The sequence below is a fragment of the Pholis gunnellus genome (genome assembly GCF_910591455.1).
Source record: "Pholis gunnellus genome assembly, chromosome: 13".
NCBI lineage: Eukaryota > Metazoa > Chordata > Actinopteri > Perciformes > Pholidae > Pholis > Pholis gunnellus.
Window position 1 is genome coordinate 9,108,242 of NC_136540.1, and position 69,214 is coordinate 9,177,455.

The following is a 69,214-nucleotide window of genomic DNA, read 5'->3' on the forward strand; positions in this document are numbered from 1 at the left end:
CTTCTTTGATGACTGTTGGGGCACCTCTGCAGTGTGCACCATGTGTTCAGTGTGACCATAAAAGAAACTCTTGACACTGGACGCAAGGGAACGCAAGGGTGTTCTTGTTTATACTACTAGAATAATGGAATAATATTTCACTGTGCATCATGTCCATGGGTTGTTTGAATAATCTGAAACACCCTGAAAGCAACAGATTCCCTGTGAAAATTAGTCAGCCATTTGCTGTAAAGATGTCTGCCCAATAAGGATGGCAGGGGACTGTGACTTTAACGAGACCCTTTGTATGGCTTGTGGCTCCTCTTGTTCCTTCTTTCATTCTGTCCATGTGCCTCACTGCTGAACATGCCAGCATTGTTCTGTCCTGGATAATGCTGAAGGTCTGTCGCCCTCTGATGTGGTGGTTCTCTGAGGGAGGTATTAGTGCAATGGGAGATTGGCTTGCAAGGAACGAGCAAGAAGATTTCAGATTGAACCTGATAGGAAGCAAATGAATGGTGTGTCCCGAAAAACCTTGAGGGATATTATCAGAAATGACCCAAAAAACACAGTTTACTTTGTGCTTTCTGTGTGGCTGCATTCTGTGTGTGTGTGTGTGTGTGTGTGTGTGTGTGTGTGTGTGTGTGTGTGTGTGTGTGTGTGTGTGTGTGTGTGTGTGTGTGTGTGTGCGAGCGTGTGCATGTTAATATAAGGCAGTTTTATTTGGATACAGTTTCTAATTTCTGAGAGTCTCACTTGGAGCTGATTCTGCATAACCTCCCCGAAGACAGTGTGATCAGTCCCAGGCTACAGGGAAGAGTCAGGTTTCTTCAGTGATTTAAATTCACAAGTGGTTTTCATTTTAGTGACAGTATCGTCTCAAAATTCTTGTCCTCTTCAGCTGACCCTGACCCACCCTCTTTGTCTTCGTTACCTAACGCTTGCGTCCCCACTTGCCCTCTCCAAACATTTTTCTGCACTTCTTAGAGGAGCTGTATTTAACATTCTGAGCATTAATATAGCAGCAAACAACTATTTTCTATGTAAATATATGATGGAGCATTGTTTATCTGAGCAGAGAATGAAGTCCTCTCCCTCTGTGTGTGTTGTTTTCTGAGCTTCTCTCTTCTTTGTTTACATACATGTGTGCCGTGTGTGCTTTTAGTGCATGTCTGTGCATGTGAGCGTGCCCCACTGGCTAGCTCGCGGACGCTGCTCTGCACTGCCCTCATACGGCGGTTACAACTGCCATCCCGAAAGACAGCGTTGTTGCGGAAGCGTAGCACCCACCCTCCTGTTTCCCCTCAAGTAGACACTGTTAGCTATATGTCAGCAATTTCACCTAGCTTGAACTTTTAGCATTGTTAGCAGCGTTAGCTGTGAGAGGCCGGCCGTGTTGAGAGTCGTTGAGAGGCAATTGAATTGCTCTCAATTTCAGATCTTGCAACTTTCACTCGTTAAAAAAAAACATTCGAGAGCTTTGTCACCCAATTGATGCCAAATACAGCATTTTGCTATCAAGAAATCATTGTGAGGTACAATTTTCAATGCTTTTGTCGACAGACTTGTGAGACATTTGCAGCTGATACCCCGTAAGTCAATTTTGTGCCTTCAATTCTAAATTCACTAAACCCTCATGGATCAGTTCAAGATTCAAATCAAGAAAATGGCCCTGCTTTTCCCGCACACACTGAACAATGCTTTCTTACAATGGCAGAAGGGAAGATTTGAAATGACCCTCTGCTAAATCTCTATGTTTATCCAGTGTGTTTATCTTCCGCAGTAAAGCAAAGATGAAAACTCTCAACCAGACGAAATAAAGATATTCTTTGTGAAAGAAAGCAGTTTATGGAAAATGTGGTCATAACTTTAAAAAACACTTGCTGTAAACGGACACTGCTGTGGGATAGAAGCTGCGAATCATCTTGACTATGGCACCATTTTGTTCACGATAATTACACAAAAGTACAGAGAAAGAATGATATTGACAATGACATATCGGTGTTTGAAAGCTCTGGACGTGTCACCCGAAAGGCAGCCTTCCCAAGAGATTCTGCCCGACATACTAAGATCTGAGATATGAAAGGCGCAGTTCTGCAGCCCAGACCCCAAACTGTCAGAACACTGACAAATCCTCAGTCATTAATAAAATGTAGCTTGCTAAGCCTCAGCCTGTTGTTGGCACATAATGGTGAAGTGCATGTCTCCAAAAATCAACTCAAGAAAGTTGAAACACTTAAAACCATTGTTCCATATTTGGCTAGCAATATAGCATTTTGGTAAATTGGATAAGTGTTGCATGTTGACAGACTTACCCTCTTGTTTCTTCTTTCACTGAAATCTATCATTTCCTTATTTTGTGCAGGACCAGAGGGGTCTGGAAAGGCTCTTTCTCTGGATTCAAATTCCAGATGCGATCAGATAGCAGGACTGGTTGCATTATCAACAATTACAATGAATATCTCCACAAATATAAATGCTATATGATCAGATAAAGCACAGGGTTTTGTTTTTGCTTTCTAGGTTCCAAGATATTGGAGTAAGCAAGATAATTATTCGAGCAACCAGGGGGCTTGTGAAGTCAATGTTTTATTGTCAGTGGATCAAGGACTTCTTATCTCAACAAAATCTCTACTTTCAAGTATTAGGGAGCATTTTCAGGCTGTAATTATGCTTGAGTTTTGCATCTGAATTGATTATAGACACACATTAACTTGACTTATCTTGTCATTGATACAAAGTTCAGAGTTTTCATTAAACTGTAATGTAATATTTAAGGGGAGACAGTTGTGAGCTGTAACTTTTCTGTTGCCAGGGTTTTTTCAACAAACACTTCAGGATCAAGAAGGCACACTCACCGACTCCAGCTGTGTCTTCTCTCCCTTAACACCATTCTCATCCTTGGAGTGACATCAACAGGATATCCTATACCAACACTGCTGACCTCAGTAGACCTCAGTCCACTGCACATACATATGGGCTACTGTGTGTGTGTGTGTGTGTGTGTGTGTGTGTGTGTGTGTGTGTGTGTGTGTGTGTGTGTGTGTGTGTGTGTGTGTGCTGGCATGTGGTCTGCTTTATAATAAACTGCATCAGAGAAAGTGTTCGCTTTTTAAAGAGCTCTATGCGCAGGCTGTAATTTTCTAAATCTGTGTTTAGGACATGTGCTTGGAGCTGGTGCAGTGCATGTGCTGGTCGGGTGCTTGGCACATGGCTTTTCTTTTTTTTTAAATACAGAGGGCAGCAGCAGACCTCTTCAAAGCTTGACTAAACTGTTCAAAACTTGTTGCCTGCTAAATTTACTTCCTGGAGTATTTTAATGGTCATGTCCACTCATGAGACCTCTTCCATAAACACACTATACACAGGGATCCATACACAAACGGTAGCATCACTGTTAGAAGTTAAGATAAAGATGGTAACACAATAGTTATCAGTCAAGACATGTTTCAGCTATTACTGATCTTAGCCTTTCAAATCTATGAAGCTATAGAGCCAGCAGACTGTTAGCTTAGCATAGCATCAAAGATATGGGGTTACAGCTAGCCTGACAAATACAATATGTAAATTGTTATCTTTGAGTTTGAGCAGGCTAGTTGTATCCCCCCTGTTTTGTTCATGCTAAGCTAAGCTGATTGTTATATTTAAAGGACACTCATTTCACTTTAGACAAGAAAGGGGAGAAGCATTTTTTCCAAAATGTGGAACGATTAATTTTCTGAAACTAATACAGTTGATGCTTGTTTAAAACACTGTAGGTTTGCATTGATTGGTTGATGTTTGTTGAGCCCATGAGAGAGGTCACCCAGGCACAGTCGATATGTGGAAGGAAATATTTCAGCTGCGCTGTCGAAGACATATTGTCCATTAATCTCAGAGAACAATAGTGTTGTGGTTCCTTTGTAAATCTGGCTTGAAGACTATGTAGGTATTTGGCTCCAAAGCGTTCATGACTTTTTTTTTTTTTGTCAAGATTGGAAATGTTGATTTTAGGAAACTGTAACCATTGTGAAGCAGAGGGAATGGAAAAACCAATGGCATAAAATGCTATTCTTTTCTATACCGGGTTAACTGACCTTCCCTTATAAAGTGTTTGGTACGATAAGGAGATCTTATGATTAGGAGCCCTGGTCAGTGTTTCACATGGAATGTGATTTAGAGCAGAAGTCTTTTTTTTTCCTTTCTTAAATGTGCTCTATGTTTCGCTGACATATCAGCATTTCACTGCCCATCTCTGTTTCCTGTTTTACTACAAAGCAACACTACACAGTAAATGGGCCAAACTGATAAAGTGATAATCAATAAGGTCAAATGAGGGTTAACCACCCCTCTCTGCAACACTGCTAAACATCATAGTCGGCACCATGCAAAAAAATGCATCTGGCACTGGTACGATTCCAGAGTACACCGCCAGATAATTTGGGTCACATAAATTCACTGTTTGAAGTGGCAACACATGTCAAATCTGAAACTGACAAGTAGCCAGCTTCTTTTTGTGTAAAATATTTCAATGTAATTAGAGGAAACACCAAAAGATATTTTCAAACAATGACATTTAGTTAAAAAGATGTTAGATGTCATGCATTTATAAGGATTCTTGTAATTCGTGTAATTGATGATTAAAGTCTCTTGGCTTCATCCAGAAAGGTTATTTCTATTTTATCATTAAGTAGAGTGGAACAAAAGGCTTAAAGCATCTGGTTTCACCCCCTAGTGTGCCAGTTAGCATGTAACAGCTGGAATCCAGGAAACATCTTGGCAGAGTTAATACAGCTCCAGATGCAAGGAAGTTAAAGCACCCTCAACTCCACGTTTTTCTTCTCTTGTAGGGGAATAAAAGTATGATGTAGATATTGTCTTCAACTGCAACATCCAATAATGAAGGATAGACCTTCACCTGACACTTTCATACCTCCAAAAGGACTCACAAACCCAGGATAAGGATGTTTTTTATTGACTTTAAAGATGACCACACTCATTTTTACAAGGTACAATGGGTCCTTCTCAGTGATGATAAACTTCCAAATGGACAATGTTAGTTAGTTAGTTTGTATACTTCTATCTATAAAAACAGCATTTGTCATTTTGTTATGTACACGATTTCACTCTGCATTATTCTGCCTTTGAAAGCATGTCGTCATACTGTATCAGATTATCAACATAATTCATGAGTATCCAAACATGATCTCATAGAATTTCATGAAATGAGCACACCCCCGTATGGGATTGAAGACTGAGAATAGCTACGAGAGAAGTGTGTGAAGGGCTGTGAAGGGTTTGCTTGTGATTACATTTCAGTAAGTAAAATAACTTTGAGGCAGATTGTGATTAGGCAAGTTGAACGACTTTATTTAACGTTAGGGTTAAGGTTACAGCTTTGTTTGGAGAAGTAAAACAATACAAAATAGTTAGAAATTTGAGAGTCTTGACTTCCTTTTGGGTTAAATGAGGAAAAAAGCCAACATAAATTGTCCTTCCCACGTCACAGGGCTTCTAAAGTGTGACAAGAAAGAACGTTTCATCTTGTCTTAATTCCTTTATGTTGTCATGATGTCATGATGTCATGATGACATGACATATTTACTCTCTTTTAATGCAAAAGAGAGACACATTTGAGTCATCCCATTTCACACAAATACTACAGATTTACGGGAAATCTGACTGCCAAGATTGCAAATTTTCCCAAAAAAGAACTTGAACAGCGGAGGTGACAGCCAATAAAGCTATCATGTGCACATATCTGGTTGTCATGTATATGGGCCCATGTGTTCTCTGTACATCAGATACATGTGTTCATATGCGTTTGTGATATTGCTGATATCTCTCACATGGCCGACATCAATCACTGGCAGACATGGGACAGATGTTAGCAGTGTTCCAGTAGACACAAATATGTCTGAACAGCTGGAAGACTTCTGAAAGAAGATGAGGGGCACAACAGCCCTGAGGACATTATTTGTGTCCTTAAGACTTTCCCTGCTGGTAGGAAGAGTATCTGCTTCTGCAAATGCCCCAGGAGGATTCAGTCCCAGTCCTTCCCTACCGGAGATGACAGCAGGAACAAGACAAAAGGCTCAAGGACATTGCAGTATAGTCTCACCCCTGCTGTAAGTTTTCCCACCAAGAAATCTCCTGTTGTTGTAGAGGAAGAGAGGAGAGAGGGAAGAAGCCCCTTGGGGGGCATGGACAATAAATTCACCATATAAATCCCCTCTCCCCAACTCCCATTTACTATCATCTACTACTGTACCAAATGGGATGGAGACTATGTCATGTTTGGGTTCATGGCACTGGCTTGATAGACAAAATACAATCAATCTCAAATAACTGCCTTCATTAAAATGTGGTCCAGATGTGTCATCTGACTCCATTGTTGAACGTCGAGGGATTTAATGATTCAGACGAATTAAAGCAAAACAATAATATTTAAAGGGTCGGTGACAGGAAGGTTTCCAGCCAGAGATTGCTGTTTGTGGAACTTTTGACACAAAACTGAGCTTGTATGGTGGATCCAATTGTATTGCTGGGGGGCCTTATTCATCTTTAATGTATACATTTTCTCACTGTCGACATTTGCACAAAAAAAGCTGAAGTGATATCTTTCAAGTATTGTCTATGTAGCCAAAGTTTGATAAAGTTAATTAATCTGTGTCATGGAGCTCAATTGTTGTCAAATATGAAAAACACATCAATGAGCCACAAGCTGCACCAGGTGATATGTTACTTTATTACCATGAACACGGCCATTTAGTTTATTTTGAGTTATTCCCATAGATACCACCCTGCTGCAGGAAATACTCACCAGGCAAACAAATGTATATTAATCCACCGCTGAAAGTAGACCCGAACAAATGCGCAATATATTTTATTCATTTATAATGTGTTTTAGCAACTGAGTGTAATGGGTACCTGCAAGTTAATAGCTTGACATATCATGTGCTGCTTATACTGATTTAGAACTTTTTTGCGGACAATTTCCTCTCTCAGGCCATAATTAGAAACCCGATGCTTTTGAGCGCTGTGGAAACCGTGCTAATGCAAACTGAAATGAAAATGCGTATTAATAATAGACCAGTGAAAACCAGAAATAGCCAACTGCAGCCCGTAAAAATGAGCTCATTGCGAAGTACGGAGGCATGGGTTGGGTCCGAGAAAATCTGATAAATACAGCTCACACATCACTCCACACCGTGCTGGCTTTCTGTTTGCCAGTGTGGCTAAACATAAGGTTAACTAGCTTTGTGGTTCCTGTAATGTTAGAGTGAAACTGGAGAGCTTCTAATTTGACCAGAGATACCTCTCTCTGTCCGTTTGTGCGCTTGTGTTTGTGTGTTTAAGAGCACGCCCTAGCCAAATGCAATTAGTGTGAACCCACTTAAGACACACGTTGCTGTTAATATACCCAAAGAGACAATAAAACCTTCACAAGGAAAAAGAGCCCGAGGAGAGAAGAGACCTGAGACCAAAATAAAGAATAATTTGGATTTGTCATTAAGAAGATGATTGCAAAGAAAGGATAACGATGACAATACCAGTTGCGTTAAAACTACAGATGCTGAATGTGGCTATGAGAGTTAGTCAAGCCTTCCTCTTTCCATTCCCACCTGATTATCTGGTCCTGAATTCTCCTCTCAATCCGAGCAGCAGGCTGATTAGTCTGATGCACTGAAGCAGAACCAGGCAAACTGGGAGAGGCAGTGTATCGATTGTCACAGTGACCTTTCCTTTGCCACCATTCTAGAGATGAGGGGGGGGGGGGGGGGTGCCGTTCTTCAAGACAAGGCTCACCACCCAGCCGACGCGGCTAAAGGCGCTGCTCTGCACAAATGACATTCAAAGCTTTCCCACTAAATGGTAATCATTTTGGTCTCAGCGGGGTAGCACCACCGTGCAACAACCTCCAGCTCGATCCTCTTGAGTAGAGACGGGATGATCAACAACATAGCCCGCCATGTTCAGAAATTACTGATGCCTAAGGTCATAAAAAGGGAGATGGGGAGTTTTTGTGTGTTTGGGTTTGATTGGATCTTATCTAGACCTAAGGGTTGAGGTTGTGATTGTGTGTCTGGGTGTCTGAGTGGCGGTGGAAGTGGCAGGAGACACATACAGTAGATATGCAGGGTGGGGGAGGTGAAGACTTGAATGTAAAACCACTTCTGGAGAGTCTGACACACGGTTGGTAGGACGGTCGAGAGATGGCAAAGGAGAGAAGAGGGATCTGTGGTATCGTATAGTAAAGTAGTGGAGAGAAAATAAGGAGGTTGTGGAAGAGAGGAGCTAGTAAGAGCGACGGGGGAATCAACATAAGACAGGCGAAAGATTGTGGAGGGAGTGGGCAACCACATGAAGCCATGTGATCCAGATGGGACAAAAACAGATGTGTTGATCTCAGTAATATGAATGGATAAAGAAATAAAGAAATCAAAGGACAGCCTTGAAATGGGATTGAGGGGAAAGTTGATAACCCATGTGAAATTCATGTGAAAATGAAGATGACAACTGATGCTTCTGTACCTCTGACTAACATCCACCTAAGCACACACACAACCTACAGCACACACGCAGGCAGCCTGTGGGGAGCGTGGGATGATCAGACCATCACATAACCAACATATATCATCCGTTGTAGTGCACGGCAGGCCTGCCAGCAGGGAAAAAGCAACACAGCAGCGTGACCTTTGTGGTTGGAAGAGAAATGAAGGGATGAATGACCAGCTGATGGTTCAGACGACAGTAGTGGAGCCAACTATCCTGGCTACATTTCCATTGCCAGTCCTGTAATCGTGCAAGTAGTAAATACATTAACAGAGATCCGTGTAGTACAGTTGTGATATGGTAAACTGCAAACCATAGGCCTATTAAGTGTGCAAAGAAGCAGACATGCAGCCATAAAGGTCATAGCCTGGGAAAATGTGTGTGTCGATACTACTAACCGCCAAGCTGAGGGAAGCATTTATTGCAGATGCAGATGCTGAAGCTGCTCATGTGTAAACTTTGAAACAGTCGGTTTGCATTTCTGTGTGAGCTTCTGTGTGTGTAAAAGCAACTCACTTGTAGAAAACAGGTCAGAAACAGCTTTGGTGGTCAGCGAAATCTGCCCACATTCACATTAACTGTCGAGTTTGATCCCTGTGCTTTTGAGCCTGTTTACCTTTTGAAAAACTGAGAATGAAAATAGATATGCAGCATATCCTGGTGTGATCAAATCATCCTCAAATGATCGCGCCACCCCAAGCTTGGGAAGCCCCTCTATCGCACCCGGAGCTTCAGTCACGCAAACCACCTCAAGTGGGTTTTTATATATCGTTGTGAATTATCTCAGAGCAGAAGGTCGAGATAAAGAGAGGGTCTGTTAGCAACTTACTGGATCAACATCAGAGATCGAGCTATTGGTGATGTGATGTGGTGCAGATGATCGCACTGCTGATTCAGCTAGTTTGGAAACCAGAAACCAAAGACCCTCGATCCCCTGCCTTCATGCTTCACTTTAATCCCCAACGACCCCATGCATGCCAGACACAGACAAGCCACCAACACGGCTGTCTCCCCTCCCCCCTCCCCCCGGCTCCTTACCCCTAGGAAAACTGTCTCCTCGCCTGCAAACTATCGTCACTCTTAACCACACCTCCATCTCTAATTTAACCAGAAACCTCATGTCTGGTGCCAAGCAAGCCCTCCCTCAGATGATCCCTCATGTAACCCCCTAGCGCCGAGAGCTTGATTCAAACTCGGTGTCAACAGTGCCTTACAATCAAGCTTCAGTCACGGTTCTCAAGACTCGAGGATGGAAATCAAATAACTGCAAATTATGATCAGACGTCATTTGGGTTTCCGTGACTGAAGCCAATTCAAACTGACTTGCCAATTATACATTTTAAAAAAGGAAACACTTTCACTGGCATTTTTTTTTTTCACTCCAACAGTGTTCAGAAGCAACACGATTTTATTTCTACCGTGCCAGGAGGTGTGCTAGATCTTTTCACACTGAACTTGGTTGAGTTTGTCAACAAGTTGTGTTGTCTTTGCTTTTTATTTTATTCTACCTTTTTCAAAGCTATCGTGTATGTCGACTGTATTCTCACGGGGGTTTCTCATCCTCCTGTGCAAATCACATCCTTCAACTTACTTTAACAGAATTAATGTGCAGATGAAACGTACCAACAACCAACAGACCCAATTATACCTGGAATGCATCATGTCTGCGTCTTATCTAATCTTATATTCAATCCAGGTTCATGTGAGGGTATGACTTCGCCGCCATCTCATTCATCTCTTGTGTTTGCAGACATTATTTGCATGCTTGTCTGTTTCCACACTAACTCCATGGTCAAGTAGCTAAACAGGATTTCTGATGTCCATTCATCATCCATAAGGCACACACCGTCTGCATGCTTGCATGCTTTTCCTTGAATCTCACATCTCTCCCAGAGAAGTAGAAAATAGATTTTACACACGAGCATGTACGCACAATAGAGGACAAAGACAGGAGGTGAAGACTTCGGAAAATTCAGTATAGGAAAATTTATTTTAAAAAAAATGTAAGGATGTAGGATGAATGAGAAAAAGTAGATACTGAAGTGTTGGGAGCATGCATTTCTGGGAAATAATAATAATAATAATTAATTAACAGGAATCACCAACCTAATTTCTGGTGTATTGATTGCACTGGGCGACTTGTTTTCTGCTCAAAATGCACTTTTCTTGTATAGATTATGTGGAAACCGCTCTAAACTAGTTATCTGATCATTAAGTTACATCACGGCTGCACTGACAACATAATCAGGTTTGTTAGAGTTAAATCTAGAGTTGTCAAAAGTCCTTTTGTAGCCTTTGAAAAAAACATGAAATCTAGAGCAGAGTCCTTTAGCATGTGTGAAAAGGAGTGTGTACATATAGGAGAGTTAAAACTATATGTATGAGTTTTTAGTGTTTTACTGTAAAACAACTTGAAGGATAAAGAAATTGGACATTCTCTTTATTTCCATGTCTGCAACAGTTTATGTTGAAGGTGTAGCGTGTCAGTGAGCCTGTAAGTCTGGACCAAGGGTGACACTTAGTGGTCATTATGCAAAGGACAGCGTCACCGAAACACTTCTAACCTGCACAGAGGTTTTGATCAGTATATTATTTCCCTTGGAGTATTAACACATGCTAGAAAGATTTAAACAAGTCAAAGCTCTAATCGCCTACAACTCTACAACTTTTTACAACCTGAGAAAATGTGCACAAATTGATAGTTTATTGTTACATATCCTCCACCAGGGTAAACCGTCGTTACTATTCAAGGTCTCATTTGTTATTTTGAATTTCCTAATAGTGTCCTTTTTCTTAATTTTTACAATCCAAACTCAAAATTTGACTTGTAAACAATTTCTGCATATTTTCAATTGACTGGATGTCTAATTATCCATCAAGATAAAGATTGCCTTGCAAAAACATTGATTCTTACAAAGGAAAAGTCCTCGCCAGTACTTACTACTGTTGAAGACACGGCACATAAATCTCCATCAGTGGTGGCAAAATGAAAAACCGGTCCATGAAAACTTAAACGGAGGAGAGTATGCTCCACGAACAGCAAAAAACAAAAACATGATTGATGGTCATCTCTGGGACTGTAAATTAGAGGACTGAATTCTCCATAAAGAAATTAAATGGAGCATTTCATTTATTGTATTGCATTTACACACATGACATGAACACACACACACAAAGGAACAAGATAAAAACTACAAGTCACAAACACAACATTTTGTCAAATTATATGTTGGATTGTTTCCAACAATCCATTTTGAAATTATAAAAAACAAAAGAAAGAAAACACACCAATCACATCCCTGTGTTTGCAATTATACTTCGATGACACAACATTTGGAATTGAGTCACAAAACAACACTCAGGTGCTCAACCTGGGTGGTCCACCTGAAACCATACCTAAAGTTTCATCCTGTTTAACGTATTCAGTGTGACACAGTTAATGGTAAACAACATATTTCTGTCCCAGTTGATACACCACCCACCATTGTTCATGTTATATTTCCATTTTCATTCCCGCTCAGATAACACACTGACTCATGTTTGATTGTCTTTTTGTAGTGTTTCCCATCATTCCTTTCTTATCATCCCTTAGATCATCAAACATTAAAGTTGGAAGACAACCATAAAAATCTATCATTTCTTTAAAAAAGCACCGAGCACTTACTCCTTATACTACATTATGTTTACATCACTTAATGTAGGTTCCAGTTGATTAAATGCATCTTAATTGCGGATTTGTTTGCAAAATATAAGCAACCTTATATAGATAACAAGCTTTGTGTTGTATTGCATTTGGTGTTTCATGAAATTTGTTCTTGGAAACAAGTGACAGTGGAGCTCTTTGTAAAGGCATTGACAAACATTGCACTAAAGATAAGACACAAAATGTCGGACAGATCATCAGTCCACGTGACTGAAAGTCTGAAAACTATTTTCTTTTAAAGTGCATATCATATCTCACTGTAAAACTGTATGAAAACACATTACATTTCTTGAATGTGTTAGTAATATCACAGTCAGGCCATTTGGAGGTATACTGTAAATAACGGGCAAGGATTTGTACCATTCTTCATGGAAGACCCGCTAAGTTGGATGCACGTCACTTAACATCCCATCCCTGCTTTATATCAAATGTATCTAATCCAAAAAAAAAAATCACAACTCCCTGTTGTATCTTAATAAAATTCAAGTACAAAAGCACAATAAATTAATCTGTAACCTGCATTATTAACAAATCACGGAAGGCCAAAATGACGTGCTGGTGATGTTTTGGCAGGCTGCGGCTCAGCTAAGAGGAGCGCTGTGGTCGTTCTGATCTTCAACAAGATCCTCCTCAAGATCCGCCTCTCCTTGGAAGACAGGCTCTCGCTCTTTGACCTCTTCGGCAACATCCACTCTTATCAGACCCACCACCCTGATATGTGGAAAAACAGGCATAAGAGAAGCATACATTTCTGTCCCCACCAATTCCAACTAAACTAGGCAACTGTCGTCTCGACAAAGCTCCTGTGGCTCCTGTGCGCACACCTGCTTCAGCTTGCCCGAGTAACACAAAGTCAGTGATGTCTCCAATGTTGCAACCAGATATGAATCTGAGATTGCTGACCCAGTAGCTTTGTTATACTATAATTACTCACCATGTAACAGACGAAGCAGTGCATGTGACAGAGATGAATCCACCCAAGGAGTTCTAAGCTTCACGCTTGACCTCCCGGGCTGACTCAGCAGCACTACTCTGCTAACTCAGTGTAACCGAACAAGTGTAAGAACGCAGTGTACCACAGTTAAGTGTCCCTTTTATGGCCTCCATTTCTATATAAGAAGACAGCATTGATGTTGACGGCGTAGCGGTCAAAGTTCAAAAGACATAATGTACATGTCTTGTGTTTTTATTGCTGTATGAAGAGTTAAACAGTGTGTTTGCTGAGGAAAGTTGGATGTGATGAATTCAGGAATGAGGAACAGAGACTTCTGGTTTTCTGAGCGACCAAATCACTGACGCCATTTCCCTTTTTCCAGTTCAGCAAAACTGGTAAACAGTGACTAAGCAGAAAATAAGGTGTTTGTTTGGTGAAACGCAATCCACTGAGTACAGTTCTATGCATGACACGCTGCTGGCACAGGGCTTTACTGTTGTGTTATCTACATCGACAACATGTACAACTTACCCGAGGAAAAATAACGGGATGACACAGAGTCCTGCAGACAACAGGAAGGAGAAGCCAGGGAACCACTCCAGCGTAGCAGCGTAGACGCTGTTGAAAACGGCGGCCGATACGTTGCTAGTTAAAGTCTCCAGGAAGGAAAGACAGGCAAACAGGGCTCCTGCAGATAAAACACACAGGAGAGAAGAAAAACAAGTTTTAAGAAGTGATAGGGCGACTGAAAACAGAATGTGTTCAAAATCAAATAAGTTAGTTCCAAGGTTCCCCTTTGTTCAAAAGGACAGAAACTTGCGAGTGCTTTGTTTTCAAGTGCATCATGAAGTTACTGCGTTAGGCAACTGTTCGGTGGACCCTGACTGTACAAACACACCGACACGGCTCTGTGGCTCCTGAAAGCCCTAAAGCCACTCACCCTGCTCAGACTTTGAGATGATCTTTGACGTCATGGAGCGCAGAACAGGGAAAGGCATGACAGACAGAAGCATCGGCACCCTCACTGTGGTAACAAATATCAGAAGACAAGCAAGACTTCGTATTACACATCACAATGCAGAATGTAACCACATGAAGTTGTACAAATGCACACATTAAAGTAAATTCATATTTCACAGTGGTTTGTGGTTATTTTTGTAAAAGAAAAAAGAAGAAGAAAAACAACATAGATTCAAGTCAACTAATCTGCATAATGGCTACATGAAAATATAAATAAACAATGCAGTGATAATATATCATAAGTATATAGTTTCATCTGCATACAATGCAAAACATGTTCTGTGAAACACACCTGCTATGTTAATTTATTTTCTGTTTTATATTACTCATTCATATTATAGTGAAAATGTCTGGTATGTTTAATATGATATGTCATGTCATTTTATACCGATTTATTTCAAGTAAATCACTTTGAGCTTCATGTCATATATTGTAAAAGGGCTACATCAACGAAGGTATTAACTTGTTTTAAATATGTGATGGTTAGCTATACAGAGGCATATTAGTTAGTTCTTAAACCGGACTACAAGGCCACAACTCCAGGGCATAACTGCACTACTCAACTTCTAATATCTGACATACAGTAAAAGGTGAAATGTATTAATAATCCCAAAAGCCCTCATCAAACTATTCAACATCACTGAACTTCTCTGAAAAGCTTGTAAACAACAGATAAGGCTTTGGTTATCTTCAAGCAGCAGGTTTTTCTCACCCATGAACATCAGGAAAGTGGTTTTAGCAAACGGCAACATGACCATGCCTGCTATGACGGACAGGATCCCCATCAGGACAATGAGCAGCTGTGGCACGCCACAGTACGTGAACGCTGACACTCCCACAAAACTGGCCAGGAACACTGTGGAGGACAGCGCTGAGCCGTAGCCAATCAAAATCTCACTCCAGCAGAGTGGCTTGTTCAGCTCATACAGCGTCATCAGGGAGATCCCACCAACATAGGCGAAGGAGAAGCTGATGAAGATGAGTATCAGGAGGACCAAGGTAGTCTTGCTCCTGCGGCTGGCCCTTGCAAACATGTAGTAGACCCCGTAGATGGTTTGTTTCATGGCTGAGCGCTGAGGAGACCCATCTAAAATAACGGAATCAGCGGGAGCCTTCGTCACAGTCTCTTCCAGGACGAAAATGGCGTAGAGCAGGATCAAACACTGGAACAACGCAGAGGTTAGGAAAGGCCAGTTAAAGCCTGCTGCTCTCAGGAAGTAGCCTGTGGATATCGAAGCCACCCCAGATAACAGGCCAATCATCATGTCCACTCCGGCCATGCGCAGCGTCTTCTGACGGTCATCCTCACACAAGTCCGCTATGTAGGCGAAACAGCCCCCCAGAAATGTGCCCAAGCCGCCAAACAGAGAACTGAGGAGGGAGACGATGATGAGCAAGTAAATGTTGAGCTCAAAGTAGGACACCGCCAGGAAGGCCAAGGTGTATATCAACGTGCCGATCAAAGGCATGATGATCGTGATCTTGCGTCCTCCCCGGTCACTATAGGCCACAAGCATGAAGGTGACAACCAGAGAGGGGATTGTGGAGAAGAGCTCCGAGTAGAGGGAGAAGAGAGACGCCTGCCTCTGTACCTCCTGTAAACACAGAAAGAGAGGGCATGGTTAAGTCCAGAAATCATGTGTGGGCTGACAACAGACTCAGTTCCCAATTATCCGGTAAATGAAAGCAAACTGAAATGCACTGCCATTTGTGCGTCATGTGAGGTTTTCTTATTCAGGGCCAAAAGAAACAAAGCGTTCTACAGGTGCAGAAAGTGGCAATTTTCCAAAATATAACAAAAACAGGTTTAACGTGTTTGTTCTCACTTCTCTGCTTTGTTTCGTTCTTCCTCTATAAATATGGAACTAGATTATTTTTGCAGCGGAATATTTCTTCTAAATTAGTTTTCTTATAATGTGGTATACTTCAAAGTGCTGCAGTCTTACTTGCTGTGAATTAATAAGTGATTATGTGAATATTAACCTGAGCTTTGTTGCGAGAGGGATTTTGAAAGGTTTATAGGAAAATGCATACTGTGTCATGACAGTTAAGGTCTTGTTGAGCTCCAAGTTACTTTGGGAAGCCCGGCTTTTTTCTGGCAGTGTTATTTCTCAACACACAGAAAGCCTCACATGACAATGACTGCGGCTGCGTCACATACCTAACAATGTAGGAGGAAGAAAACACAAGGAAGAGCACAAGCTTTTTTTTTCCTGTCTCAAAGATCTGTGTAACATAGTTCTCAAATAATATAATAGTAAAAGCATTGACGCCATTACAAACCCTCAGAACTTCTAATAATGTTACTCAAGTGGATACTGGAGGAGTTAATATACCAGCGCATTCGTTCTTAGCGAGAATACTCCATTTACCTTGCGTTACTTCAATACATGCTCTCTTACATCCAGTGATTAGTGACTAACCTCATGGTTGCTGCTGCTGTTATCTGCACATCTGGAGGAATTGTCAGAGTTGGGATAGGGGGTGTTTGTCAGCTCCTCCCAGAGCCTCCGGTACACATACTGCTGCACAAGAGGATAGATGAGAAAACTGGAGAAAGCGTAGAGCGCAACCACAGGCTCCACGAGGTAAAGACCTTTCATTTTGAGGGGCTGCAATATTCCCTAAAAGAAAAAGAAGAAGAGAACACATTTAGAGATTAACATGGGCACAGAAATCATGGTAAAAAAAAAAAACAAGACAGGTTAACTGTGCATTTCTGAGCAGATGTATGCACATGACAATAACACACTGGCATATTTGTACAACAATGGAACAAAAATGGAAATAACTTGTAATATTTAATAGCTTAATAAAGATAATTCTGTTGTTGTAAATTGCAACCTTCAACACGTCCCTTCAACATGCGCTGTGCTTGTTAATGACATCCACAGTATTCTTCTTCAACATTATGCAGGAGTCAATCCAAAGACAACGTCTACGTGGAAGTTTAGCTAATATTTGTTTGAGGATCATCGATCATTACAAGAACATTATTGATCCAACAGTATCTGACAGTTCGATGCATTAAGTGGAATACAAGATAATAACCCTGTAACGCTACTTCACACAATTTGTTTACGTAAATACTGCAGGATGAGCAGTGCTAGGTCAATGTTAGTACAACAAACAATGAACACAAAAGCCTTTAACTTCCCCTTGTTTTCTCGTAATATCTCGTAAGAACACGCTGTATAACTCTTACCTCTTAAATAGACGCCTGTGTCATCTTTTGATCGAGTAATAAAACCCTGCAATACATCGGTTTAACAGCCGAGGTATGTCTCCAGTTTGAGAGAGAAGTGTACGGCACTAAGTTACGGCGTTATTATTATGAAACACCGACGTCCCGCCCTTCATCATATACGATTGGACAGCAGTCTTTCAAGGCTGTGTTGATTGAATATGTGGAGCTGTCAATCATGAGCAAAATCGGGCGAGAACACTTTGTCATTTTCTGTAACCAGAGTCTTTATTGTAAATTAACATGTGTTTAAAATACCGCCCCAAGGAACGTTCACTAGCTATAGCTTGTGAAAATATTAGATTATATATGTATTTATACATATTTGCTATTTATAGTTTACTTCCGTTGTCCTTGTACAAAAGCGCACGGTACCATTTCAGGTATTACGGTAACGTGATGTAGGCGTGCCTAGTGTCGGAATGTACCATTTTGCCAACACACCGGGACCAATTTTGTTGTGACAGCGGAGTATCAACCCGGCGGGGGCAGACGGTAAGTCGAAATCCTCACCCCTTCCTCTATGTATTTTAAATTAAATGTACAGTAGTGAGATAGAGCTGTCATTCAAAGGTATGCACACGCCTAACCGTTATATGATTAACAATCAACGTATTAGTAAATGTGAGATTATCATCCCGGACGTGCAGGTTGTACCACCATCAAAACATCGTCAGATAGCGAATCATAGCTACTACCCCCTGTGATTAATTTAGCTAACTTAGCTAACGGTATGAGCTAGCATTAGATAGGCGCAAGACAGTTTTATCAGTTTATCACTGACCTTTTGTCAGTTGGTTTCTCTCGTCACTAAATCTAGCTATGAAGCTAGGTGTGCAGGGGGACGTTAGCGTTAGCTTCGGCTGCTGCACAGCATTATAAAGTCGTGACTGCCCGTGTCAGGATGGATGATGTTTCAGTCCCCCGGCCTAACGTTATCGTACAGAGTATCCGTGCTGCTCATAATCTCCGGGCCACCAGCGAAATTGTGTTTAAAAGATTAGTTTGCCCTATGTTTTGGGCCCTTAGCTATGTTCCGGGAACTGATTTCGCAATGAAAGATTTCCGTATCACGTAATTTGTAATGTTGCCTAATAATACGATACATTTCCATAATGTGCAGGATGTACATTAAAATATAAAAGATGTCAACCCCAAACTTGTATTACTCACAATATTTCTATTTAGTTTTTGAAAGGTCTTAATTGTTGTTCCAGTTCCAACGTTAGCTGCACAAACACTAACAAACAAGGGATGTAGATTTATTTATTATGTATGGTCATGTCACAGGTAACATCATCAATAATCAATACACCATCATGCATTCTACCAGCCATTGAATGACAGATTGATTGCAAGTATCTCTTTTCTGATATGCTCATTCATTCTTTTGTTTTGGTTCCCAGGTAATAACGTAGTTTCTTTCATCTTGGATCAACAATGGCCTTCAGCAAGGGATATCGCATTTACCACAAGCTGGACCCCCCTCCCTACAGTGTCATAGTGGAGACCAGGAGCCGGGAAGAATGCCTCATGTTTGAATCCGGGGCTGTTGCCGTCCTGTGTAAGGCATCCTGTTCGATTGCACTGTAATGACGGATGCTTTAGATGTGATTTTTGTACTATGATTAAGTCACAGGCTCTACCGACTTTCCCCCCTAAATTGCTGTTTGTCTTCCAGCGGCGGCAGAGAAGGATGCCATCAAAAACTCGTATGCCAAGATTCTCGATGCCTATGGCATCTTGGGCGTCCTCCGCTTAAACCTGGGTAAGCTACGGCCGCATCTTCTCTGCTCATTGCTCCGCGTTGCAGACATTCCCTGGCTACAGGCCAGATTCTGACCCCAGTCTGGCTGCGAAGGCCTCTTGCTTCGTTGGTCTGTCGCTTCTTACTTCTAAGCTGCTTTCTCCTACCCTCCATCAGACCTTGAAGGCCCTTGTTATCACAACAAGGGGGGGGGGGGAAAGCTTTGAAGCTCAGTCTTAAAGATGGCTGAGATTTGACTGGCTGGTGATTTTCCTTTTTAAAAGAAGTTTAATTAACTGTCTCTTGTCCAGTCTCTTATGCCAAATGTTTTATTGTATTGTTTCTCAATGCAGTGCTTCATATCTGTTAACGTACTGCTTACTTTTTATCCTTTTTCTTTACAATTCATCATATACATTGTTTTCATTCTCATGTCCCTTTCTTTTTTTTTCTTACTTCTCTGCAGGTGACTCCATGCTCCACAGTCTGGTGGTTGTGACCGGATGCAGCTCTGTGGGGAAGGTGCAGGATTCTGAGGTTTTCAGGGTCACACAGACGGACTTCATATCCCTGAAGAATGACCCAGGAGACGAGGACCGGATCGCTGAAGTGCGAAAGGTGTTGAACTCGGGACACTTCTACTTTGCCTGGTCTGCCACTGGTGTCAGCATGGACTTGAGTCTCAATGCACATCGCAGGATCCTAGAGGACACTACAGATAACCGCTTCTTTTGGTAAAAGCATGAAACGATTACTGTTCTAAGGAGAGTAGTAGGCATGTGTTTGGCTCTAACAATCTCTGAAATAGTGGATATGAACGAAATACATCTTTCCGGTTGAAATAGTTTCTGCCGAATGTGTGATTTGCAACAAAATTCACCGCTCCTACTGAATATATTTTGTCTGTTTACTGTCGTGTCTTGATTACTCAATAGGAACCAATCTCTGCACCTGCACCTGAAACACTACGGAGTAAACTGTGACGACTGGCTGTTGAGGCTGATGTGTGGCGGTGTGGAGGTCAGGACCATCTATGCGGGCCACAAACAGGCCAAGGCCTGCATCTTCTCCCGCCTCAGCTCGGAGCGGGCCGGCACGCGATTCAACGTCCGCGGAACAAACGACGACGGACAGGTGGCCAACTTTGTGGAGACCGAGCAGGTGACGGGTTTTGACGGTTTCATTGAATCAGTTTCCATGTGCTCTGTGCATGGTCACATGGCCTTGGTTCATACAGTCTGTTTAAACACTGGTTATCTATTGACTGGTGAGGAGGAAACCTGGTACCGCCTTAGCGGTGAGAGACACTGATTGCTCGAGCCTTTCGTGCGCCGTCACTGTCGAATGACATTGTTCAACAAAATGAATTATAGATTCATAGGAAACATTAAACCCTGACAGGAAAACCAGCAGCATGGCGCTAGTGATGATGATATATCAGCACAAGCCTGAAGCCTTTTACTTTTGCCATATTTCAACTTCTTTATCTAGTAAACATCAGTCCAATCAGTATTTAGCTTTTACTGTATATTTGAATATGCATGCTTTCATAGTTCCTGTTTCAGCAAAAAAACATGAAGCTGTACGTTGGACAGAATAACTGGAACTACTACAATTCAAATACAGTGTAATGCAGTACAACTAGACCTATATTTGCTGTCTCAAAAACTTACCATAGAGGTCATTCAACGTGTCTGTAGAAGTCTAAATAAACATTAGAAGCTTCATACTTGTGGCGATAACTGCAGGGTTTTTGTGTTGGATTATATTGTATTGTCAAGCGTTCTAGTTAGTAAACAGTTTATAAAGGATATGCTATGTCCTTTATAAACCTAACGGTGCTGTAGGTTTTGTGTTTTGTCACATTGCTGTTGAGCTGAACCAAAACGTTCCTCTTGTTTTTGAACAGGTTATTTTCCTGGACGACAAAGTTTCCTCCTTCATACAGATCCGTGGGTCCATTCCTCTTTTCTGGGAGCAGCCGGGAATCCAGGTAATGGAAACTTAATCCGTCCTATAAAGCCAGCATCGAATCGTGACGGTGAGGTTTTACTTATATTTAGCCACATTATCTGAAAATCCGAAAGCTTCCGTTGCAGATAAGGCTCAATCAGTCCCGGTTGATTGCGCAGTGTAAGTGTAAACACTGAACTCTGAAGAGGCCCATGTGGAACAATACAAAACACTTTCATTAAAATACACTGTATTCGGCTATATGTGCGGAATGAAACGTCTCCTTGTAATTACACTGGGTATCTTCATCCTAGTTTTAACACATTGTATCCATGCTGTGTTCAGAAAAAGTCCATTAAGGGTGTTTGGTTGCACCTGAATGAGAATCGGCACCCTAATAGGATGGATGAGAACCCCCACCTGGTACAACCTTTTTGTTTTGGGGTGTTTTTTTGGCTCTTTCGGGTGCTGGATCTTTCATACTGCAGATAGGGCTTTCTCTGTGCAATGCCAAAGACTTTGGGGAGGGACACCAAGGCGATTCCACTTTGGATTTTTACCCAGGTCCCATACACAGTAGTGTTAAATGCACACCGTAAACAACATGACTGGGATTCTCCGGCCCTTGTCCTGACATTGCACAGACTAGTGGATCAGGTCAGACGTGGGAGAGGTTAACGATAGATGTAGTGGTTGGTAAAGGGCATTCTTCTGTTTTCCTCAGCTCCCAGACTTCTTTGTTCAGGTGAGAGCCTGGTCTGAAAACATCCCCTAACCACTTCCCTTTCACTTAAGCTGCTGTTATTCCTCAGGAAACTGTGGCGAATTTTTCCACATTGTCAATTAACACCTATCTCCGGTTTGGTCAAAACACAGGGATGTGGGCTCGGGGTTGTTTTCAGACAGAACTGTAGTCTTCCTGTTTTTAAAAGCACTGTTTTGGCTCTTATTCCCCTTGTGGCTTTGTAGGCTTACTCTCCCCTTTCCTTACTCTGATATCATTCCCTGGGCAGGATGGGGAGTTTCAGTTTGATCCAGAAGCAGAGTTATAGATCTGGATACAGTTAGTTTACATTAGAACTAGTGGTTAACTAGCCTACTATGAAACATTTTAATCAGTAAAGTGGCTGGGTTTCCCCCTCTTAGTCTATTAGAGTCCTGGTTGATGACAAAATCTTAGTGTACCATTATTTTATGGTTGTTTTGGGGAAAGAGGCATCAGTGGAATATGATCGCATGTGGCGTCACAATAATATTCACAAATATGCTTTGTACTTTAAGACAATCAATCAAATATCTAATGAAATGATTAATAGTCATGACATATGTAACCTTTAAACATTTTGTGTGCATTAAATGCTGTTAGTATTCAAGTGAGCGCTTGATTTCACACATTTCCCTCCAGGTGTTTTCTGTTACTGTAGAGTTGGACGAAGATGGGAAGAGGTTTTGGTCTAAGCTGTAACCCGAGTCCCTTTTCAGATGCCATCTCAGGAAGTTATTAAATATGCATAGCATAGACCTGCACAACAGGAGAAAGAGTGAAGCAAGGAGGGACAAAATGGCAGCAGCAGCATGGAGCAAAAATATTTAGCATCGCATGCCGAAACCAAGCCGGGCACATGCAGAAATGTGGGCAGATAATAACCTCGGAGACAATGCAGCGGTAATAAACCTTGACTGGTTTAGACCCAGAATGCACGTCTGATGCTTGTGACCTGACTTTGTGTGACCAGTAGGAGAAAGAGGAGGCAGAGACTGAATGCTGCAGGAGGGGATGATGACGTTAGATTTTGTTAATGACAGGCCATCAGAGACGGGAAGAGAAGGTATTGTGGAAAGCAAAAGAAGATGAATAAAAAGCTGGGAATGTTTTAGGCAGTGAAGAATCGGGGGAAAGAGGTGAATAAAGGTGACGGGCAACAAGAGCTCTCTGCTGCTCAGTGTCTTTTGTATGAACAAATCTTTTGCTGACCCTGTGTTTCTGTGGTCCTGTGCCTTGTTGTCCATCTTTTTTTTTTTTTCACCATGAAGGTCTCGTTTCCACTGTTATCCAAAATTGCTTACCCAACTTTACCACCAGGTTTTCTGGTCATCTGCAACACGTGTATGTGTGTGTGTGTGCTCAACTTTCCTATCTAAGGATTTGATTTGAAGTGAAGAAGAACACCATGACTTGCGTCTTTTTTCTTTTGTCTTCTCTGGCTGTCTCTGACCTGCAGGTCGGCTCTCATCGTGTCAAACTCTCAAGGGGATTCGAGGCAAATGCACCAGCATTCGAAAGGTAAATGTTCTGTGCACTGTGTGTGTGTGTGTGTACGTACATGCAGGTTAATAATGTGTAGCAGTCTCCCGCTGCTTTATCTGGCCTTCAACAGATCGCTCTGAGGAGCAGAGGAGACACATTAATACTTTGTCTCCTGCAGTCACCGCCCGAGGTGCAACAGAGACAAGCTCTCCGGACTCTGAGAAGAGAACTTGTTAATTGAAGTGTGTCCTCAGAGGCCGGTTTATTGATGGGAACAGAAAGGACACATTGGTAGTCCTTGATCAGCCATCGACCTTCACAACCCCTATTTTATATTTATATAGTTTAGATCCAGAAACTATTCTCTCATTTTATCCCAGTAACTGTATCCTTTGAAAGTCAGCTCTGAATGTTGGGGAGAACAAAGCGTTGGATTGGGTCTTTGGTTACTCGTCTTGTCTTAACTGGCAGTGTATTGTAGACACCAGGTGGCCAGTGACAAATATGTGCCTCCTAAATTGGAATCATCCCCATTTTTCTATCTAAAACAGATCACCCAAACCAACAAACCCAACATTTCTCTAGTTTCTTTACAGACAGTCGGTCAACACAGCCAGGCTCAAGAAGCCGTCAGTCTGATAACAAAAAAATGGAAGTCTGTAAAGATTTTCCCAAAATCATCATTGTAACTTTACCATAGGTGATGCTGGAGCTCTGTGAAGTCCACCATCTTTCATTTCTAGATATCTTGGACTTGTGAGGATTGGCTGAGCCACCCCCCCCCCCCCCCCCTTGCTTTTCAGTATCCTGAACATGTCGAGGCAAGCACGTCAGATGGTACACCAGTTATATTTTGAAACGAATTAGTCATTTCTTCACACCAAGTATTTGGCAATGCTTCTTTCTCAGTATCTCTCTCCGGACTTGTGACTCATCCGTTGTTCTATCTCGTCCGTTTCTGCAGTGACAAGATTTCTGTGTTGAAATTCCTGAGATAGTACAAAGCTATCAAGAACATCTTTTTACAAACACTAACAGTAGCCTAGGTCTGTTGTACTCTCCATTCTATTTCTGCAATGTGTTTAAGCAGTTTGTTTCAGAGGCCCGCCGTTATTTAAGTGTCTCTTCTTGGCAATGTCCCTCCCTTTGTCCCTCCAGTCTTTACAACTTTGCATACATTGTGTGTATTTATCAAGCTCAATGTGTTACGATAAATGTTAGAATGTATGCACTATTAGTTAGTGATGTCATTTGAGACCTTATCCATGCTTATTATTATTATTATTATGTGATTTGTATATTTGTTGTCCAGACACTTTACTGCACTGCGGAGGTTGTATGGTAAACAGGTGATCATCAACCTGCTTGGGAGTAAGGAAGGGGAACACATGCTCAGCAAAGCTTTTCAGGTGAGAGCAGCCGTTCTCCGTCCCTTCACACTGACTGACTGTACTATCAGACATTTATCTGATACTTCTGACAAAGAAGATTTAGTCCAAAACACACTGGCAGCAAATAGTGTGCATCAAAACCGATTATTCTCCCAATTACTGTACCTTGAACAGAAGGTTCCCTTAAGAGCTCAAGCCTTTGGGTTTGTGTTCATGAACGCAAACTAATGTTGCTTCGTAGGTACAGGCAACACACCTTGCACGCACAACATTTTTTTGCATTCAGTTGAAGTTTCTGTAAGTAAGTCTTCTTCCTCTCTCGGTCACTCTCAGAGTCACCTGAAGGCATCAGAGCACGCTTCAGCTGTGAAGATGGTGAACTTTGACTACCATCAAAATGTGAAGGGGGGCAAAGCGGACAAACTCCACAGTGTCCTCAAACCCTACCTCAACAAGTTCACAGAAGAGTGCGGGTTCTTCTACTACTCTGCAGAGACGGGCATCGTGAGGTGAGGAATTAACATGAAGTAAGTAGTAGTCAATGTAATGTTTTGTTATTGATCCTTAACGTTAGAACACGTGTCTTTTTAGGACTCAGGGTGGGACCCTTAGGACCAACTGCCTGGACTGTTTGGATAGAACCAACAGTGTGCAGGCCTTCTTTGCCCTTGAGGTAATAGTCTAAAATAGCATTTGCCTTTCTTCCCTCAAAGTCCATTGTTTTTAATGTTGATGCTCATAGTCTTAAACCCCCCCCCCCCCCCGTTCCTCACCAGATGCTGCCCAAGCAGCTGGAGGAAATGAGTCTGACAGAGAAACCCCAGCTGGTGGCCAGGTTCCAGGAGGTCTTCAGGACCATGTGGTCTGCCAACGGAGACTCCGTCAGTAAGATCTATGCGGGCACTGGTGCCCTGGATGGCAAGGCCAAGGTAAACCAAAGAGACGCACCAAATACACACAAAAATACAAGTTCACAGTTTCACCTTTTGAGGCAATATTAAGAGACAGCAGGTGATCATAGCTGCATTTGATGTAGGATTTTAATGGTTTTGTCAGATTTGATTAATTTTAGCACTTTATGGTACAGCTCAGCCTGTTTTTAACAACGTCCACCCAATTGTTGATCCTGGCTGGGGACATGAAGAAGTGAATGACAAAAGCAAATTGAGCAAACCGTAGTATTGAATCGGTTATATTTTTAGTTATTTGGTTTATATTTGTCTTCTCATGAAGCAAAATGGACTTAAAGATTGAATTATTGTTTGGTCCTAAAAGTTGTAAGGGGTTAATATTTAATTAGCAACTCTGGAATAGACAATCTTGATGAACTCTTATACGTGATAAAGACTATTCCAACTGAAAATTAAAATAAAGCTTCAGCTAGTGCAAGATTTCCAAGTACATTAAAGTGTTGCCCCATTAAATAAATACTTAAAGAAATGGCACAAATTGTGGCCCTGAAATTCCACAGAACTGGAGATCTAAAGTGTTTCCTTTGGAATGTGATCTTAAACCATAGATATCACTTAAAACAATGCCTAGCTGTGCATGCAGTGACAGAGTGGATCTCCTCTGTGTGCTTCCGTTTCTAAACTCTTGTGTGATATCTCTTTCTGCTCTCCTCTGGACCTCTCTACCTCTGTGGTAAGTGAACAAGGCTGTCGATGTCGTTTTTGAGCTGTGGGTCTATTTCTGGGGCGTTGTTGGTTTCAGTGTCTGTCGGTTAAATGATGATGATGGAGGAGGGGATATTTGGGACCTCTTTATTGACAAAAGAAAACTTGATTTTATTTCCCTTGAGGTATACATGTGATGCATACTGTCTTGACCTGGCAACTGTGGAATGCTCCATGGAGCTCTCGACTGATCGATAGAGATTCGTTAAAAAAGAAAACATTTTTTCACTACAGTATCATTTTCTATTGTTGCCGACATTATCTCATTACATCTGCTGTCTTGATTGGATGAACTTGGAGGAATCAATAAAAATGATCACCATGTGGCATGTTGCACATCAATCAGTGAAATGACTTGGATCTGTCTCGCGTGTTCCTCCTTTTCTTCTCTTCCGTGGTTGGAGTGGAAAGTACAAACTCTTTTTTTTTTTTTGTGAGAGTATAGCTAATAACTTTTTTTTTTTTTTTTCTGTGGCTGTTTGTAGGTGGGAAAGCTAAAAGATGGCGCTCGTTCTGTGACCAGGACCATCCAGAACAACTTCTTTGACAGCTCTAAGCAGGAGGCGATAGACATCCTGAGGCTGGGCTCCACGCTCAACAGCGACTTGGCCGACAAGGCTCGGGCCTTGCTCACCACTTCCAGTCTTTATGGTAATTCTTTACAACATGTGATATATTACTTTATTGAGTCAAAAGTTTACACGTGAATAGATAAGATAAGATAAGATAATCCTTTATTAGTCCCGCAGTGGGGAAATTTACAGGATTACAGCAGCAAAGTGGACAGTGCAAACAAGCGCCATAGTAAAAAACAATGTATCATAAATAAGTAATAAACAGTAAAGTATATTAACTAAGTAAAGAAAGTAAAAATATAACTAACTAAAAACTAAAAATATGATATATACAGACAGAATAATTGTTGTATTTATATTGCACAGATTTTTTTTGTGTTTGGTGGAGTAGTGTTACAAATGCAAGTTTTTGCCCCATATTACATGTTGCAGCATCTATATTTTGTCATTTTAAGAAAATCGTCTCTTCTGCTCCAAAGTGGAGGAGTTGTTTACATATTTTGGACGAGTTTGGACCTGTATCCGTTGTAGCCCTGTTAGCCAGAACGATATAGAAGGGTTGGTCTGCGAGCGTAATCTCCCATGTGTCAGCTCTCTGTCCCAGTTAGATTAATGCTGACCGACTGCTCTGCCAGAATTATCTGTTAAAGCAATGGTTAACCCGCCCTTCTCTCCCCTCTCTCCCCCCCCACCCCACCCCACTGCTCACAATCTTAGTCACTGAGCCCGTCTTACAATCAGGTATAGTAACTGGCAGACTGCCCGCAGTGGACGGATCTCTTCATCCCGTCACACAGTTGTCCTACCATTTGTGTTTGCTGCTCATTGTTGTTCATTCATTTGTGATCTAACTTTGGTAGTGGTTCAACCCTCTTGTCTGTCGCACATCATCAGGCCTTTGCAATAGTGATTAAAAGAATGCAGGCTTTTGAAATGAAATTTAACATTACCTTGAGTGGAAATTTTAAAGACAGAAATGACCAATTACCAAAGTTGATGATATGAATGTCATCTGTACTTCAACTGGTTTGTGTCCTTTATCCCATGACTCGTGTTTTAGGACATTGTTTCAGTCTTCCTCTGTTGTATTTGGATGTTCTCCCGTTGTTTTTTTGTTTTGTTTCCCCTGTATGCCTTCCTTTCCTGCAGACACGCGCATACTCAACCATTTTACACTCTAATCCTACTTTCCTCCCCTTTACAGCCTCCCCGAGAGTATTGCTGGGAATGTGTCAGAACTACCACAAATATACACGGCCCAAGCAGATCCGGGTGTGCACCGGCACCTGGAACGTCAACGGGGGTAAACAGTTTCGCAGCATTGCTTTCCGCAACCAGACGCTCAACGACTGGCTGTTGGATGCTCCAAAGAAGGCGGGACATCCTGAGTTCCAGGGTATGTTGGTGTTTATTCCTCTAGACTCACTGGTGGGAAATGTCATGTCTGGAGGTTATTTGCTGAAAGGAATAGTGTGACATTTTGGGAAGTATGGTTATTCACTATATTTATCTATATCTATATCTCAGGGTTGTTTTACTTCATGAGGTCCAGGGAACAGTTGACATTGTTCAAACTGAGCATTTGCTCGGTGGATATATAATAATCATTTTTATCAGACATGTGTTGATCATTGTGTGTTCTTTCTCTTTACAGACAGCAAAGCAAACCCCATCGATATCTTCGCCATCGGTTTTGAGGAAATGGTTGAACTAAATGCTGGCAATATTGTCAGTGCGAGGTATGTGTGCAAGGTTCCAGCCTCGGATAACTCACCGGTCTGTTTTGTTTTTACCAATCGGCCATAGAAGGAGAGGTGTCTGTGCTCTATACATCTTTGTCTTCAGCTAGCTAGTTTCACTTTAAAAAAGAAATATTATGAAATATTTAACTGTGTTAATTACATTCAAAATGGTATGAACAGTTCAGATAGAGTAGTAGAAATCAAATCCTGAAAAGGATGCTTAGGCCTGAGTCGACAAGGCTGATATTATATTCATTCTTTTGGTTTTATGTCTTGAGGAGGGACAAAGAAGATTTAGTAACTTCTTTTTTTGTGATCAACTGTGGGGTTTTTTCTGCTCTTTTTCTGCATTGTGAGACATATTTCTGTTTTTTGTCTCAGCACTACAAACCAGAAACTATGGGCAGCTGAGCTACAAAAAAACATCTCTCGGGACCACAAGTATGTGCTGCTGGCCTCAGAGCAGCTGGTGGGAGTGTGTCTGTTTGTCTTCATCCGCCCACAGCACGCACCCTTCATCAGGTAGGAACTGAACGAATTGCCATGAGAGACACGTCTAGTCATACCGTACAGTTATTGTAGCTTAACTTTTTCCCATCGATATGTTTCTCTCAGGGATGTTGCTGTAGATACTGTTAAAACCGGGATGGGCGGGGCTACAGGCAACAAAGGAGGCGTGGCCATCCGCCTGCTCTTCCATACCACCAGCATCTGCTTCGTCTGCTCCCACTTTGCTGCTGGCCAGTCACAGGTCAAGGAGAGGAATGACGACTACAGTGAGATCACACGCAGACTCACCTTCCCCATGGTAAAAAAAAAACATGACATCAGCAAGTGATTCCTCAAACACGTTTCTGCATTACTTAAGGGTACTTAAGGCATTCGTCTTGTCTTTTCCAGGGTCGCCTGCTGTACTCGCATGACTACGTTTTCTGGTGCGGAGACTTTAACTATCGGATCAGCCTGCCCAACGAGGAAGTGAAAGAGCTAATCAAACAGCAAAACTGGGAAGCTTTGACAGCTGGGGACCAGTTGCTGGACCAGAAGAATGCTGGTTTGGTAGGACCTGCAGCACACGTGCATGTTCACCGCACTAATAACTTTCACTTCCTCTCAACAGAAAACGCCCGTACCGCAACATCGAGCCTTTTTTTTTTTTGCGCGCGTACTAATGCAGGAACTTCTTCAACAGGTGTTCCGAGGTTTTATCGAGGGGAAGTTGGATTTTGCGCCCACCTATAAGTATGACCTCTTCTCAGAAGATTATGACACCAGTGAGAAGTGCCGCACACCAGCCTGGACTGACCGCATCCTCTGGAAGAGGAGGAAGTGGAACTTTGATAAAACGGGTAAGGTGCAGAGCCTCACACAACCAACACAGACAAAGTTAAAACACTGGCAAAAATATGTTTCACTCTTAATTAAGCCCCTTCCCCTAAGTCTATCTGTTTTAGCGGGTTTTCCCATGTAAAATAAAGTGCCGCATATACGCTCTAATGTTGGTGTGTTTATATGCATCTGTGCATGTTTTGCAGCTGAGGAGATGAATGTAGTAGGAGCAGCTTCTACATCCGGGGAGAATGACGACGATCCAGATAACCCCTGGAGCGCAGGCACTCTGAAGTACTATGGCAGGGCTGAGCTTAAGACCTCCGACCACAGGTAAATAACAAGATAGGTCTGTTAAGAGTTTCACCACAACAGTGTAATTTGCTGCATTTCTTTCTTATGTCAAATCTGCGTTGTATTGTCAAGTGAAACACACTGATCTCAAAGTGAAATATAACAATGTGGTAAACTAATATATTTAATTTCTATCACCTTCCTCAACGTCTCCCGTCTTTCTTTAGGCCCGTGGTGTCGATAATCGACGTGGACATCCTGGAGGTGGACCCGGACGCGCGGCACCAGGTCTACAAAGAAGTCATCGCCCTGCAGGGGCCTCCGGACGGCACCATCCTGGTGTCCCTCTGCTCCTCCGGCCCTGAGGACTACTTTGACGATGCTCTCATAGACGAGCTGCTGGACAAGTTTGCTCAATTCGGAGAGGTCATCCTCATCAGGTGAGCTTGAAAGCCCGACACAGACCGGACACGCGTCGCCTTCTGGCGGTGAGACTGCATTGACTCCTTGTTTGTGCAGGTTTGTTGAGGAGAAGATGTGGGTGACTTTCCTGGAAGGTTACTCTGCTCTTGCTGCGCTTTCTCTCAGCGCTTCCACTGTAAGTCATCACTGATTGTATTCATTACTTCTAAGCTATACAAATGCTCCATAAGTCAACTGTGTACCTGGTAACTAGTCTATTGTCTATGGCTCTTGGTTACATTGTAGGTCCTCGGCAAACTGATTGACATCCGTCTGAAGAGTTCGGGCTGGATCAAGAGTCTGGAGGAGGAGATGAGCGTGGAGAGAATCTGTGGGAGCATCCCCACCTCGGCCAGCTCCACCCTGCTCGCCGAGGACACGGACATGGGCGACGATGATTATGATATGGAAGGTGAGGGATGACAGCCAATCAATCCCAATCCTTGTCTTCAGAAATCTCGGTTTATTTATACAATGTTTTTTTTTTATTTTACGTTTTTTGAATTTATGAATTCCTGCCTTTAACGACCAGGTGATGTTGACGAGGAGGTGGAGGAGATCCTTCCCCAGCACCTCCAGCCTGGAGCAGGCACCGGCTTTGGATCCTCCCCTTTCCCCTCCCCCCGCAGTAGTCCCTGTCCCTCCCCCACCCAGGGGGAACCTGTCGCCCCCGGCAGATCCGCTCGAGGTCAACCCTCCCGCCCATCACAAGGTATATATATATATAAAACATGTGCATCTTGACACACACCTGGAATCAGGTTGATGAAAGTACCGTCCATGAATCAGCCCAGGCTCCAGTCTCCAGTCTATAAACTATAATTCTGTTCTGTTTGTAATGCCCTGAAGAAGAGTTAAGCCCATCATCACTGAGGAGAGACATTCCAGGTAAAATGTAGTGTGTGGTGATGTAATCTATGTTTAGTGTTAGAGGGCGTGTAGTGTGTCTTCCAGTAAACGACTCGTTTCCTTCTGAAACGCGCTTCACGGTGTGGTATTCAAATGTGTGCAGTGTTAGCTTCCTCTTTTCTTTGGTCAACCCTGAATCACAGCTGTGGAACAAATTGTAGGATGAGATGTTTGTCTATTAGACTTTCAGAAAACGAGGGCTCATGGCTTGATATATGTGTGACTTGTGATTTGAAAAGAAAAAAGTATATTTAAGGCATTAAGCCATGCTCTTTTCCAGAGAAATTCAAATGTAGGGATTTCTGTCGTGAGTGAATGTGCACAGTGTCTGAAAAGCAACTGCAAATGGTCAAACGTTCCTCAGTTAAAGCACAATCTTTAGATTTCTCTTTTGTTTTCCTTCTAGGGCCTCCTGTGGACTTCCAGCCTGGTGCCCCCACATCTGCAGAGCCTAAACGCCCGCCCCCCCCCTCGTCCCCACGCCCCCCCAGCCCGCCCAGCACCTCCTCAACGCCCACCACCACCCTCAGGTAAAGCATCACACTGAACCTCGTCTACAGCCAATTAAACCTCAACTTTCTGACATTTAAATCACGGGTAGTATAGCTTCAGTCAGAGCAACCAAATACAATCCCACATTGGAAGTTTGAATATTTAATTTTTCAGCATGGTACAGTACAAGATACTTAATCCGGGTGTTAACATTTTCACCGTTGTCCCACTTCTTCTTCGCCTCATTCCTGAAGGAGGCATGAGCCCTCTGCCAGTTAGAAAGGGCTCTACAGGTAAAGTGATGAGTATTGAACTGTGTGTCCATATGCTTACAGGGCTGAAGCATTTAAAGTAGTGGCTGCTATGTTCCATCTGATGCTACACACAGAGAGGCACAATGTGCATTAGTGTCCCATCAGGAGGCTGTCGTCAGTCCCGATGCGCATTTCAGTTCGGCATAGTTAGTTTGCGGATGATTGTGTGATGCAGAAACCAAGTGTATTTATTCACTGAAGCATCAACACGACACAAACCCTCAAACACTGGGCCGTCCTTGTGTTTAGCTTCAGCTTTTCAACTCGTTAAAATGCGACATGTTGCCACAAACATCCACCCAAATCCATTCCAGATCAAAATGTGAAGTGGAAGTAGGCCATGGGGTTGCTGAGTCATGTTTTAATTAAGACAATAACTCCTAGATTAAGGTTTTTTTTCGAGTGCTGATTGACCGTTTTGGGTCAAGTTCAAAATGCAGTGCTTCTTGTGCATCATCACAATCATTCCCCTTAATATGTGATTTTGGTGAATGTAAATTCTTTACAATAATATTCCCCAGTGTGGTATATTTGTGAGTGCTGTGGTTATTAATTAGCTTAGACATTGTCGTAGGTTTATTCTTCGTGGGAGTAGCTGGGTAAGTCATGATGTATTTTTTTCATATTGAAATACTCTTTTCCCCTCTCTGACTTGAAGACTGTGGCGAATGGCCCAACCCACTGTTTGGTAGGAGAGGCAGTGAAGGTAACTGTCCAGGCGGTGTGTCTTTAAATATTAGCTTGTCCTAGTAGTCTTACGCCCAGTCATCAATGCTCCTTTTGGACATTGATGACTCACCTTTTACCAGTTCTTCATCATTAGCCATCTTAAGTCTTTTGTATGTGTGCAAGAGAGATGTGTTTGCTAAGTAGCCTGTTGTAAAATAGGCAACAAATGAAAAAAGGCATTTTCCTGTGTTTTTTTTTAATCTAAACATTCGGAAATAAGTAATAGGAAGGATATGCATCATACTAATTTAATTGCATCATTATGTCCGAAACAAATAATGATTTGGTGACCGCGGTCTTTCCGTAACTGAGGAGATATCGTGAGTTAAAGGAAAATCCCTTTTGGTCCGGACATGAAAATGTCTTAAAGTCAGCTCAGCTTCAGTAATCCTCTGATTAGTGGGGAATTCCTTCTGAGGCAGGTAAGATATTCAGACTCGCAGCATCTCAGACTTCCCTGCTCTGCTGCATTACTATTCCTAGTGCTTATTGTGAAGGGTCGTCATTGGGAACACTTGCTTCCTTTGACCGGTGTTCCACTTTGTGTATAACACTAATGTGGTTTGGTTTCCTTTTGTGCTGCACAAAAAAAAAAAAAGGACCAAAAAGCCCCGCTCTCCCTCGGCCAGAAGCAGCTACAGGTGAGTGCCACAAAGCATGACGTAGCATTTGTCCCGTGAACGCTCGTCTTTGTGGGTAGTTTTCTTGCTCGGTGTGATACGAGGATCATCCCCTTTCTGTCTACTGTAATCCCGTGTTATGTATTTATACCGTGACACAAAATAAGCCTGTCCCAGGGTGGACGGTAGGGTTCGGTTGCTTAGCCAATTTGTGTCTTGGCCTGTCTTCACGTGACCCATTTGTATGATGGTGTGTGTGTATGTGTGTGTGTGTGTGGGGATAGCTGAGTCCCTGTGTCACATTAAGGATGTGCGTGATGAGCTGGATTTGACTTACGTTTGGTGACTGTACAGTGAAGTATTAAACAGAAGCAGACCTCTAAGTCTCGTGGGAACACGAGAATAGTGAAAGAAAAGGTGTGTGTGTGAGCTGTCTGATAAGCAGGTCCTCCAGACCTCCTGCAGCTCAGGAATGACTGAGTCATCATTATTAATTAAGTCAGCCACGGGGAGTTTGTTGCGTCATAGGTCGGGGTGGGTTTGCAGTGCACCCGTGTGTAACTTGGTTTTGTACTAAGACTACTAAAAGTCACCGTCATTGTTTCTATTAAACCTCACACCTCCCTAAACGCTCCGACTGTTCCTTACATCTCCCCCTAGGGAGCACAGCCCACATGATGAATCCAGAATAGTACGATATTTGCTGATGTAGCCGGTTTGTCTTTTCAGCTCGAGGCCAGGTAGCAGTGGGAGCTCCTGGACCTGGCGGTGCTCCCAGACCCGTGAGTTTACAAACTCCAAACATTCATAAAGTTTGTCCTTTACTCATTTTTACCAAATGTGTTCATTTCTCTCTATTCTCTTTTCCATTTTCTTTGTCACCCAGAATATCCCTCCTCGAGCAGGGGTAATCAGTATGCCCCCTCAGTCTCGCCCACCACCTCTCTCTCACCCTGGAGCTCCCAGACCCATCCCGGAGGTGCATCCTGGGGCCCCTCGGCCCATCCCAGACACCCACCCTGGAGCCCCGCGCCCTGTGGCCAGTGGCCAGGTCAAGCCGACCGACCTGCCTCTGGGTAAGGAAATGTGTTTTTTTACAGATGGCATTATGCCAGATTATCAACACGAGAATGTTATTCATGTGATGTGAATTCAAGCCTGAACCTGTCCCCGTTTCCTCGCCCAGGTCCCCCTCCCTCGGCTCCTCCTCCTGCAGAGCCCCCTGCAGCCAGAGCCCAGGTTCCATCACCCATGCAGCAGCCCATGCAGCCCATGCAGCCCATGCAGCCCCAACCAGCTGCCCCGACAGCTCAGTCCCAACTCCCAGCACCCATGCAGCCCACACTCTCAGCTCCGCTCCAGCCACAGCAAGCTCCTAAAGCAGGGCCCCCCCCTGCTGCTGCTGCTGCTGCTGCCCCCACTGTTGGCTCTCCACAAGGTCTATCCTCTCCTAAGCCCCCGCCACGCTCCCGCTCCTCTCACGCTCTGCCACCCGACGCCGCCAAGTCTGAGACGGCCCCAGCTGCGCAGGTTCGTGCCAACTTCCTTTTTAATTAATCTTAAATCCGAATATCTGCAACTGAACAAACACTATTATAATTATCTATTGAGCACACTGAGATTTCTCTCCTTGAATGTCGTTAAATAATGCACTACAGGTTCTCAGATTCTTCTCATTAGACAAGATATTGTATGCTAAATTATGACAAGTGTTGGAGGTGAAAACTGCGAAAATAGCTTCTTTCTGCTCCTTTGAGCTTAGTGTCTGTGTCGTTCTTCCTGCTTTTGTCTCTCTGATACATTTGTCTCTCTCTCACAAGCTGGAGAAGCCCTCAGGGTGACAGGTACTTTATATTAAACCACCTCTTTGTCTCATCCTCCATAGCACAACAGTCCTCTGACGTTATTACCTCTCATACGTTGCACCCAGTAACCTCCTCTCTCTCTTTCATTTCGTGACCAATTTTTCCTTCCTTTTGACGTCTTCTCAAAGAAGATATTTTAACCAAAGCATTCCTTGTCTTCCGTTTTGTCGGTCAACATATCAAACCATAAACAACGTGAAAAAGAAAATGTGATGTTTAGTTGTTGGCCATTTCCCCCCCCCCTCACTAGTCCTTTCATATCTGCTCTCTGTGGTTCAGGTGACTGAGCACATATGCAATGACATCATCGTTTAATTTGATATTTTGTTGAATTTGTATTATTTCATTAGTTTGTGTTAGAGTTGGTGATTGTATGTGAAGCATAGATCAGTAGTCGGTGCATTTAACTGTTTGTTTTCAATGGATATCTTGAAACTTTGATCTGAGCTAAAGAAAGAAGTTAGCAACAAATCAGCTCCATGGTTCATATTTCCACACAGCATTTGTTGTAACAGCTGACTGGATGTCTTTGTTCCTCCTCAGACCAATGGACTGAATGGAATCCAAAGAGAAGCACAATGGAAGCCCGACCCCTTCGACACACTTGCTTCTGATCTCCTCTCCTCCTCCTCCTCCTCCTCCTCGTCCTCCTCCTGGCACACCACCCAGTCTCTGACCCGAGGCTCCTCCCTGCGTGCCCCCCCCTCCGTTCCCGCGTCTTCGTCCTCCAGCACCCTCCATTCATCCTTCTCCCTCCAGCCCTCCGCTCTGTCGGACCCGCGGGTGCTCGACTCGTCGTTGTCCTCCTCGCTTTCCACCCCGTCGCCGTTCGCCTCCTCCCTGCTGCCGCCCCCTCCGGTCCCGTCTCGTAGCCGCTCGCAGGAGACGCTGCGCGGGGCCTCCCCTGGCCCCCTCCTGACTGACCCTCTTCCAGCCCGACCGAGCAGCACCAATCCCTTCACAGGCCCGCCGCTGCCGCAGCATCAGCACCGCTCGCTCACGCCGGACTTCAGCGTCCATCGTCCCGCCCCGACGCCAAACATTCAGAGGACCATGTCTGCTTTTACTCCACCACTCATCCCCACCCCCGCTCCGACAGCAGCCCCTACTGCAGCCCCTACTGCTGCACCCGCCTTCCAGCTCCAGAGGACCACGTCCCTGTTCGGTCCGTCGTCCACTTTTCCTTCTCCACCTCCTCCTCGGCTCCCCCTCGCCCCGTCTCCTGTCCCCTCCTTGCCCCTGGCGCCAGCCTCCTCCATTCCGCCCGTCCTCGCACCTCGCCGCCAGCCGCCTCCCCCGGGAGGGAAACCGACCCAGCGTTGGGTCACTTTTGATGATGATTTGGAATTTCAACCTCCGACCAAAACGCCACAGGCCCCCATCTTCCCGTCCAGTTCCCTAGTGTCCCAAACTCAGCCCTCAAGCTCTCTGTTTGACTCCGAGCCCGACTGGTTGTCCTCGGCTCCGTCGGTACTCCCAGCTCTCCGTCCTCCCTTTCTCGACTCCGAGCCCGACTGGTTATCCTCGGCTCCGTCGGTACTCCCAACTCTCCGTCCTCTCTTTCCCGACTCCGAGCCCGACTGGTTATCCTCGGCTCCGTCGGTGTTCCCAACTCTCCGTCCTCCCTGTCCCAAGTAGAACCGTAAACAGTAACCCGACGCCCCCCCCCCCCCCCCCCGAGGGACCCAGCGACAACTGCTTCTTCCCCAGGGAGTGAACGGAAAGACAGGCTCACTCTTAATATGTAACGGGCATATCCAGATATGTATAGATCTATGATAAATGTGTATATGTGTGTGTATGTACAAAAGAGACGATATTTAAAAAAAAGTGTAGACCAATCCCCCGTCTGGATCCCAGGAAACGGTTTACGTCTCGAGCAGCACGGGCCCCAAAAGTGTGTTCTAACTCGCCCACAGAGATGTTTGCTTGCTCCCTGATGTTACCATTTATTTTAATATGAATTGTTCTGTTTATTTTTAATCGTGGCAGCAAACATGTGCCTGTGTCTACGGTATTGTGTTATGTGTAAAGTACATCAATACGCACAAATCATGTGTTTACCGTGTGCAATATCAAAGAGGTTTGCGTGTGGCCGTGCAGCTTCAGTGTTAGCTACGTTGCGGCTCACATCCATCCTTCTGACTAATCTGTACATCGGAGCGGGATTCTCAGAGTAGCGGGTAATCTTCTACCTTCTCAGTGTACTTGTAGTAGAAGTTTATGCACTGCAGGTTTTTTTTCCCCCCCCCCCATTTGCTCCCAACCATCGAGTTTGTTTTGTTCTGTTCTTTTGTGTCGGAGGGGTGCAGAGCTTGCTTTTATCATGAATGTACTTTTATGTTGCACTGGGTTTCGTCATCGCCTCCTCGCTGACACCACGAGGTGAACCAGAACGCCACGAGTCCGCGTCATAGTCGGTCAAACTGTTCACTGCCGCAACACCGATGTCATTTTGTTCTCGCTCTATTCCGTCGTCACTCTTTGTCAACGGGCTGTTGCGCTTAGCTGAGTATATGTTGTAGCGATATATATATCAAAGTCTATACATAGTGATTATGTATATATGTGTGTTTTCAACATGGATAGGACTCACTAGATGTGTGTTTGTGATGGCCGCATCAGGGATTTGCACAATGTCACTGATGCACCGACAGGCTGCTCTTGGTTGTGTTCTTGCTGAGAGCCTGCGGATTGAAGAGACGACCCAAAGCATTTCACCACACTAGAGGATCAGATCAGTGGCGCCTGTATACTGCTGTTAAGGGCGACGACGGTGTGCCATGCATAATAATAATAATAATAATAATAAGAGGGCACTTTTATTTTTTTTTATTCAACTTTTGTTTATTGCAAAAGCCATGTTTTTAAATTCTACAAACAATTACTCTAAATAATCTATTGTTGATAACTGTGGTGAGAAGTGATGTGTTGTGTTTGAGGTGCATATCGTCTGTTGTTGTGTTTGGATGTGAGTGTGTGAGTGTGTGTGTACAGAGTTAAGAGTGGAATATCAGCGCTTTTCCCAGAGGAAGTCTTCTCATTTAAGTGCACACCGTGTATTTGCTTACAGGTTTTGAACCAACAGCCACTGTATTCATTCAAAAAATGGTTGTAACTGTATTTCCAATCTCCAGCTTGCCCACGGGGCTGTGGAGTGACCTCACTGTATGCAAACATCTAAAACAATACAAGACAAATTACTTTTACCACAAAGCACCCACCACTTGTGTGTGAGACAATTCCCACCATATAGCAACACTAATCGACTGTACAGACTCGACTACACTGTAACCAACGCTTCACCAGACTTCCATTTCCAGTTGACTGTGTGTGCGGTGTTCTTCCCGGGCGCAGTGTGGCCCACATTCCAGACAGTAGTGTTGATTTGAGTGTCGGGTGCCAAACTCTTCTCGGCAGTTTGCAGGTCCAACTGTGATATCTAGCCCGTGGCAGTTGTCACGGAGCCTCGCTGATTTTTTTGTGACCATACATGAGGCGTGTTTGTTATGTTGTCAGAGGTGATGTGTCAGTATTTTTTTTTAATTTTCCTGTAGTACGTTATTTCACTCTTTGGCTGCTGTTGAGATGTCGGCGTCAATGTTGACAATGGAGGATGAAACATCAGACCCAGAAATAGCACGAGCTATCTAATGCTTCTGCTCTTTTGTTTCAACAATACGAATTCTATTTGTTCACTGCACTGAAAGCATTGGCTATCTATGTAAGCAAGTGTATCAGGTTGCCTTTGCGTAAATGTCATCGCTGAAGCACTCATTGTGTTTTCCCACGTGTGTGTGCAGTAGGTCGTGTATCTGCATTAACGGTAACTAGCCAGCGCTTTGTGTCCCGTCATGTTCAAGATGAGATTTTATAGGAAACATATTGCTCCTTTTTCGTGAGGTTGGTGTCCCCTTTTTATGGTTATAATCCATAGTAAATAAAGAGTCTGTTGTTGTTGAACATATTCTTGTATGTATTAAAGAGAAAACATGAAAAATGCAATTCATGTTGATATCCAACGTTCCATATTTGAAGTGCGAAGCTGATTGCACATTTATGTGTGAAGCAGTTTGTGTTGTATGTATGCAAAAATAAATGTAAGTTGACCCTGGATGTTTTTTGTCTTCTCTGACTGCAGGCTGTGACCTTTATTGCGCATAAACAATTAAATAACATATAGCTCTACTCAAAACTCAGTTGTGTGAGGCAGGAGTTGCTCAGGGACGTCCGATGGCCTCTGATTAGAGGATGTAAACATTAACATTGGTCAAGTTTCAGGGCTGAGTTTTAAAATGGGGGTAAGAAACAACATGACCAAGGTTCAATTGATTAATCTGTTCTGCTGGTAATGACTTTGAGCAAGGCACTCCTTCCCTGTGGAGTGCCTTCTAGGTTACACCTTACATACACCCTCATGGCCACAGTGTTACCATTATTTACCTCTAGAGGGCAGTAGCAGTGCTTGGATTGTTCTAACCTGCCGTAAATAGTTCACACGAAGAAGCATCTGGACCGACCAATCCTCGTGCAATCTGTAGCTATAGTAATGTAAACAAGTTGAGAGCTCAGTCGCCACATCGTATGTGACGCATTGGGCCTGTCGTTTCACTGCACAAGTAAGTTTTACCATTTCCAGCCTCCCTGGAGAAATGACCCTTTAATAGATGATTTAATTGAATGTAAACAGCTAACAGTTAGCTAAGTTAGCTTATACTTATAGTGTATAAGAGGGTCCTTGGACAACTATGGTCAAGTCACGGGACAGAGGATGTCGTATGTTGTAACTACAGATTGTAAAGCTGTATATTTGTGATTGTGGGCTGTACAAAATACACTGAATTGAACTGAATGCTAGCTAGCTGACAAAGCGCATGCGCACGACTGTTGTTATGGTTACATTGTTGTCCTAAGTATCCCGGGACACTCCGTTTACAACAAGTCTTGGTGTCTCATTGAAATTGTTTCCCTAAACGGTCTCCTTCAGCCGGCGAACTGTTGGAGAGAACCCTAAGTTAGCTGCTTTGCGAGATGGTGCTGCTGCACGTGAAGCGTGGAGATGAGAGCGTGTTTCTGTTCAACACCACCGTGGACTCTCCTCTAGAGACGGCGATCCAGCAAATAGCAGCCATCTACAACGGGAGACTCAAAGTGGACAGAATATGTGCAGGTGAAAGAAATGACACAAACAAACCATTGACTGTCATTATTAGTTTCCTGTGCTTAAATGAGGTTCAAATTTAGGTTTGAACCTCATTTAAGCACTAAGACGTACATTGACAGTGATTTCCTGTGTGGATTCGTGGTTCCCTCAGAGATCTCAGAGCTGGCCGACCATGGCATCACACTGCCCCCCAACATGCAGGGGCTGACGGAGGAGCAGGTTGTGGAGCTGAAGCTGAAGGATGAATGGGAGGACCAGTGTGTGCCCAGCGGAGGGATGGTGTTTAGGAAGGATGAGATGGGGAGGAGGAACGGACACGGTGAGACGATGACTCGTGACTAAGTAGTTTAACAAGAAAATGATTCTTAACGTCATTAACGTTGTCAGGAAGACGGGATACTTTGCATGTGGTTGTAGCTTTGAGCTGCAAACTGTCACATGGGTGGACGGAGATTTACCTCTGATAATAAATCCCTCTTGTGACCTGGAAAATCTGCAATAAAACATTTTTAATTATTTTAATTGCCATGCAAGCAGGAAAAAATAAAATATATGTTATAATCTAACAACCCATCTCTTTACTTCCTCCCAGCTCCAAATGATAAGATGAAGGAGGTGTTGATGAGAACCGTTGAGGAGGCAAAGGCGCTGATCTCCAAAGTGAGTATCAGTGTGAGACACACAACTTTTTGATAGACTTGTTCAGCAAGGCTACTTTTTATTTAAACCGTCTCTCTCATCGTCTTTCAGAAACAAGTTCAAGCTAATGTTTGTTTCACCATGGAGATGGTAAAGGAAGCCCTGGATCCGCTGCGGGGTGCGGTCATGATCGTGTACCCCATGGGGCTGCCTCCTCATGACCCCATCAGGATGGAGTTTGAGGACCAGGAAGACCTTTCAGGAACACAGGTAAACAGCTGAACCTGTGGCCTAGCCGCTAACAACAAGGGCATAAGCTGCTTTAGCTACGGTACTTTTGTTTGATACATTTGGAGGTGACTGTTCTTCACTGCCTCCCTAATAATCTCTTTCCCTCCCTCCATTCCTCTGCATCTGTCTGTACCTCAGGCTTCTCTGCAGGTGATCGCAGAGGACGAGTGCCAGCTGTGGTGGGCTGGCAAAGAGATGCAGAGGGGGAAAAAACTGCAGGACTACATTGGTAAAAATGAAAAGACCAAGCTTGTGGTCAAAATCCAAAAGGTGAGAGATCCATTTCAGCCAACCTGAAGGGAGTGCAGGCAGTGTATGTGTTTTTTTTGTGTTTTTTTCTTTTGAATAACGGTAAGCCATTTTTCCCTTCAGAAAGGGCAGGGGCAACCGGCGAGAGAGCCTCTGGTCACCGATGAGCAGCAGAAACAGATGATGATGCACCAGTACAGGAGGCAGGAGGAGCTCAAGGTGAGGTTAAAGGCTAAAGAGACAAAAACACTCACAGACTTTATAATAGGTGCACGCATTAAAAACATGTTCTCACACACGTCGTGTGCCTTTCTTACCTTCTCCTGGTAACATTTTCAGAAACTGGAGGAGGCGGGCGATGATAGCTACCTGGACTCAGAGTGGACAGACAGACAGGCCCTCAGGAAACAGTTTCAAGGCCTCAGCAACATCAAATGGGGGCCGAGATGAGCACCTCTACCTCTCTGCCACCTGGTCCTTTACAGCTCTATATGCAACTGACTAAGCAGCCTTATCATCACAATCCTGAAATCGGTTTCATGTGGCTGTTGTTCAAAGTCTTTTTAAGTTATACACAGCAGATGTGTTCAAATGCCTTGGAGAGCATGCGTTTCTAGACGAACACATATATTTTCTTTAACTGAACTGAAATGTGAAGAAGACATCCGGAGACATTGTGTGACGGATGGAGGCCGATGTCATTATATACGTGATTTATTTGAACTTAAATCTGATGCCTGTATTTCTTTACCAGATGTTTTCAACCTGTTGTAAAAGTTACATTTTTATTAAAGCTGTGAAAACGGAATTAAATTAAATCTAAAGTAAAAGAATAATTTCCAATACAGCCTGTGTAGAAACAATGGTGAAAAGTTTTTGTATTAATGTTGTGTTGACAATCAACAAATGCTCAGGGGTAGTGATTCAACAGCAGCACAGTTTTACATCCCTGGGAGTGCAGGGGCAAGGATGCTACACCTTTCCTCTCTTTGTCTCCGGTCAGTTACACACACACACACACACACACGAAAATCCGTGTTGCTCTCAGGCAGGACGTTGCAGCATAGTCGATGGTCGTTCCAGCTCTCGTCCCAGCAGGCACGAGGAAGTTGCAGAGTTCAAAGTGAGAGAGTTTAATTCCACTCTGTGGAAGTGTTGACGGAGTCGATGCAGTGAATCAGAGATGAGTGGCTCTCTGCCCGGTTTCAAAGAACAGTGAAAAAAAAGAAAAACATCCTGTAGAAGAAGGATGATTCAATCTTTTTCTACTTTGAATTTAAGTGGCTCTTTAAAGAGACAGTGATTAGTTCTGGTGGGTGAAATACAAACACACACCGTAGGCCTATAGCATAAACAGCTGGCAATTTTAGGGAATACTAATTATATTTTAGGAAAGATAACACTTTACACTTAGTATTTGTCCAGAATGTAAAGGATCATTCTGTTGTTAAACATTTTCATCAGGATCAGTGACTTAAACACACATTTTCCTGGATGCTGTGATTAAACCTCTACATAAGAAACCACACCTTGATCCAGAGTCTCTTAATAATTATTAACCAGTCTCTAACTGTGTTAGTATCATTTCTCCTACCTGTGGGAATGCTTTGCTTGACTTAAAAAAAAAACCTTCCAGCTCAAGAGGTAAAGCAAATTGTCTACTAATCGGAACATCGGCAGTTCAATCCCTGGCTTGGTTTAGTGGTGGATGTGAATAAATACAACATTTAAAACAATTACAGAATTTATGTCACCGCCCATTTTACAGCATTAAACCCTGTTGGATCTTTTAAAAATGGATAGTACTGCAGTTTCATCCAAACATTACATTCTTCATAAACTGACCGCTTTACAGTGTAAAAAAAGAATATAGAAGAAGAAAAGGTTTCTTGTCTTGTTCATAATAAAAACATCCTGAAGGTGCTGAACAGCACACATGGGTCACAGTTTACTCAACACGGGCTGCCATTCAGATAGGCGTTCATCCATATCTCCTGAATGATCATCTCCCTGCGCTCAATCCTCTCCGCCCGTTCCGCTGCCTCGCTCACATAGGTCACTTCCTCCCAGCCGTGCATCGCCTTCCTTTCCGCGGCTGAGATTAAAGAGCTTTGTGTTCCCTCTTCTTCGTCGTCATCATCTTCTTCATCCTCCTCCTCATCACTGTCCTCCTCCTGGGGGTTGACAGCCTGGCCACCGGGCGTGGGTGTGAGGCTGTGGTCGCCGAGCTGGCGCCCTCTGCAGGTCACTCGGACCGACACAGCCAGCAGCGTGAGCATCAGACCGACGCACACGCTGGAGGTGAACAGCAGTGCTGCCATTTCTGGATGCTCTGTGTAGGAAATAAAAAAGGAAGGAGATGTATGAACATGGTTTAGATGCACACTCGTGGCGAGAAATGTTCACCTTTAATGTAGGCATAGGTCAGGAGGGAGCTGCTCATCATGGCTCCTGAGTTTTCGGGCCTTCTGGAACCTTTGGGCAGAGACTCCTCCAGATCCGCAGGAGGAGCTGCGGTAAAAATTAGAATCGCGACGTCGGATGAAATGGCACAGAAAACCCGGGAATTGCAACAGATGGCATGGTGCCGTTACCTTTTTCTGTGTCCACAGTAGGAGATGAAGTGGCGCTGAATATGTTAGGGTCTGCCTCCCTCAGTAAAGACTGTGGTACTACTGGAAGGAAGACAGAAGGGACAGTCTTTATATTGATGTGGATGGATCCATACAGATAACTGTGACTGTATCTAGAGTAGATCATTCAGCAGTATAACTTCCCACACCCAAACCTCTGCAGAAAACTGGGCACACAACGGAGTGACACTCTGAAATTATGACTGCATTCTGTCCAGTTGTGCTGATAACCAGTCTACAAGGTTAACACACATTGTTTTGTGCTCGCTGGAGCCGACAGAGCCGGTCAGTAGAATTCTGTCATCCAGGCCGAAGTCAAATCTCCAAACTTTGATACATGAACAATGTTGCTGCATGACCGTGCCAATCGCAGGAAGTTTACCAGGATGCCAGCCTCAACCCAGCAAATCTGAGCTCACAGTCTAGTGTTTCCCGCTACTGTGTTGTTGGGTGTGACATGATGAGAACAGCTGATGGCCGAGATCAGCAGATAAGGATGTTCATTGAAAGAACTGTCACATAATGAATAAGGCGAAAACTAAAAACGGACATGACGTGAGCTATGTTTAGAATAATATCACGGAAGCCTGTTCCTAATTTGAAGCCTCTAATTCATCAACAGGCGAGTAGTCGTATCCTGTGAACGAGGAAGCAGAACGAGTCCTACCACAAGAAGAGACCACACGGAGGTACTTCCTGGTTCCTGGAGAGCAGGGGTCTCTAAAGGTCTGGTTGCTGACAGCAACAGCACACTTCTGTTTGCTGTAGCAGGACTTGGACACCAAGTGTACAGCCTCGTGATTCAGACACTCTGTAGGGAACAGCAAAGAGAGACTCAGAGAGCAGTCATTGAATGGATGTGTGTGTGTGTGTGTGTGATGCTCTCTCAACTTTGGGACAAATCTTACTGACGTCTACTTCAACTGCAATAGCCGAACCACGTATTTAATGTATTGCAAAGTTTCATTGTATTTTAACTATGATATCACTGTTTGTGGCAGCCCTGTATTTTTTTTGTGCCCCAGAAAAGTAAATATTTCACTCAATATCCAGATAAGTTGCTTTAAAGCATTGTTTCTTATTCTAAAATTAGTGTAATTTGGTAGAACTAACACATGAAAATGAAATCTAGACTTTATCCCACACTAATTATACTGTATATATATATATATATACACACACACTGTATATATATATATATATATATATATATAGATCCTTTTTTCACAGCAGACTTTGACTTGGCGTACCAGGAAAAGCACAGGTGTACTCAGTAACATTAACGATGTCTGGCACACACCCAACAGGAATGCAGCCATTAGTGATGTTGTTAGTTACACCTGTGCTGTTTCTGCTATGGCGTGTCAAAATATCTGCAGTGGAAAAAAAAGAAAAAGCCTTATGTATAGTGTTTGCTTGCGTTTCTCTTTAATTAAGCCCACATTTCACGTAATTCCCCGATTGCTTTGTGTTGTAAAGCAAATTTGAGTGAACCGTCTGCCATAGGTCGTTTGAACAGAAGACAACTTGGCGTGTCACAGTCGGTCAAGTACAGTTGTAAATAACGAAATAAAAGATGGCTGAAATCCTAAAATAGCTACTTCCAGGGTCCTGGTATTGTGCACGTTGGCTCACTGTCACACTGTAATGGTTTACGGAGGCACTTGAACATAACAGAGGCATCGTTAATGTTATGAGTAACACCTGTGGTTTTCCTACACTGACAAGTAATATGTCTGCTGAGTCATGCGTTCCTGCATAACCCGACTCAATGACACATTATCCAAACTGCAGAAAATACACTACTATGCTGCTCATTAAAATAGTGTTGGTTTTGCTCGTTTACATTAACTATACTAAGGTTTCAAAATGAATGTGAAATGTATCAAACTATATTAAAATGCAATAGATTGCCCGTTTAAACGTATAACTTAAAGCTGATCAACTTTTGAGAAAGCTAAAACTTTCCTCTTTCACAATGTAAAAGTAGCTTAAACTTACATTCCTCTTGTCAGAGCAAAGATGTGTTCGTTTTCCACCGTGTGAGAATACTGAATATCCCGTTGACTCACCAAACGGGGGTGGTCTCGTCAGGTGTGAGGGGCAGGTGTCGGGCTGGCCCAGACTTCTCCCATAGACAGCTGCATAGATGTTCAGAACCTTGGGGGGCTTACAGCGCAGGACCATCGTCTCCCCCTCACACACCACATGCCTTTTGTGTTCAGCTGAGCGGAGGGAAAAGAAAAAAACTAGGATGAAGAGGTGAAGGGGATGATTGCAGTGGGGAACTCAGGGGTTAGAGGTGGGAATTTGTGTGCATAGCTGTGTAGCTATTTCATGCTCACGCACCAGTCAATGTATGAGAGGAACTGATGCTGCAACAGGGAGTTTGATCGGGAGGGGATAACACAATAATAACAAAAGAAGGTGGGGACACACTTGGTTTACACTTGTAGTCCACATGGAGGTATTTGGTCGTGCCGGGACAGGGGTCCTTCCCAAACAGTAGGTGGTTGACAGGCAGCTGGCAATCTCTGTGGCTCTGACACTCCGACAGCAGCTTCTGCACAACAAACGCCACGAACAGTCATTTAGCAGTACGCAGGATTTGAAGCTACAATTCACAGAGAGCACAATTTAAATTAGATGCAAAAAGAATGACGCTGACAAACGGGACAAAAAGTGGGCTGTGTTCCCCACAAAACTAAAGCACATATGGGGAGAAAACTTCTCCAATACATCAGCTAACACTGGCGAACACCCACCTATACGCAAGTGACCCAGAGAGAGTGAAAAGTGCTGCATATATCCCAGACTATTAAAACGCACCTGTAGAGCAGTAAAAGCTGAACAGCTGTGGTTGTGGGCTCTGAGCGGAGGGTCCCGGTCTGAGCTGCACAGCCGCGCCACGCCGCTCCCGTAGAAGGCGGACTGGATGGAGATGGTGGAGTGACGTGGACAGTGGAGACGCAGAGGCTGCCCGTCACACGCCTGAGCAGAGTGGCTGGTGATGATCCTGGACAGGTAGTCTGTCACACAAGAGGCACCGGTTGGACTGGAATGTGCGTGGGAAACGTACACATGCATGTACACATTTACTAATTATTAGAAAGCCTGCCTTATGAATTGGAGGTGTGGCATTTGAAAGAGGCTATTGAGTTGAATTATAGGAAATGTAGGATTCAACATTTTTGCTTGGCCCATACCAGAGACTCAAAGTCAAGCTGTTTTCACCATTGATTTATTTGATCTGTCTCTTGTGAGCCCCCAGACTTCATGGAAGTGCCATAAAGAAAAATCACTGGAGTAATTAACTTAATCATATAAAAGGACAAACAATCACAGGATGCGTGTGTTTCCAAGGGACCAACTGAATCAAGTATTACTTACAGGGGCAGAAATACGCACAACGGCTAAAAAAGGATTTTAACTTTGAAGCAACCATGGACAGAGTAGTTACTTTAATAGGGGCAGGGTTGGTATTTTTGTTGAAATTCTCATTACATGCTGACAGCAATCAATGAGTCAAACAAAAAAAGTGGCTGTCGCAGGCCTGTAATTAGCCTGCCCAATCATTACACATTCGGGCTGAATTAAACACCCTGTGGCAATAGGGGGGGGGGGTCTCAGGTGTCAATCAAGGGGGTCTCAGACACCCTTCCGAGACCTCCCGTATTTTTGCACACTGGACGGTCTAGATTTAGCAACTTTTGGAGCTACTGCTGCTCGCTACTTTCTTTGTAAAAAAAGAAACCATTTTTTTTAAATCTAGCGTATACTCTTGCTTATTTACCAAGATTACAAACCATGCCTTTAAGATTGTTGTTTTTTTTCAATCTAATGCATGTGGGTTTCGGATTAGTTTGTTTGGCCTGGTTTGACTACTGTTAGAAGTCTCATGTTGCTTTGAAAACTTCCCCATCAAAGTGCCTGACTGCCAGATCTCTTTACTGGGTGGCAGACTCCGCCAACTGGCAGTCAACCTAATATGACCCACCTTCTGTAGGGTGGTGTGTAGATGCGATTAAGTTACCTCTGATTCAAAGTCCCTCATCTTGAGGTGTTCACACAAAATGACTCTTGGAGGACTTGAAATAGATTAGATGCACTTTAGATAAATTATTAAAATTAAAAAAAAACACTCAATGCTGAGAATGGCATTGGTGCTATAGTCTCTAACACAAAATGAAACATGTATTTAACTCCTCAGTCCTCTCACACTGTATATCTAGCCTTTACATTACCCCATCCTGAAACACTGGCAATGTGTGGAAAACAGAATGGAACCACCTTATTTATTACACCATGCATCACCTGTACAGAACCCTTCCCGTGGTCTTTAACCATTCTCATCCTACAGTTACACCCCTCCTTCTCCCACTGCACCACCACCATCATCATCATCTTACTTGAAAAGTCAGCCAGTCCACTCATGCGTCTGGTCCACAGGAGTAAAGTGAGGTAGAAGAGGCTGTGGCTAAAGTCTGGTCCGTGGCAAGGACGCGTCATATCATATTAAACACACTGGAAATGTCACTGTAGGCGACTGAACTTCATCAAAAAAAGAAAAAAGAAAAATTACAAAAGCGTCATCTTCTTATAGCCTGCGCGATAAAACAAAAACGTTTAGTTTGGAAGTAGCAGGCCTGGAGAGAGCCCCCGCTTCATCCATCTGTTTTCCCCGATGAAGCACCACACAGCGCCAGTGTGTGCTGGCGAGCAGCTCTCTGCAGGAATGGACCGCGGAGGTGGTTTAGTGAGAAATAGCAGCTGCGCAACAAGTTGGTCAGAAAAACTGACAGAGGCGGTGGATTAACCCGACGCGTGGCGTTGCTCACAGTCCGACTCTCCCGCTGTTCAACACCAACGATTTGTGAGTAGATGCGCGTGGAAACCGAACGCGACTTACAGTAACAGCTGCGTGTGAATTATGGTGTGGGCGTGGCAGATAAAACTATTTTAAAGGGAAGAGGAGCGACGCACTCAATGGTGTGACGCACTGGCAGGATCTTTTATTCCCCCCCCCCACTATGTGGCACATGTTTACCTTTTGGATTATGACAAAATGCTTTCATTCAGTGAGGTTTCTCCTGTGCCTCTTTCTCTTCCTTCTCTCGCACTGCTATGAACTAACACAACATAATGTGTTTAATAGAGGTTATCAATAAGCAATATTTGTTTCTTTCTCTGTACATTCATTTTCATTTGTCATGCCATTTGTGTGAATGTGCGAATAAACAAAAATCTAACTAAAAACGAAAGATTGGCATATCTGTCTGTTTTTTTTCTTTTTAGCCTCACTATATTATATATATATATATTTATATATACTGAGGCAGAAGAAAAATCTAAGTTCTATATATAACTTTTATATATATATATATATATATATATATATATATATATATATATATATATATATGGACAGAAAGTGTGATAGCTGTCCCACGCAAAACCAATAATATAGAGCCAATGTTATTATAAACAGGAAGAAATAAACTTTCTTTTCAGGACAGCAATCCTTGAATTAGTAGGCAAGTGGTGTCAGTGACCAACACATATATGCACAGTCTGTGTGTGTCCCAAGTTGACTTCCGTGGAATTATATTTTGATTCTGTTTCTTTTCATGAAGTGTTGATGCCCTAACCATGGTGCCTTTGAAAGAAGCAGGGGGCCTACTGGGTGAATTGCTCCCCGGCCCACATCCATGACCTACTCCATGGTAACCGGTCGAGACCTACACAGCAGTCAGGCTGACAGACGTTGGGGTCTCCACGCTCGGCTCCGCGGGGGGAACACTGGCAGTGGGAGGAACTCAGAGGTGATATTTTGCATACAAACTGGTCTACAGGCCCCCCTAGTCGGTGACATTCTCTGTGTTTTAGCTTTAGGCACCATGGGAGTGGCTCCAAACCCCCTTTTCATGTGCGGTTATCCCTCCAAAGCCTGTGGAATTTTGTTGTCAAACTCAAAATGTTTCCTGCACTTTGTTTTGAAGACAAGACTCAGACATGTAGGAAAGTCTTATGTAGACCTGTAGAAATAAGAATGACAAAATGTCATTTTTGTCCCTTGGTAAGGCTGTCTCACATCAGCAATCTACGATTCCAGTTAATGACTTAAATGTCTTTACACCTAAGAATAAGGTAGAACTTACAAATAAGTATAATATTGATTGTTAGTAGAGTTCATGTAAATGCAAAGTGTTTATTACTTTTGAAAAGATTCTTCCAAAGTTGCCATCCAGACAATCTCAACATATTAAAGCTGTCTGTTTGGCCAGACAGATGGATGATTAATATACGTCTGGCAGACAGACTTTGATCAAAGAAAAAAATTACACACGACATGTTTTTAAAACACAACCAGTTAATTAGCTAGTACAAACTAAACTAAAGACAAAACATTTGATTAGTGTTGATGTTTTGTAACAAACAGGAAGAAGGTGAGATAAACTGAACAGGTCCGACCACAGGAAAGAAAGATCACAATTCATATTTTGAATTGCTCATATATCCAAATATTTTGAGTCGTCTTTTTTAACGGCACAATCTTTCAAAGAAATCCTCCATGTTGGAACACACGTTTCCTGTCTAGGGAGGTTGTAAATGTACTTAGTACATTCAAAAGAGGGAGACCCTTTGATTTGTTTGAGGGGAACACAATTGTTGAAACTGCATTAAAATGCAAAAGAGCAGATTGTCAAAGGGAAACATTTTGACTTCAATGTAATACTTTAGTCTTTAGTTGGCTGCTGCAACACATTACAAAGAGCCAACAAGACATAGAAACAATTACTTTATTATTTTTTCAAACAGAAATTTACAGCTCAAACATCTTCACTTGAAATCCATATTCATCTCAAGTTGGGAACCAATTGCAGCCTGTAATAGAGGAAACACATCTGCATTAAAATAAACAGTAAGCAACCACCTCTCATCCGTCATTGAATGAAATATAAAGATACTCACCAATTCTCTTTTTGCTTCTTCTATTTTCACTTGAGCAAGAGATGGGCTCTGTTGTGGTTTAGAAGGTAAAACAAAAACACACTGTCAAGTCCAATAGACAATAGAAATGTGATTTGTCAAGTTGGTTTAATTAAGGGAAATCTACGAACATAACCGCCATCATAAACATATCTATGATAATGTCAAAGCACTGTTGGTTGTTGGACTGTTCGGAGGAAAAACAGGAAAACAAACGTACTGGGCTTAAGTCCATGTAAGGTTCCAGTTTCTTTTTCAAGGGGATTATTTCTTGTTTCAGCGCGGTGACGTCCTACAGAGAGAAAACAAAACAAGATGCCGCATTTCAAACCCTGAGAGCAGAAAGCGTTGCATCTTCATCACCGCGGCGCTCGATTGTGTTGCATGTGTGTAACAGCAGAAATCACCTCAGAGAGCTGCACAACAGCCTGGTGGGTGATGGATTTGTCCATGTTCCTGGATACAAGCTGAGCCTGCAGAAGATTGACAGAAGAGAGTAAAACATTATATATATATATAAAACTCTTGAATATCTGGGCATTTTCCTCCCCATCATTTTCAATAGCAGTATATTGTACCAATGCGTGCACTACTCAACTATCACAGATGCAGGTATAACATCACAACGTACCTCTGCCCTCTCCCGCCTGCTGCTGAGCTCTTTAGCCTTCGCCGTAACAAAATCCATGTTGAGCATTCTCTCCTCCGCTTTAGCGCTCTCCACTGACTGTGACTTGGCGGTTTTGTTGATGTCCCTGAAGACAGTTAAGAACACTGATCACAGAAGACGTACAGGACTGTGTGTGTTTGTATTTACGATAACAACGGTACAACATCATGATGCCAAAGCCATCATCCCCTGCCTCCGTGTTCTTACTCTTGCAGGTTGCTCCGCAGCACCAGAGTAGCACCGAGTCGATTCCTTAAGGCCCTGAGTTCCCTCTCGAGTCTCCGGTTTGACTTCTCTTCTTCCAGCAGAGCGTTGGTGAGGTTGTTCACTGCTGGCATGAAGCTAGACGAGACAAAAGAAAAATCCAAACTTTTCATGTCTTTCATCGAAGGAAACTACCGTCTGGCGAATGGACAGCAAAGGTGCAACGTCAGCGTACCTGCCCAGCGACGTGTCTCTGACTCCGAGCACCATGGCCGTGTCCACTAAAGCAGACAGATAGTCGTCGGCGGGCTTCGACAAGCTCGCGCAGGACAGACCTACGCCTCGTAGGAGAACATCTCGGTAATGAGCGCCTGGACGGAGGAAACACAGCTGAGTTCTGAGGAAAATGCTGAGGTGTGAATCAACGGACTGTCTTACACTTGACAAAAGTACATGCAGTGAAGCATGTAAAGACACAGAATCAGCCTATTAAAATGTCTGTAGTTTTGGCCTTCATCTCTCCTTATAATAATGTACTCGCCACAGTAATTGCTGAGATCTGGGTGACACATTGCTTAAAAGAAGCCCAATGGGACAAGAAACCCACTATCACCGGTGTGTTAAATGTGTAATAAAGTGTAAAACCTACTTTTATCCTATAAAATAAGTGTTGCTGTTGGTTTCTACTGTCAGATAGTCTTCTTAAATTACAGACTAAAACTCTGCAATCTGAATTTCCCTGCATGTATCTGTGCTATGCGTCAGTCACTCACCCTCGGACTGGTACTCGGATGCTTTCTGTTTGAGGTCCTCTGAGAGAAGCGCCGTGTCACTGCAGCGGGCTTCACTGCACTGTGCCAGCTGGTACAGGACGTCCACCGTCCTAGTGTTGACCTCAAAGTGTGGCACCGGCTGATCTCCAAACACCGTGCTGAGCCAGCTGTTCACCTGGAGGAGCGACATGAAAACATGAGGGTAAACAGAAGCCAACAGCGATCACTGCATTAACTTATTATGTTATTGTTATTAAAATACTGATCGTTACCTTCTTGATCTTCTCGCACATTGTGAATAAAAAGGTAACGACGACCACGACGAGTGGCTTCTTTACGCGTTTAAGTCGTCCAACAGCCCTAAAAACAACACCGACTAGTTTTCCCTCTTTGATTTAGCGCCCCCGAATTCAATCTAATAACTTCCGGGTCACTAGCCAATGAGACGCTGGAGCAAATGTTGAAACTACTTTTGGTGGAAACAACTGTTTGAATTTTTGAATTTGATGAAATTAGACGAACATTGGTAACAAATTGACGAATAATGCAAATGTAAGACAATAAAGCTCTCTCTGTTTCCGGTTCACGTTCCCTCTTGGCTCCCAAAGATAAAGATTACATCAAGATAGTTCACGTCGGTTCCCCTGAGATAACCTTTTCACACGCTTATGAGAAACGTATATAATGACTAAATAAATGACTGGGTGTTTTTTTGTTGTTTTAATTTTATTTGGCTGTATAATACACACATACATATACATACTCAACCCAGTAGGGTAAAATCGATTCCAATGACAAATATTGGCTCTTTTCGTATATTATATTAATTGTGGTTAATATAAAACGTGCATTATGTATCATATATGTGAAATATATATCATATAATACATACACATATGTATCCTATGTTGCTGAAGGTTCATATATGGTTCTTAAGATTCAGGTGTGAAAACAAAACGTATGACTTGACGAAAGTGGAAGTACATAGAATCACTCATCTCGCGTTGTTTGGCTACCTCAGTGATCTCCGCTTCAACACCACCAACCACCCGCGTAAGTTCAAAACAGCTTGTTTGGGAAAAACCTGGTAGGACTTCGGTAGAAATGGCGGCGAGGGAAAATGTGTTAAAACACCGACAGAAAATGGTTAACACCACGTTTGAGTCGAGTATAGACTCCACCGCCGTCGAAGAAAAGTTGTTTGGCCAGGAGGACGAGGACGGGGACGACGGACCCGTGGTCTTCATCTGCGGGAAGTGCAAGCTGCCTGTCGGGGATTCAATGTCGTGGGATGGAAGCGAAGACGGACAAAACCAAATAAGACTGAAGCGTGAGTAACGTTACTTTGACAGTTTGATGGCTAACGTTAGCTTGTATGGTAGAAAAGTCAGACAGGATGGTGCATTCAAATGCCGTTGTAGAGGCTGGGAATTTACGCATGTTTTCGTTACCTTGTGAACACAATGCTTTGTGATGTTTTGGTCTCAGGGGTCACTGACAACGTCGTGGTTGGAGAAGACACTCGGCTGCATGAAGCGACTAAACGATCTCTCTGGTAAGAATGTCATGTCCGGTAACGTTATCTAAATATTTAGATCATTTCACTCAGGTAAAAGTACCAGTGCAACAATGTACAAATACTCCATTTAATTTAAAAGTATGCATCAAATTTGACCTAAAAATTCAGAAGTAACATCACAGAAATGTACTTTTAAGTGTTCATTATGCAGCAGGGTTGCTCCTGTCAGAGTTTATACTGTGGTATATTATATTAATGGCTTAATCTTGTAAACAACATGTTACACTATAGAATAGAAAGGCCTCATTTAAGATAGATGTTTTTTGTGTGAAATATGATTCTGCCAAGTAACTAGTGACTTAAGCTGTCACATAACTGTAGTGGAATAAAAAGTACCAGTAAAAAACTACATTTTGTTACCTTTCCCCAACCACAATACTCTCCAAACAAACTGTTTCACATGTCTAAATGTGTTGTGTTTTTAAAATACATTGACAAACAACCTACTGGTGTTTTGTAGTTTATATATATATATATATATATATGTATATATATATATATATGAGTACTTGTTGGATTAAATCAGTTTTCTTCTCTCCGCAGTCTGATCGTGGATCTGTTCTGTCGAGGCTGCCACTCTGTGCTCGGAATGGTTTACGCATCGACGCCGAAGAACCTCGACCACAAGAGGTTTACATTCTGTTTCAATGTAGCAGACATCGACAGGTATGTTCAGGGCTTAGCGTATTAGTAGGAATGTTCAGAGACGCATACATCAGGGTACATTTGTATAACGTGATTTTGAAAAAACAGTCATGTTTAGTCCAATAATACCTTTCAAGAAAATATGGCTTCCATGAAAACCTCAATGTGATAAACTTCACACAGATGGTGTTTATGGTTGTGACGTATATTACATGGACTTTCATTAGTTGTACAGGTTTTATTGGTGCGTATCCCACTAATACTACACTGACTCTTTCTCAGCTACGTGCTTGGCTCTGCAAGCCAGATGTTGGCAGCAGAGGGCCCCAAAGAGCAGCCGGTCACCCTGGAGTACAGAGGCGTTGTTGAACAACAGCTGACAGAGGTAAATTACCGCTGCTGCTTCTCTTTGTCTGGTTTCTCTCCGTTATTGAATCGCTGTGAGATCAAATGTTTCCTCCACTGAACAGAATGTCTGCTCTGAAGCTCATTGCAATGTGTTACCATGACTGTTTCTCCCAAAACGAGTCCAGTTTAGTCCTTTAAAATTGTATTGTTGTGTAAAAATGATTTAAAAAAAACTCCAGATCTGACCTGCACACACATCCAGTTATGAGTCACTGCTCTCTGCAGACGGTGCGCTCACATTTATTCTTAGCCACTCGCTCTCTCTCTCTCATTGTTTATGAATGCACAGGTTGCACTAATGATGACATCAGCTCAGTTCTGGTAAGCCCACACTCCTGTGATGGGCAGACGTTTGTATCAGACATTACCTCATTTCACCACGTCTTTCCCTTGCACTCGGATTTATTGTTCATTACATTTTTTTAGATTAAATAAAAAATACAGAAGTATATATTCAGGAAGTTTCAGTCAAAACATCCAAATCCATTTCTGTTTATAATCGTCTGTATGTTTCATCTTTTGATTCCCTTTCTGTTTGTCACATTTGTATCATTACGGCATATATATATATATATATATATATATATATATATATATGGTAATTTTATTTTTTCACTGGAGTAGTGTAGCACTTCCAAAAGTTCTCCTAATCATCCTTTGTTTAAAGAAATAGCCACCGGCCACAGAGAGGCCAGTAGGTGGCGACAGTGTGCAGCAGTAGCTGCTCTCACTCTGGGCCCAAGGACAATTGATGTGATGGGAAGCATGTTGAGGAATCTTTGTTGGAGGAAAAACATGTTATGATCATGAAGGCTCTTTGTCACTACAGCTGGATGTATGCGAGGTGTTTTGTTTTCACTCTGCAAATGGTGTCTGAATTTCCTACAAGTGATCGATTGTGTGATGAGATTGAATCTAACAATACTGATTATAGACAAGAAGGGAAACAAATAAAGATTATATTAGATGTTCTTTGTAGTCCTCATGGAGACGTAAAGTCTGTGTGTTAGCACAGTACCATGCCATTACACTGTGACTGGTAGTTTCCATGTATAATTATCTTTTCTCTTCGGTTCCCCTTTTGTTAACCTCCAAAACAAATACATTTAAAAATGACTCAACTCTTTAGTTCACCCCTCACAAAGAATCCCACGTCACTGACGTAACAATGCTGCTATTACCACTTAAATCCACTTTATCACCGACTGTAAGTCGAAGATTATTCGAACGTTGCTTCCTCGCTGATTGGTGATTTAGGTGGTTTTATTAAAGCCATTCTTGATCGTTAGCTCATTGTAACAAGATTATAACGGCCTTTGTCTCTAGCTCAAGAATTAAAATCATGGCTTACTTAAACCCATGTCTGTCAGCATTAATCATGATGGCTTTCTCACTGACAAGTCCTACAAAAAGGTCTTTCCATCAACTTTGTGTTTTGACTTTTGGGTCCAAAGCTGTTTTGCCAGCACTCAATTTTCTCATCAAAATTTTAAGTAGCATTTCCTCTACGAGTGGTACGTAACAGCTCGTCTGTCCACAACTCATTGTAGCTATCGAATGAAGGTGCTCATCCGGCCCGCCGCCGTAGTTAATGCTGTCTGTCTGTCTGTCTGTCTGTCTGTCTGTCTGTCTGTCTGCCTCGTAGACACTTATTTGGATGTTTCATCTCGTACACTCACTGACCTGTCCTCCCCCCCCTCTCCCCCCTTCATACTCATCCATCCTTGACCACTTCCCCTTTGGGTTTTGTCATTCTTCCTCACTGTCCCCCCTTCTCCATTTATCTTGACTCCACCCTTCTTTTCTTCCTTACTGCTTCCTGCTGCTGCCTTTATTTCCCACCTGTCTATTTCCTCCTTCATATCCACCTATTCCATCTTCTCCTCTCAAACTCATTTTTTGCCATCCTGCCCTTGCTGTTCACATCTTCATCAGATGAAGATGCTGGTCATGTCCATGGCTCAGAGGCTGGAGGAGATCGACGCCGGCCTTCAGGACGGATGCGATGTGGCGTGATGACGGTGACGGACGTCGGCTTGTCCGGGTGGGTGCTCTGCCCAGGTGTTGAACGTGACTCCTCGCCCCTTACCTTTTACATTAATGCTTCCTCTTCTAAGTTTCATTTCAACCACATTCCCTCAGTAATACATTTTGTCCTAGCCTCACCTTGTGCAGACACACACACACACACACACACACACACACACACACGGCGTGGTCCTGATTACCGATGGTGAAACAAAGACTGCCCGCAAATGTAATCAATCATGTTGTCAGTTAGGGCTCCCGGGGCTCGTGGCACCATCTTCTCCGTGTGCCTCCGTGGCGCAGAGCGAATGTACGCTGTGAGCAGAATGTTTATTTGTGCAGGATTTCATCAGGCAGGCTTGCACACTCAGCACAACGCTGTATTGATCTGGCCACTCCAGGCCACACACACACACACACACACACACACACACACACACACACACACACACACACACACACACACACACACACACACACACACACACACACACACACACACACACACACACACACACACTGTCTTTGTTCTTTTCCTCCAGCATCAGAGCCTTGAAGGATTCACTGCATGTAATGCTTTTCATCGCCTTGTTGTGATCAGAGGTGAACATTTGATCGTCAGTAATGAATAACATGCCATTCTATTACTGGCTGCATATTATTGGCTATATTTTCAAATATTGCCTGAATTTCGTGTTCCATTGACTGATTATTGGTTTGTTTTATTTTGGTGTTTGTTTATAGTTGTGAAGTTTTCTTCAGAATATTTGTGTAATAAAGTATTCAAACGTTTTAAAAAAAAAAAGCATTCCAATATTGTCAGTTTTCTTTAAAAGATTAAAACCCAATAAGGTAACTTTAAAGTGCCAGGATAATCCTTTTAAATGCTTCTTTTTCTTTGACTTGGTGCTGTGAGATGGTGGGGATCAGTGGCTTATCTCCTATTTCTTGGATTTAATAGTTAAACAGCAAGTTGTCTGCTCTTTGGTCTTTGGGGAGGGTTGGTGATCATGTTTACCAACTGACCTACAATGTGCCCAGCAACACTTTCTACCAAGGCGGGAAAAGCAGCTCCACGCTGTCCTGCTTGCCCTCCCTCAACCCACGAGGTTTCATCAGCCTCGCGGAACAACAACCGTTGGAGACGGCCAACCAGCACGCTGTATCCAAGGGCAGGTTGCGATGGCAACTGAGAGCACGTGCTATGCTGAGTTGCCTGTTGCCATCTCGTCATCGTGTTCACCAGCCAGAGGAGCAGCCAGCCAGCTCGCTGGCCGCCGTGCCTGTCAACAGACGTTATCCCACCGCGCATGCGCAGACACATACAGGGGGAGGAGCTCTGCACAGAACCCCCCCCCTCCTCACGCCCTAATCTCTGCGATGTTTTTCTCCCTGTTTACCCCACCCATGCCCATCTTTCGCCCTCCCCCCCCCCCCCTCCCTAAACTGCTGGGAAAATAAGTCAAAACAACAACAAACATGCTCGGCGTGGTGTTTGTTGTTTCTGGTGGTGGTGTCTTTATCCAGAGGTGCCTCCATGGGTCCTGCACAGAGAGCGGTTCACTGCCCAGATGTGTGCTGTTTACGCCGCGTAACAAGAGTCGTTTTGTAGAGAATCGCCGTGTTTGTTTGTTTGTTGCTCCATGGAGAGAAATAAAGCTTCGAGGCTTGTAGCTGTTGTTTTGGAGTCAGCATCACCGTGAAGGGCCTCTGAACTCATTTAGCAGTATTATATATAGACACGGTGTTGCTGGATGCATTGCACTGCTGAGTGCAATTATTGCACCGGTTTCACCCCGTTCACCCCTTAAGTCCCAACCAATCATTACCGACCCAACGTGGAAACACACACAGACACACGCACACACATGCATCAGACACCTACACACATCCTACATGCACTCGGGGACAAAGGATGAATAATGCAGAGGTAGCGTCTGAGTGAAAGTCGCCTCCCCTCTTTCCCTCCTTTTCACCTTCCCCAAGCAATAAGGAAGCAATGTTGCCATGGAGGCAATGAAGCCTCGGCACACTATCGGCCAATTACAGCCGCGCCTGTGTGAAACAGGAGACCAATGGCTGCTCGAGCTGATGCTGCTGTTGCCACAGACACTGAGATCCTATTGGCTGAGCGCTGCTCTTTGATTGGATTTCTGATCTTGTTTTCGAGAGAGAGAGGAAAATATCTCAAGGAGTGCCACCTGTGTGCCAACATAGAAAATATGTTTGTTTTTAGTCCATGAAATTATAAAAGGATTACTTTGTGAGAGGGAAAATGTTTCTGTTTAAGGGGTTTGAGAGACTTAAATTCAGTTTTGTTTTTCTGGCACTATACATCCTAAAGTGTGTGTCTTGTCAATTAGAAGATGGAAAAACAACCATTTAAATAATGACAATTTTAATCATTGCTTGATTCTTTAATTTTATTGCAATTTTCTGCCCTCCCATCATATTATTTGGGTTTCCCCTGACAAAAGAACCACACCCCACAAGTTGCTCATTGCTAGTTTATGACCAGTTCCAGTATTAACTCTTAACATCCCAAACCTCAGGTCCTTTGGGTTTTATCTGTGCTGTGCATGTGGAATTTCAATACTGGTTATTTCAAATATTATTCTTGCTTATACCATCGTATTTACATGACACCTTTATGTAGAATACTATCCAAATCTATTTTGTGTAATAGATTATATCAAGTGTACATGGTTAATCCTTCTTAATTAAATGTGTGATTTAATGTTTTCCTTTGAAATAATCTGTGTGGAGAACCCAACTGAACTTTTGACTCGGTTGATCGCCTCTGCTTTTCCTCACATGCGTAACATATGCTCCACCAAAGTCTTCTCTCTAGATCTAAAGTCATTAAGACGGTCGGGTCTCATCTTTGTTTTTGTGTCGGCAGGTCCATTAGTTACATTTCCCAATTTAATCTCGGGGACTCAGTGGGTTGCAGGATGATCTTGCATGGTGTCAAGAGCATTTGGGGGAAACTTAACCCAGTTTTGTTTCACTACCAGCACCTTCCAGGGCGAAAGCGTACAATCTCTGATAAGCCAACAGCCTTCTCGTTTCATTAATCACCTTCATCTGTGTCTGCGATAGAAACGGGGGAGACGGCCAGTCAGACACTGGTCCGACTGAGTAACCCAAATCCCCTCTTGAGTGCTCAAAGCCTCCTGCTTCATTAGAAACATCTGCTTGTTTATTTCCCCCGCACGTCTTTGTGTACGCCTGGAAGCCTCTCACTCTCTCCTCGTCCTGTGCGAGAACTGCTGAGGTGTGCAGTCCTGGTCTGAGGATGAACCAGGATGCTCAGGTCGTCTGTGTGTGTGTGTGTGTGTGTGTGTTTGGGCTGTGGATACACACCGGCACTGTGTAGCAGGTTCATTGTCTGTTTTCCTCAGACACAAAGGCTCGTCCTGTTGCCAGTGACACCCTGGTGTGCGCGTGTGTGTGTGTGTAAATGTGACGAGGAGTGGGCTGAAAACAGGATTAGTGTCATCAGGATCTAAGCCTGAACAGATTGGCATAAATAAAGTCTTGCGGTATAGTAAGTGGTTCAGTTTGGCCTCATTAAAAGTGATCTGATTATTAAAATGTGACTTTTGCGGGGGTCTATGAACCGTGTCTGTGATCATGTATGAGTGCCGCCGCTCAGGTAATCAATTATTGAATAACATCAAGAGATTGACACTTTAATGTTCTCTCAAAATTTGGCAGGGAGGCCTACATTGCCCCAGGGTGTGGCATATGTCTGCTCTTGTTGTTTCAGTCTCAACCCAAAGTTTGTCAAGAGGTACGGCTCGACGATGAGGACAAAGGACAATCATACCATAAGACCTTAAATACTGATATATCAAAAATATTTTGTGTTGGCACAGGAAATCTTTTTTCATGCGTTTTCATCCGGCGGATCCCCAAATATCTCGGAACTAATTCCTGGAAAAATCCGACGTACAAGCTGCTTTCTATTCACAATATTCAAATTCCCCGAATATGTTTATGATGAAACATGTCAATTTATGGCCCACCCCTGCTGTGACAATGGCGGGGGGTGTTTGTTTATCACAAACTCGTCATTGTAATGTGACCTGTTTACAAACAGATTAACGTAGAAATAATCTGTGTGTCAAGGAAAAATGTTTCTTTATCTCATCAGTCAGGCTTCCTGAGATTAAACTTTGATAAACAACTTGCCTCTGCAATCAGAATACTTCAAAAGACAGTCTAATGCTGCAACTAACTTTTTATTTTTCATAATTTATTTGCAGTATTTGTCTGTTACATTTACCATCACTATTTTACAAAGAATTATTTTTTCGCGTTTTAGCTTTAAAATTACTCAAACTATTGATTTAGAAAATTGTTAATAATACATTTCCTGCTCCATGGCAGTACAATAGTTACTAAGTAGCATTCCCAGTCAGTATCTCTCCCTGCACCGATATGTCTCTTAAAACGATTATGTCAGCAGTTAATATTGCGTGTGTGTGTGTGCGCGCGCGTACACACCTACTACAGGTTCCACCAGAGCATGCCCTGAACACTACAGGTATGACCTGTACACGCGGTGCGCACTCTCCTTTCGCTCAGCGCTGTGGTTAAGCCATGTATTCATGGTCGGTCTCTGCGGACCGCCCGGGGATTTTGACTAACTGTCTGCCTGTTTTATGATAAACAAAAGGCTCCGGCTCTAATGCATTTTTTGAGCCACTCTTGCCCCCTTGGCTTTTATCAGCTTAGCCACGACCGGTTTAAAATCGGACAGCCCTGTTTATGTCGTCCCGTGCTCTGTGGGTGTTTGTCTCAAAGTTTTGATTACCCCCCCCCCCTTCTTTGTCTCGTCAGGCCGGTGTCACCCAAAGAGGTTTATGATGGGGGGCACAGCTGAGTAGATTAATGTCTGCAGTGTGTGAGTGAGCGAAGAGGGAGGGGTCCTAATATGCGTGTCTGTATCGGTCCTTTAAGATCCTTCAGCTGTTCCAAGGGTGTGTTTTTCTTCTTTTTTTTTAACCCACCACAGGTGTTCAGTGGGAAATGTATATAGGCCTATGGTATGTGAGACAAGTGGCACATGGAGGTTGTAAAGCAACATAAATCCCTCCGTAGCCAAGTGCTCACCGAGCAAAGAGCTTCAGGAATACACACTCTGTGCCTCAGGCTCCGTTTTAAATGGTACATAAATTAACAAGACTTTTTGGATTATTGTAGAATGACTTCGTTGATTATAGTAATTTAAGTGTATTAATTCCATTTTTTTTTCAGCTAATAAAAAGTTGGCATGTGTGCACAGAGCACACGAGAATGAAGCCAGACAGTAAGCAGGTGCATTTGAAAGACCAGACAGACACATAATGGATTCAGTATAAATATTTAAAATACTTTATACAGCATAGAAATCTCTTGACATTTAAACAAAACCATCCATTACAAAATCTTACAAAAGACCCCCCCCCCCCATCTCGAGTCTGTAACAATCTCAGTATCAACCGGGAAAAAAAAGGTACAAAGACATCGTTTCAAATGTTGACAGTACAGTTCGACTCGTGAAGTATTGCATGCAACTTTTTCATTTGGACAGGAAGAGATTCGACAGCATCTTAACAGTGAGAAGCCTCACGTTCCCCGCGGAAACCTTCTCCGTCAAATACTTTGATGGAGCGGCCAAGTGTCCGTTTGACCAACATTTTACGATCGCTTCGTACAGAACGGCATAAGTGACAGAAAACACAGGAGTCAGATATTTACAAGCACAATTTTCACATCACTCTCAGAGAGCTCTTGGCAAATACTCGTCATTGCAGTTAACACTTAAGACTATTGCACAGACTACAGCATTAAGACAAAAGGAAGTGACTTATTTTCAGAGATGTTACGTGATCCTCCCACCTTGCCTTTTGTGAGGTTCATAAGTTTCATAAGGCTTTTGATGCTCTATTTTTTTTTTTTTTAATCTTTTTTTTTTCTTCCAACACTGACTTTTGACAGTTTCCCTGTGGGTCGTGATGTAACACTTGTATATAAAAAGTTATAGCTGTGAATTATTATCCGTGGTGGTTTACGAGAACCCTATAAAAAGTGAATATGACTCTTCTTGTGATACCTACTTCTATTGCGGCGTTTCAAATCTAATGGCGCTCAACGCTCAGACACTGCACCGCTGTGGCAAAAAATCCACACAAGCATGTCACAGTCGACTGCTGTTACACAGTTACGTATGAATAATGCAGTGAGGTAAAAGATGCTAAACACCGTTTTTTACAACAGGTTTTGGTTTGTTTTTAAAGAATAGTGCAGTGAGCTTCTTCATCCAGTCAGCATTGATACAGTGCCAGCTGGCTGGAAGTCAGTGGGTATCTTATAGAGAGTCTTTTCACACAGACAAAACATTTAAACATGTAATCAGGGTCAGGGTAAGTGTTGGGATCTGTTAGCTGGTGTGAATCAGTTTGCGGCTCAATTAGTAACCAGTTACAGCAACATTACATAAGATAATACCTCTTAACTCAGTCTATAATACAGTGTATGTGTGTGTTACATGATGTCCCATGTCCAGTCTGTATCTAGGCCACAGTGAGGTTTAGTCATTGCTCAGGGATCTGTTTCAAATCTCATCTTCTCAGCGTCACCACCTCTTATTACATAATGAGAGCAGTGACTGGAGACACAATATTGTATACTCTTTTCTTTTTCTTTTTTAAATTATCAGGTCTGTCTTGAAAAGTGGCTCAGTTGCAATAAAGGGACAGTTCAAAAGGCCGCTCTGGAAGACCTCTTCAACTTAAACAAAATGTTGAGTGGGGCCTTGAGTTCAGTCTATCTTTATTTTATTTTTTTTTCATTTGTCGTGTGTCCCTCAGCAGAGGGTCTTGAGTGCACCTGAAGCACAGAGGAGAGTTTGCATGGGGTAGGGCGGCGGGGACACCACTTCCTCAAGGACCTGTTCCGGCCGGAAGGAGAACGGCTGCAGCTGCACCTTCTTCTTAAAAATCTGTCCGATTCCCATAGACGGGAACTTGCTGCGGTGTGTCGGGCTGTCGGGTTCGCTGCTGCCGCTGCTGGAAGGAGGACTGAATGCCGAGGTGGGGTTGAGGGCGCTGAAGGCGGACTTCGGGGGGCTGAAGGCCGAGCTGCCCGGGGGGCTTCCTATCGTGCTGGGAGGGCTGCCGCTGGTGTCGGAAGAACCGCCCCAATCGGACGAGATGCTCTTCTTGGGCTGTGGGTTGACGATGAGCACAGGGGGGCTGGGGATCGTGGCCTTCTTCAAGTAGGACGAGTCGGGTTGGAAAGCGGAGACGTGGCGCGGCGGGGACAGGGTCCCGTTGGTCAGCTTGTACCAGGGCGAGGCCGGGGTGTCTACAATTTGCTCGGCTTTGGAGAGGGAGCCGAAGGAATGCATGCCGATCGGTGACGGCGCTGGTGGGGCAGGTATGTTGTGTTCTGGGCTCGTGTTAACTTGAGGGAGGGTGGCCAAGCGCCTCCGCTGCTTAGGGGTGTTGGAATAGAGAGGCTGGATCTCTAGGTACTCCATGGAAGAAGAGGCGACGGTGCCGGGTGGCGCCAGAGGGGAATTACGATGGCCACCAGTAATGGCACGCAAAAGACCTGAAGAGATGAGAAGCATTGTTACATTCACGGACTACCGCCAAATGAACATTTGAAATATTTGTTCTCGCTCAACTCCCTGCAGGCACAAACGGGAGTGAAGAGTTAAGAACGGCAGCTTCTCTGAATATTTTTGGCTCAGTGCCCTGTGTATATACAGTAGATTCTATATGTCAAGTCAGTGAGAACATGACATTCACCTGAGAGCATGTAACAAGCAGGTGTAAGGAAGAACGAGCACATTCTGTATTATTCAAACCTTGAGGACACCGGCCTGTCCTGACATGATTCTTGATCTGAAACCGCCTCAGGAGTTTTTTTTCTTTATTTCTTATAGGCAATTGAGAAGAGGCCCCAGTTCCCTGCTGTCACTTGTAAGCTCCTTCTCAGGGAGTGTGATCTGACAGACTCCCCCTATCAATCCCTAGTTCAAACAATCTTTAAATTGCTAACGCTGCTGTGTTGCTAAGATTAAATCCATATTTAATATAAAATGATTCATGTACTTTCTCAGTCATTTCATCTGACTGACAACAGGTAGACTCCATTTTAAAAGTGTTTGTGTGTTCTCCCTACGATTAACTGGCAACTTATCCTGGATGTTTCCTCTCAGATGGATAGATGGATGGATGGGTGGTTGGACGGATGGACAGACAAACAATGGATGGATGGATGGAGGAGTGGATGGAGGAGTGGATGGAGGAGTGGGTAACTATGTATGTGTGAAGAACATGCTTGCTCGGTCAACCTACCCTGTATGGACAAAGGTAAATGAAGTACAGAGAATAAATAAAGTGGTACTTTAAAAAAAAAAATATATATACTATGTTATTAACTTTTTTTTTTAACAAATCTGCCCAACCTGCACCATATGATCCCTCACCTGTTCTGTGTTTCTTCTCCTTGCTGGGCCCCTTGGCCACAGCCAGGTAGACGGGCGTCTGCTTGGGGGGGATGGTGAGCTTGTCGACGTGCTTCCTCCACTGGGTCTGGAAGTATTCGTTTTTCTGCTTCTCTCCTTTCTTATTTTCTTGGAACTGCATCTCCTAAACAGACAGGCCAGACAGCACATTACATAACAGCCCTCAGCGATAGACAAACCTGTTGTGCAACCAGATGTGACACCTCATAATTCTTGTTCTCTCGTAACAAAAACTGAATTCACGTGTCAACGAGAAAACAAGTAGTGTTTTTATGTAAGCGTTCAGATTGCCTCCTGCCCTTACCCTGTACTCTTTAGAGAGTCTCTTCATTTTCTTGTTGAGGAGGAAGTAGACGGCCAGAGTGTGGCAGGCGCGGTTGGTGAGGACGGCGCTCAGCACCTCGCTGTGCTTGTAGGACATCTTCTCCGTCATATGCAGCAACACCGTGTGGTTTATCTCCTCAATGTGAATCCTGGACACCGAAAGGGAGCGCAGAGAAAGAAAGTTAATGCTTTATGATGCTTTTGAATTGAATGCAAACGGGATTTCTATGATAACATTCAGAAAACAAATAAGACAAAAAGTAAAACGTGAGTCTACCTGTTGAGGTATGGTGCCCCTGTGTTCTTGTTGGCCAGCTGTAGCCAGGAATCGGCCATCACCTGATGGATATTGGGACGCTTGTTGGGATCTGGCTCAAGAAGCTTCTTCAGAAGACAGATAGCGGCTGAGAAAGAGAGAGAGAGAGAGAATATAAATAAACATAAGCGACCAGCTACGCTCAACTCGGTGCATCAAGAGGATAGTTTACTGAAACATGTATTTACATTTCATTAATTTTATTCAGAAGTGTGACCTCTCTTATTGCCTCGTTTCCCACCGCTCAACCGTTTCCAATGACTAGTTGGAGGACAGGTACAAGTTTCATAATCCTTTTGTCCCGTCATACCCACAGACAACACACTTGGCCTTCGTCCATCTCATCGGCTTTCATTCCGTCACAGCATAAGACGGATGAGATGACACATCTATGTCATAAACTTAATGAATAGTTACGCACATAACTAAGCCATCCCTCATTGGTATTTGAGAGGAACAAAGCAACTGCGGTTTGAGTGTCGCTACTTACAGTGAAGCGTATGTTCCTGTTTAAAATGTCTTCCTGTTGTTCCTAATGTCTTGCACAACATTAGTTGGAATTCTACTAGTAAGAAGTTGTTGGGGCTTTTTTTCAAAGCCTGAAAAACAGCTCTGCCTTCTCAGGATTTCTGAGGAAAATATTATCAATATATCTTTTTCATGCAGTGTCAGCGACTTGACAGGGAAGCTCGATAAAACCGGTTACATTGCACAATTAGCATTTTGGTTCTCTGCCAACATGTCTTTCGTAATGCATTTTGAGTTCTTACATGTTGAGGATTTTCATTCCCAAATTTTTTTTTTCCAACTAGATTATAAACATATATATATACATATCTATATACACATATATAGATATATACTGACAGTCATTCCAGTAATACAGAGCAGCTTATTATCTATTCTTGCGTCTCTTTGCAGAAACTGGAACGTCAAGATTTTTTCATTTACGTGCAGTCATAACCTGAAATTACACGGCATATATATTTCAACTCCACACTCACGCCAGTTTTATGTCGGTGATGACAGCGCTATGTGAGTATTCTCATCCATCTAGATGAGTTAATAATAATTTATCACACAGGTGTTCAGTGCGCTCGGTGTTTACCTGTGGAGAGCGAGGGAGGTAGAGGGTTCATGTCCTTGTCCACCATCTTCTGGTGCAGGGCTCGGAGACTGAAGGGCTCCACAGTGAACGGCAGATTCCCAGTCAACATCGCGTACATGTTCACGCCACTGGAAGATCAAAATGCACACTTCAGCTCGGGGGCGAAATAATCAAATGCATTTGAATAAGTTGATATTTGGCAACAACTGATGACATTTTGAAAGCGTGCACTCACATGGACCAGACGTCCACCTTCGGCCCGTACTTCTTCCTGGAGAGCAGCTCTGGGGCGGCGTAGGCGGGGCTTCCACACTGGGTGCTGAATGGGTCGGAGTATCCCAAGATGCCTGCGCAGTTACTGAGGCCAAAATCTGAAGGGACAGAGAGGTGGGGTGAGTGGGTTTTTTTTTTCTGGGTTTATTACCGTCCTTTTGGCTCACTCATTAAACGAGTCGCCCCATCACAGCGTTACACACACAAACAGAGTAGCACATTAGCACTATGGTGAGAGCTCGTAAAGGGTTTAACAGGATATTTAAATGCTCTTCGCTCTTCACCACATGTGGGACATTGTGACACTCTGCATGTCTCACTCCAACTGAGAAAATCGTTTTATTACTGTAAAGTAACTGGCAACGAAGGCCTTCTTTTTTTTTTTTGTTTCTTGAATATTATTCTTGTTCTTTGAAGTGGGACATTTTTTATATCAATGAATGAATGTCATTTCAACACGTTTATTCACAGGAAATTGAAAAGAAGCGGCATTGCCCTGAACAAGAAAAATAAACAGTTAGGTACTGTAAATGTAAGAGCTCTTGACTTACCTATGAGCTTTATGTTGTTCTGCTCATCCAACAGGAGGTTTTCTATCTTCAGATCCCTGTAAGGCAAAGAGTGGCAGTGTT

General features: G+C 43.3%; 7 protein-coding genes across 8 annotated transcripts in view; 3 read left to right on the forward strand and 4 right to left on the reverse strand.

Moving 5' to 3' along the window:
- Positions 1-11,641: 11,641 nt before the first annotated feature.
- Positions 11,642-17,492, reverse strand: LOC306705061 (lysosomal proton-coupled steroid conjugate and bile acid symporter SLC46A3). The gene is made up of 6 exons (XM_079171725.1): positions 17,377-17,492; positions 16,595-16,795; positions 14,884-15,766; positions 14,092-14,175; positions 13,683-13,839; positions 11,642-12,928 (listed from the first exon to the last, which is right to left on the reverse strand). The coding sequence occupies exons 2-6, from the start codon at positions 16,772-16,774 to the stop codon at positions 12,799-12,801; spliced, it is 1,434 nt and encodes a 477-aa protein (XP_079027851.1). The 5' UTR covers positions 16,775-16,795; positions 17,377-17,492; the 3' UTR covers positions 11,642-12,798.
- Positions 17,493-17,854: 362 nt separating this feature from the next.
- Positions 17,855-39,875, forward strand: synj1 (synaptojanin 1). Its single transcript, XM_079171788.1, is given in 29 exon segments — positions 17,855-17,910; positions 18,822-18,979; positions 19,097-19,183; positions 19,629-19,896; positions 20,098-20,323; positions 21,072-21,155; positions 23,338-23,399; positions 24,676-24,772; positions 25,088-25,263; positions 25,346-25,427; positions 25,531-25,683; positions 26,916-27,081; positions 28,210-28,401; positions 28,660-28,744; positions 29,129-29,269; positions 29,363-29,555; positions 29,648-29,806; positions 29,940-30,096; positions 30,283-30,409; positions 30,598-30,810; positions 30,890-30,968; positions 31,079-31,244; positions 31,365-31,544; positions 32,148-32,203; positions 32,205-32,271; positions 34,626-34,678; positions 34,783-34,972; positions 35,083-35,426; positions 36,305-39,875. Coding segments are annotated over 28 exon segments (5,022 nt in total). The 5' UTR covers positions 17,855-17,910; positions 18,822-18,855; the 3' UTR covers positions 37,400-39,875.
- Positions 39,876-40,264: 389 nt separating this feature from the next.
- On the forward strand, positions 40,265-42,921 carry cfap298 (cilia and flagella associated protein 298). The gene is made up of 8 exons (XM_079171385.1): positions 40,265-40,380; positions 40,749-40,931; positions 41,077-41,244; positions 41,518-41,585; positions 41,676-41,834; positions 41,994-42,125; positions 42,228-42,323; positions 42,444-42,921. The coding sequence occupies exons 2-8, from the start codon at positions 40,793-40,795 to the stop codon at positions 42,552-42,554; spliced, it is 873 nt and encodes a 290-aa protein (XP_079027511.1). The 5' UTR covers positions 40,265-40,380; positions 40,749-40,792; the 3' UTR covers positions 42,555-42,921.
- A 190-nt stretch (positions 42,922-43,111) lies between these two features.
- On the reverse strand, positions 43,112-49,609 carry eva1c (eva-1 homolog C (C. elegans)). Of its 2 annotated transcripts, none has more exons than XM_079171384.1 (8): positions 49,147-49,609; positions 47,567-47,766; positions 47,177-47,300; positions 46,810-46,962; positions 45,405-45,548; positions 44,699-44,776; positions 44,511-44,615; positions 43,112-44,436 (listed from the first exon to the last, which is right to left on the reverse strand). In XM_079171384.1, the coding sequence occupies exons 1-8, from the start codon at positions 49,244-49,246 to the stop codon at positions 44,057-44,059; spliced, it is 1,284 nt and encodes a 427-aa protein (XP_079027510.1). In that variant the 5' UTR covers positions 49,247-49,609; the 3' UTR covers positions 43,112-44,056. The 2 variants fall into 2 exon arrangements, with proteins under 2 accessions (XP_079027510.1, XP_079027509.1); XM_079171383.1 differs by having other exon boundaries at positions 44,699-44,779.
- A 1,916-nt stretch (positions 49,610-51,525) lies between these two features.
- haus1 (HAUS augmin-like complex, subunit 1) lies at positions 51,526-53,754 on the reverse strand. The gene is made up of 9 exons (XM_079172275.1): positions 53,647-53,754; positions 53,375-53,549; positions 52,837-52,972; positions 52,605-52,739; positions 52,359-52,482; positions 52,135-52,200; positions 51,948-52,019; positions 51,710-51,757; positions 51,526-51,622 (listed from the first exon to the last, which is right to left on the reverse strand). Exons 1-9 carry the CDS (start codon positions 53,665-53,667, stop codon positions 51,578-51,580), a joined length of 822 nt encoding a protein of 273 aa, XP_079028401.1. The 5' UTR covers positions 53,668-53,754; the 3' UTR covers positions 51,526-51,577.
- Positions 53,755-54,415: 661 nt separating this feature from the next.
- On the forward strand, positions 54,416-58,827 carry mis18a (MIS18 kinetochore protein A). Its single transcript, XM_079171222.1, has 5 exons — positions 54,416-54,704; positions 54,863-54,929; positions 55,497-55,619; positions 55,881-55,983; positions 57,942-58,827. Exons 1-5 carry the CDS (start codon positions 54,479-54,481, stop codon positions 58,020-58,022), a joined length of 600 nt encoding a protein of 199 aa, XP_079027348.1. The 5' UTR covers positions 54,416-54,478; the 3' UTR covers positions 58,023-58,827.
- A 4,660-nt stretch (positions 58,828-63,487) lies between these two features.
- hunk (hormonally up-regulated Neu-associated kinase) overlaps positions 63,488-69,214 on the reverse strand; it is a 10,042-nt gene continuing 4,315 nt past the window's right edge. The window contains exons 3-9 of the mRNA XM_079172021.1: positions 69,134-69,189; positions 68,545-68,680; positions 68,310-68,437; positions 67,163-67,289; positions 66,866-67,034; positions 66,523-66,685; positions 63,488-65,639 (exon numbers count right to left, since the gene is read on the reverse strand). Of these exons, the coding sequence (XP_079028147.1) occupies positions 64,891-65,639; positions 66,523-66,685; positions 66,866-67,034; positions 67,163-67,289; positions 68,310-68,437; positions 68,545-68,680; positions 69,134-69,189 (1,528 nt within the window). The 3' untranslated portion in view covers positions 63,488-64,890. The remainder of the gene's footprint in view (positions 65,640-66,522; positions 66,686-66,865; positions 67,035-67,162; positions 67,290-68,309; positions 68,438-68,544; positions 68,681-69,133; positions 69,190-69,214) is intronic.

Bases quoted from the DNA above. Each gene is read 5' to 3' on its own strand.
- haus1 (XM_079172275.1), bottom strand. From the start codon at position 53,667: ATGTGCGAGAAGATCAAGAAG. The intron at 53,550-53,646 runs GTAACGATCAGT...TCGCTCCTCCAG, and splicing joins TGTGCGAGAAGATCAAGAAG to GTGAACAGCTGGCTCAGCAC. The intron at 52,740-52,836 runs GTACGCTGACGT...TGTCTCGTCTAG, and splicing joins AGAGACACGTCGCTGGGCAG to CTTCATGCCAGCAGTGAACA.
- eva1c (XM_079171383.1), bottom strand. From the start codon at position 49,246: ATGACGCGTCCTTGCCACGGACCAGACTTTAGCCACAGCCTCTTCTAC. The intron at 46,963-47,176 runs GTGTGTCCCCAC...CCCTCCGCTCAG, and splicing joins GGACTACAAGTGTAAACCAA to CTGAACACAAAAGGCATGTG. The intron at 45,549-46,809 runs GTGAGTCAACGG...TGTTCCCTACAG, and splicing joins GACGAGACCACCCCCGTTTG to AGTGTCTGAATCACGAGGCT.
- cfap298 (XM_079171385.1), top strand. From the start codon at position 40,793: ATGGTGCTGCTGCACGTGAAGCGTGGAGATGAGAGCGTGTTTCTGTTC. The intron at 41,586-41,675 runs GTGAGTATCAGT...ATCGTCTTTCAG, and splicing joins CAAAGGCGCTGATCTCCAAA to AAACAAGTTCAAGCTAATGT. The intron at 42,126-42,227 runs GTGAGAGATCCA...TTTTCCCTTCAG, and splicing joins TTGTGGTCAAAATCCAAAAG to AAAGGGCAGGGGCAACCGGC.
- mis18a (XM_079171222.1), top strand. From the start codon at position 54,479: ATGGCGGCGAGGGAAAATGTGTTAAAACACCGACAGAAAATGGTTAAC. The intron at 54,705-54,862 runs GTGAGTAACGTT...TTTTGGTCTCAG, and splicing joins AAACCAAATAAGACTGAAGC to GGGTCACTGACAACGTCGTG. The intron at 55,620-55,880 runs GTATGTTCAGGG...ACTCTTTCTCAG, and splicing joins AATGTAGCAGACATCGACAG to CTACGTGCTTGGCTCTGCAA.
- LOC306705061 (XM_079171725.1), bottom strand. From the start codon at position 16,774: ATGAAAGGTCTTTACCTCGTGGAGCCTGTGGTTGCGCTCTACGCTTTC. The intron at 15,767-16,594 runs GTTAGTCACTAA...CTGTGTTTACAG, and splicing joins ACAGCAGCAGCAACCATGAG to GAGGTACAGAGGCAGGCGTC. The intron at 13,840-14,091 runs GTGAGTGGCTTT...TTTTATCTGCAG, and splicing joins CATCTCAAAGTCTGAGCAGG to GAGCCCTGTTTGCCTGTCTT.